Source organism: Bidens hawaiensis, unplaced genomic scaffold (genome assembly GCF_021521415.1).
Source record: "Bidens hawaiensis isolate Kalapana, Puna unplaced genomic scaffold, B.hawaiensis_p1.1 tig00026143_1, whole genome shotgun sequence".
NCBI classification, from domain to species: Eukaryota; Viridiplantae; Streptophyta; class Magnoliopsida; order Asterales; family Asteraceae; genus Bidens; species Bidens hawaiensis.
In genome coordinates this window covers 274,470-341,625 of record NW_027494201.1, presented here as the reverse complement: position 1 = coordinate 341,625, position 67,156 = coordinate 274,470, and the positions used below count along the sequence as shown (strand labels likewise).

Here is a 67,156-nt window from a genome sequence, read left to right as displayed (position 1 = left end):
AGATACTGGTAACCTGGGGGTTAGATAGATGTTTCCCACGAGGGGTTAGACCCTGAGAAGATGGTTCTCTGATAACCTGCAAAACAGACACCGTGAGCTTGTCACTGAGAAGGGGGGGGTTCCTCCTTGTGACCACCCTCCGGCGTGAGAATCAGACTAGATTGCTCTTTTAATATAAGTGTATATTAAGAGATTGCTAGAGCAGATATCAGGTATAATATGATGATACAAGATAAGATGAGATGGTCATACCATTTGTGGTATTTATAGCCGAAGGTAGGTTTCCAAGGAGGTGTGGCGGCTGCTACAGTGTTCCTGTTCCACCAACAGTGGCCTACGCACGTGCCCTGCTGGTAGTTGGTGGGTAGGCAGCGGCTGATAGTGACAGGCCTGCTGTGTACTATTCCTTTTCCACCAACTGCCGGCTACGCACGTGGTATGGCAGTAGTTGGTGAGTAGGCAGCGGCTAATAGTGACAGTACAGGAGCATGCTGCTCGCCATACTGTGGTCAATAAGCTGTCGTATCTTAGTCAGATCTTTTTCCCATACATCGTCAGGGTACAGTACAGAAGATCTTCCCGTATCGTACGGACTGGCTTATTTGGGCGGGAGTATTCCCCCTCCCGCCCTTGTGGGCGATTGTTCCCGGCTTTGCTCATTCCTTCAGGTGACACTGAGTGATTGAGAGCTAAGTGCTTGTGCGTGTAGCCTTGCTGCGCGGGTGGCCTTCCCTGATGGCTTGTATCCGAGGCTGCGGGGACAGGCGGAGTCCTCACCATTGGGAGGCATTTCCTGCGGGAACAGCTTGCGTACTGCGCGTAAGGACGTCACGTCTCTGAGCATGGTTGGTCCTGCGGATCCAGTTGGTTTCTGCGCAGACGTTCCTCTTCAAGGTGAGTCTTGCGGGTCCAACTGGGCTCTGCTGGGACCTACCTCTCAGTATCAGAGCAGTGTTTTTTATCATTGGATTAAATCTGCTCAATACTACTTATTATCTACCCAATTCTTTTAACCCTTCAAAAATGACCGACAAAAATCTTGCGATGCAAATCATCAATCTCATAAAAACCAGTCAAAATACACATCAAAACCACAACCAAAAACGGATCCCCGATAGCTTGACGATCGCTGTCGGCAACCTTCAAACCGCGAGTGTCGTAACCGACAAAACAGACAATGACGGGCTTGCTTTGCAAATCACGAATTTCATAAAAGCCGTTGTCGGGAACTCAGAAACCAATGCTCCGACGAGAGACAGAACACCATAACCCACGAATCGTTGCAACAACGGTTCGCGTTTGACGATTCGGAACAATACAACGACGAAGCGTTGCCGCCTGACGGGTTTAGGTCCAATGGATTTAATAATAATCCGGAGTTAGGGCTAGCTAATACTCCGGTTACTAACGGTTCTGGCGCCGCAACAGGTGGCGAAGAAGTCACCGGCGAAAGCGGAGGCGGGTACTCTGAACATGATTGATCCGGCTGCTGAAGACAAAAAAGGAGACCACCGGGTTCAGTGAGAAACAAGTGAATACTTTAGGTTGTGATGGTGTAGTATCCGCCGGAGATGGAGGTGGCCATGGCTTCTACAGGATGAAGGTAAAGGGTTTGAGACGATTCTCAAACCCTTCGTTTTTTAATGTTTCATGTTTTAATAATAAATTTTTAAACCTATATTTTTAGAAATGTTTAATAAACCCCTGATGAATCTATTGGTTATGACACTGGTCAAACATAATTGAAAACTCTCAAAATAATTTAATTTCCAAGAAACTAATCAGATAAAATTGTGAGGTGTCTGGAACCGAAAAGGGTATTTTAGAATCTGTTGGGCAAGTTAACATGGTCAAAACTTACGAAAATATAGAAAAAATCGTGGATATTTGATTGTGGTGTTACCGACACCATGACTTTTGAATTATCGGACTGATTTCAAAATCTAAACCCAAATTAACCACATTAAAACCGCAAATGGGGGTATAGTTCCCGTAAAGGGAGGGGGAACTATAGAATTTCCCCGACTTTAAGACTTTCAAATTGTCTTTATGTCCGTCGTTGTTACATAAATTATTATCAATTAGTCATGTAGCGAAGGAATTAAATTGTTCATTATTAATGCACCCTACTTTTTCATTTTACAAGACTTAGGACGGGAGTGATTATTAGGCGTGGCACCGAACACCATGGATTGTATTATGTGGACGAAGTGACTCAACATGGTAATGTGATGCTAGCTCATGGAACTGCAAATGCAGAAGCTTGGTTATGGCATAGACGATTGGGACACCCATCTATTGGTTATTTAAATCTTTTATTTCCAAACTATACCCCTTAAATGAACCAATAAACTGTGAACGGTGTGTTTTGGCTAAAAGTCATAGACATACTTTTAAACCGAATAACACGAAAGTTAATTTACCTTTTTCCCTTATCCATTCGGATGTTTGGGGGACCGACAGAAGTTATCGGGGGCAAAACTATCGTTTTTTGTTCTTTTCGTTGACGATTGTACTCGTATGACGTGGATATATTTCTAACACGTAATCTGAAGTTTTATGAAGAGATTACTCATTTTATGCTTGATACAACACAGTCTAAACTAACATTCAAATTCTTCGATCCGATAATGGGGGGAATTCGTTAACACCGCAATGACACAATTTGTCAATCAAAAGGAATAATCCACCAAACTTCTGTTCTACACTCCTGAACAAAATGGGACGGTTGAACGAAAAAACCGTATTCTCTTAGAAATCACTCGAGCCCTCCTAATTGAATCTAAACCCCTAAATTCTTCTGGTCGGATGCTCTTGCCATCGCCACTTATCTTCTCAATCTTCTTCCAACCAAAGCCCTTGATCTAAAAACCCCTCTCCAAACTCTCTCTGAATTTACGAAACTTCCGCCATCACTTACTCTACAACCTCGTATCTTTGGGTGCTCCGTGTTCGTTCACATCCTAAAATAAATCGAAGCAGCTCGGTTCTTACGCTAAAAAATGTGTTTTTGTTGGCTATGGTGTTAACCAAAAAGGATATCGGTGCTATAGTCCAAAAAGATGTCATATGTACACTACCATGAACTGTGACTTTCTTGAAACCGAATTTTTTATATATCCCAACACAATGGTCAGGGGAGAAAGGGGATGATGACACATGAGTTGGCTAAAATGGGTTCCAAAATGGGTTCCAAAATGGGCTCCATAAGTAGAAGTCAATCACAGTACCCAAACATCATCATCACAAGAAGATCACAGTACCCAATATGAGTCACACACTTCACAACAGTCGCTGGACCATGGGCTCCATCAGTAGAAGAAGTCAATCACAGTACCCAAACACCATCATCACAGAAGATCACAGTACCCAATATGAGTCACACACTTCACAACAATCTGGTGGACCGAAAGTGCCCCGGACCAAATTCTCCCGACATACCTTTCGAGATAGAAATAGAACAAACAGTGCATGAGGAGCATATTCAAGAAGAAACAACACCAGAAGAACCAGTTGAGAAGTATGTTCTACCACCAAGAGCTAGCAGAGGAGTCCCATCTAAACGATACTCTCCAGAAAAACAATCAAAGTCGTCTAAATACCCAATGGCAAATATAGCCGAATGTAACTTATCTACAGAAGCTAAGCCTTTAACTCTTCCTTGTACGTTGATCAAATTCCTACCTTTCTGGAACAAGCCTTAAATCAGAGAAGTAGAAGGATGCAATGGAACAGAGATGAAGGCACTAATGAAAAATGACACATTGGAAAAATGCAGTCGTCTGCCTGGAAAGAGACCCGTGGGATGCCGATGGGTCTTCACTATTAAACATAACCTGATGGAACTATTGAAAGATATAAAGCGCGGTTAGTGGCTAAAGGCTATACCCAAACATATGGATTGATTACTCAGAGACATTCTCCCCAATAGCCAAGATCAACACATCAGGGTTCTTTTTTCAATCGCTGCAAATAAAGGATGGCCTCTTCATCAATTGATGTTAAGAATGCCTTCCTACATAGAGAGTTGAAGGAAGAAGTATACATGGAAGCTCCACCTGGATTCATAACAAATTTCAAGGCAATGAAGTATGTCGGCTAAAAAAATCTCTCTACGGCCTTAAGCAATCTCCTCGAGCTTGGTTCGGCAGATTTACTCAAGCAATGAAAGGATATGGATTTCGACAAAGCAACTGCGATCACACGCTCTTCCTTAAACAAAGAGGTAAATTGTGACTTGTTTAATCATATATGTTGATGACATGATCATTACAGGAATGATGAAGAAGAATGAAGAAGTTGAAGGCAAAGTTGTTCTCAGAATTTGAAATGAAGGACTTAGGAAGACTTAAGTACTTTATTGGAATCGAAGTGCTAAGGTCTAAACAAGGTATCTTTATATGTCAGAAGAAATATATTCTTGACCTTTAGCTGAGATATGAATGCTTGATTGCAAACCTGCGACACCCCAATGATGGTGAACCATAAACTCCATATGGAAGAAGGAGGGGAATTGGCAAACAAGAAATATATCAACGCTTTGTAGGTAAACTAATATACCTATCGCATACTCGTCCAGATATTGCGTATGCAGTAGGGGTAGTTAGCAAGTTTATGCATCAACCTCAAGTCACTCACTGGAAGCAGTATGGTTTATCAAATACTTCAAAGGAACAATAGGCCATGGGGTATATTTAAACCAAACAACCATCTCAACGTCCAATTATATACAGATGCGGATTGGGCTGGAGATAAAGATGATGGAAGATCAACATCGGGATACTTACTTTGGTTGGTGGAAATCTAGTTACTTGGAGAAGAAAAAAACAAAAGGTGGTAGCATTGTCCAGTGCTGAAGCTGAATTCCGAGGGATTGCACGAGGCGTGACAGAGGTCCTATGGATATGTAGACTTTTGACAGAATTGGGTTTCCCCAAACCGAAGCCAGCAAGATCATGTGTGGCAACAAATCTGCAATTCAATTTCAGAAAAACCAGTTCAACACGATCGTACAAAGCATGTGGAGGTTGATAGGCATATCATCAAAGAAAAACTCGAAGCAGGGATTATAGAACTACTATTTGTTCGATCAGAAGACAGTTAGCAGATATTTTAACAAAGGCCGTCACTGGAGGATATTCAGTGATTTCCTTAGCAAGTTGAGCATCGGAGACCCGACTACTCAACTTGAGGGGGAGTGTTAGAAAATAAATCATAATTATGCAAAGATCTCATTCCTTCTAAACAATAACCTTGCTATGCAAGTAGCCGTTGCATAGCAACAATCAAGGGATTATTTTTTTACTATTATTCTTTTCCTTATATAGAACATTAAAGCTCTTATTAAGTATGTTCCTTTCTCTGTATTTTGACAAGCAAAACAATATCAAAGCATTGTAATTCTGATTCCTCTTATTACAATTCCATATAAATGGGCAAATTTGACAACTGATGCACAATGACCCATATTGCCGTCTAGTTTATAAACTTGGTCAAGAAAGATAGCGGCTAAAGACTAAGTTGTATAATGGTCGAAGAGCTATAAATTGGCAATTGGTCCACAATGACCCATATTGTTGTTTTGTTATTCGATGGTCGCAAGACTGTCGAGCCGTCTATGGCGGATGGCAGCCTTAGGTGGTGGTAACAAACGTCCTGACGACCTTTTTAGGCCGTTTTGGTGGCAGTGGTGGTCGTTGCCGGATTCCATCTAGGAAACCTAGGCGCGGCGATGGTGGAGGTACGGCGGTGATGTTTTCCTGTTGTCGTGTTCCATTATGGAGCCTTAAGCGATGCCGGTAGTGGCCTATGGTGGTGGATCGGCTTACCTTCGGCATTCTCTATGGTTATGGATGCGGGTTTTGGGCATAGATAATATGAACTAGCGTGTTTAAGGCCGTCTTGGTGGCTGGTGGCGGAGATGGTTGACCTACTATGTCGGGTTATGATTGGAAACCTTAGGTGGTGGTGGTCTGGTGGCTCTTGTCGTCTCTCACAGCGTAAGATGTTGAGCTGCACTTTTTATGCTGCCATGTTTGACTTTTTACTACTTAACTTCAATTTATGCTGCCATGTAGTGACTTGAATGGATTTCTAATATATATAGCTTCTTGAATAATTTGAAGGAATTGACTTTGACTCGGCAATGAAGTGTGTCTGAGCCTGTACTGTCTTGGATTGGCAACTGAGATGGCTTGGTTGTCGACATGATAGGAAGATCGCCTCATTACAACTCTAATGGCATTTGTTAATACGGTGATGATGTTTCGGTGATAGGCATGGAAACTTATGTTGCAGCCATGGTCTGGAGTTGAACCTATTATGATTCGCCTCTTCAGATTGGTTTATGGCAATGATGTTCACTTTTTTGCGTAACAATGTTGCAGTCTTGATACCGAGAATGGCTAATAAATGCACTTTGTTCTTGATTGAAGTCATTTTGTTATTAAAGTTATTGTCTTACCAAGCCCTCAATGGCATATATATACATTCGGATGAGTTGTTTTTATCTGGTAAGCAATTCAACTACACCCTATATAGCCAGTTAGCCACATACAAAATTGATTAGATTGATTATGTAATACTTCAAGGTAGTGTTGGTTTGTATTCTAACTTCTAATTAGTTTGCAATTTCAATTTGTCTTCATTCTTGTTTGACTTATCCAACTTTTATTGGTTTCTAAACCTTCAAGAGTGTTTATTTATATTTGTTTCGCACATACGAAGCTTTTAGTTGTTGACTGCTATGGGTAGATAGTTATACACTTAGAGATGGGCTTTGGAAGCGTTTAAAACAACTATCTTTTTCTTGTCACATACACGAAAACATTTACGATTGTAATTTCTTTTCACATATCCATCGCAACGCGCATGTTTCAAACCCTAGTTATATTAATAAAACACATATATTTTATTATGTATCTTTTGTTTCAATCAAACATAAATGCAATCAAATTAGTTTTTCCTTTTTCTTAAAGACAAAAATTACACATGTCTTATTCTACACCAATATTACTAAAATACACATTTGCCCGTGTTCAAACCTAAGACATCCATCTAAGAGGCATGTGTCTATCAAGTGGGCTAACTCCGCATGATACAAGCCAAATTAGTAATTATATAATTACAAAATCCAACTATAACTATTATTGATACTTATATTATATATTTGTAAACTTTCAAAATCGCTAATATATTTAATACATCTATCATTTATAAGTTAAGATTAAATAAGTTTTTTAACAACCAATCTGAATAACTTACAGACTACTGATTTATTCGATTATCTCATTTCATGATCGTAAGGAATCTCATCTTACATCTGGGTGATTTTTATTTTTTTTTTCTAGTGAGACTTGAACCAAATTAACATAAAGTTTTAAAAGTTGAATTATTGATGTATTTTTTTCTTAAATAAAAAACTACAAATGAGAACCTAAACGGCTAAACCCAACATTCAACAGTCCATCATCACGGGCGACCATTGAAACCCATGGCCGGTTAGTATTAGTACCTGACCACCGACCCACATTAATTTCTTTTCTTCCTTGCGTTTTAATCTCATACTGTATTCTCTTCTCTTATCTTCTCCCAATTCCATCAATTTATTTCTTCAATTTCAATCCCTAATTCTTGTTTTTTGTTATTATTAGTTGCAGAAAGAAACAAAACATGTCTGACGATGAAAGAGTGGATGAAAAGGAGCTCGATCTTTCCTCTCCTGAAGTCATTACTAAATACAAATCTGCTGCTGAAATTGTTAACAGTAAATCCCACTTATTATTATTGCTTAATAATCTCATTTCTACTTGATTGTTACTCGTTTGGTTATAATAATAATAATAATAATAACTAATAAGTGTATGCTTTGATCGATTGTATAGAGGCCTTGCAGTTAGTATTATCAGAATGTGAGCCCAATGCCAAGATTGTTGATCTTTGTGAGATAGGAGATTTATATATTAGAGAGTAAGTTTTTGTTATTATTTTCAAATTAAACATCAATGTGATGTTATAATAAAGTTTTTGTTTTGGTAATAATAATATAGGCAAACTGGTAATATGTACAAGAATGTAAAGAAGAAGATTGAAAGGGGAGTTGCATTTCCAACATGTGTATCTGTTAACAACACGGTGTGCCATTTTTCGCCACTTGCTAGTGACAAGACGGTGTTGAAAGATGGTGACATTTTGAAAATGTAAGTGTTAATGAGTTGAGTTGAGTTATGTTTGTTATTGACTTGTTGTTGATATGAATGTGAGTAAAGGGTTGTTTTGGATTTGTTACAGTGATATGGGGTGTCATATAGATGGTTTTATAGCTGTGGTGGGGCACACGCATGTTCTTCATCAAGGCCCGGTGACGGGACGGGCTGCTGATGTTATTGCTGCTGCGAATACTGCTGCTGAGGTTGCACTAAGGCTTGTAAGACCTGGAAAAAAGGTACATTTTCTGTTTTGTTTTACCTTATATTTTATGTTTTCTTCTTAATGGTTTACTTATATGTTAGTTGCGTTCTTTATTTGTTCCTGTAGTTTGGGCATTTTAACTAGTTTAGTCCAAAACTGAAACATAAGCTTTTTGACCATTTTTTTTTCTTACTATTGATTCTGTTAGAATTTTTTGGTAAGTGTATATTAAATGACTAAGTTATTTCTTTTTTCATGTGCGTTCATTTAATGGTTGGCACTTGGCCATCTCTCATGTGAGCTTAAATATTATGTCAAGTACTTACTTGTATTAAACTTATCCGGGTACTTATTTATGCATTTAAGATGTTTTGATATTTTTATTTAGTGCTTTTCTTCCTTCCATGAGATTTGTCATTCACACGCTTATTCTTTAATATTTTTGATTAAGCAACTGGCCTTTTGTTTTTATCTCTAGTCATTTATACGTACTTTCATTTTATGCCATTTATATGCCTGCTTATTTTTCTTATTTTCTAGTCAAATAATTCTCTTTGGTTTTTATGTTGTATAACATAGATATGCATTTTTAAATGATTTCTACATTCTTGGTAGGGGTACGATCTCTCTAAATGATGTTATCTATTTATAGGCTATGGAGTTTCTCCTGTGATGCTATTAATAGTCATAGTTACACTGATAGAGACTCATGTTTAATCACATTTTAAGAGTTTTCTACCTTTTAATTTTATATCTAAAATTGTGAAGGCCAATTTTACTTATGCACTCTGTATTCTTAATGTTCAACTTAGTAACCGTTACAGGCATTCAGGTCATTTATACTTTACCTTTAATCAGCTGCTTATATTCTGCTATATATATATTGCAGAACCAAGATGTGACAGAAGCCATTCAAAAGGTTGCTGCTGCATATGACTGCAAAATTGTTGAAGGTGTTCTCAGTCATCAACTGAAGCAATTCGTGATTGACGGAAATAAAGTTGTTTTAAGTGTTGCAAATCCTGAAACCAGAGTTGATGATGCTGAATTTGAAGAAAATGAAGTTTATGCAATTGATATAGTCACAAGCACAGGGGATGGCAAGGTGATTACTTAACATTTGAAGAAACTTGTATTCCATATTAAGGCTTAATCTTCTGTTAATAATGGTCTTGGTTTTGCAGCCAAAGTTGTTGGATGAGAAACAAACTACGATTTATAAACGAGCTGTTGACAAGAGTTATCACTTGAAAATGAAAGCATCGCGTTTCATTTTTAGCGAAATCAGTCAGAAGTTTCCAATCATGCCATTCTCTGCTAGGTATGTTTATGCTTTGTAAATCTTGATTTAAATCGTTTTCATTTATTTGTTTTGTTATTGGTGGCAGGGCCTTGGAAGAGAAGCGTGCACGTCTAGGATTGGTTGAATGTGTGAATCACGAGCTTTTGCAACCATACCCTGTTCTTCATGAAAAACCTGGTATCATTAATACTAACTAAACTACTCTAAATGTTTATGTAATAATGAGCTGTTCGTGAAAAGCTTAACATGTTATTTTTGTTGCAGGTGATTTTGTTGCACATATAAAATTCACAGTTTTTCTAATGCCAAACGGATCGGACCGCATCACATCTCACTCTCTTCAGGAGTTGCAGCCCACTAAAAGCGTTGATGATCCCGACATTAAAGCTTGGTTAGCTCTACCTGTTAAGAGCAAGAAAAAAGGCGGTGGCAAGAAGAAAAAAGGTAATTTTAAGCAAAGATTTATCATTTTTAGGCTGTTAAATTTTGTATTAATTAATAGCCAATGTTTTGATAGGTAAGAAAGGCGAAGTTGATGAAGCAGTAACAATGGATGAAACAAAAGCCAAAGGGTGAAAACTGAATCTAGTTTCGGTTCTGCCGTAAAAGAGGTTTGATGAGAGAGAGAGAGCGCACGCTTCATTTTGTGAACAAAATCTTTCTTGAAAACAAAACCAAGTTGTATACTCTGTTTTGCCAATCCAATCGACTTAAGGTTTAATTTCTCAGATTTAATGTGCAAGGCCTCATCAAGCATAATTTTGTATTTGATGTGATCTGGTTGAAATAGAATAAGGTAATATACAGTTAGTTACTATGAAATTAATATTTGTTTTCTGTTCATCCCAGTAAGGGTGTGCATATGTCGTTTTGGGTTCAAACCGAACCAAATTAAATTGGTTTTACTTTTATTTCTGAAAAAAAAAAGTTCAAACAAAGAATGTGTTATAAACTTTTGACCTAATTTTTTTAACCATTTATAAATGAGTTTTGAGTATGAAATCCAAAGTAATGAATTCGGATTATAAATGCATTGGCATAAAATAATACTCATTTGTGTCTAATACTTTTTGACCTTAAATGTTCTTGTTAACACCTGTTATTGAATCTGTGTAATAATAAATTCACCAACGTTTCAAGAAGCTGGTTATGTTTTATACCGGTAAAGTTTAGTTCCGTGGTTTTATACAAGACCATGAGCTGTTTTCGGTTTTGCTTTCCAGTGGAATCCAACCGATTTGTGTTTTCTTAAACATGGCTTTTCGTAATACATAATATTTTATACTAGTGGGTACAGAGAGACAAAACAAAGAAGACATGAGACATCTTTTTTATATCTTTATATCTAATTCTTTTGAGTCATCGCGTTGAATATTTAATCACTAGTTTGAGGCCCGTGTATTACACGGGTAATTGATGAAAATTTTATACTTTAATCATTAAATGAAATATACTTAACAAAATGATCATATATATTATACAATTACAATTTACATTAAAGTTACAGAAATTACATAACTAAGATTACACAAATATGTTACAAATAAGTAGAACAGTCCTTATACGCTACATTTGTGATTTTATTGGTTGTTATACATTGTTTATCACAAATCAAATCTTTAATCCATGTCTGCTTATAACTCTTGATAAGGTAACATATAAGAGCATTCTCAGCCTATTCCCTATATTTGTGTGAGTGGGTTTTGTAAATTATATGGTATGGTTATGAGTGGTTGTGAGTAGAGGAGAGAGAAAATGTTATATGAGAAAGTTAAATTTGGGGTTTCACCGTTCATACCGTATAATATTTTAATATTTTCTAAAAGTGGTTGTGAGTGTAAGAGAGAGAAAAGATAATGATAAAGGTATAAAAAGTATTATTTAATTAAACAGGCGAGAGAAAGTACAGTGATTTTTAATGTAATTATATGATATATATGGTTATATGGTAAGGAATGGGTTGTGAATGCTCTAAGTATGTTTATAACTCTTGATATAGCCACACATAATTGTCCGTGTGATAAATAAGATTCTTCAAATACATACCAACCCTCGATAAATGATAATATATCCATGAAACTAACAAAAAAAATATTCTTACACATAAAATATCATGCCTGTTAATTAATTAATATATATAATGTCATTTGAGATCATGTGCTCAGTATATATAATGTCATTTGAGATCATGTGCTTATGTTTATCCCAAAACATGATTATCTAAAAACTAGATTACCTGAACTTTGATGATCTAGTCATCCTTATAATTTTTAGAATTTGAAATTGATTGATCATGATAAATTTGGTGTCATTAATATTCTGTGTATGACAAATATTTACTTGATTTTATATTTACAATTAACAATTGTATAATCAAGCAACATATAAAACTAGAACTTAAAATATAACAAAATGTTTTTTTTTTCATTTCATATTAATGGAAAATGACAAAGACATACTAACCTTAAAGTCATGTTCGAAGAAAAGTGATTATTCTTAGTTAGTATAATAATAGAAATTTAGAATTGCATAAAGTGAAGGTGGTGATTTTTATTTATGAGAGATGAAAGTATTTGAGAAGATATGTTTAAATTTTGAATATTAATCCTCTGTTATTTGTTAATATTATGGGAGTTGTTGGAATATTTAATTAATCGATATATATATATATATATATATATATATATATATATATATATATATATATATATTTTAAAAACTTAAAGAAAAAAACAAATATTTCGGATTTGTTGGAAGCATGGTAAATGACTTTTAAGCGGATTAAATATTTTTTTTGTAAATTAATGTGAATATATATGTTCTAAAGCATTTTGGTCTGAATTATAAAGAAAATATTGAAAATTAAATATTGATTTTTTACTGCTAAAACTCTTTATACTAAACAAAAAAAATCATATAAATAAATGACATATACTTCATATAATAAATCGGTATACATATAGATTATAAATATATAATTCAACTTCAATAATTTAATGCTAAACACGAAGATATATAATAGGTATTCTCTATATTTGCAATATTTATATAAAACATTTGGAGAAAATTAATAAAATACACATTTTCCCGAGTTTAAAAGCATATGAGAAGATTTTAAATCCAAATTTGAAACCAATCTTATATAAAAAAAAAATATGCACTGTTGCTCGAATCCCAGTGTAAAAAAATTTGTAGTTTACCATATAAAAATGAACCTTTATTTGCTTTAATTTGCAATTACCTGTGACTTTAAAATTATATTCTAACAAACCCGTAACGTCAAATTTAATTTTTTCTTTATTTCACCATTAATGTTAATGAATGAATTGATTAGGATTTACATATAATAAAAAAAAACTTGAATTCATATATTGACATGACTTAAAAGACAAGGACCATATATTAAAATAAGTTAAAAAAAAATGTGAGGATGGCTTTGAGGATGACAAGTGACAAAAATATGTAGTCTTTTATTAGAATAGATAGATTATAAGAAACTTCAATGAAACCGGTATGAATTTAGTCTCATAATTGTTTAATGTTTATGGGTAATTACTCTTTTGTTGAACATATTACTATGTTATTTATTTGGCTTTCAGGTAACGAGCACACTAACGTTTAACTTTTAACCATATAAAGTCATAAACGTGTATATCTAATGCTCGTAAGTATACCGATGAAGCCAACTGACATCGAGTCAACAAGTATGTGGCATGGCTTTATAATCAGGTTTGAGATTGAAATTATAAAAACTCGACCCTTATCCTACCAAATGCTATGCCTACTTATAAGTTTTTCAAACTTTTACGGTTTAGGGGTAAAGCGAGGGGTTAAAGAGTTATCATCAATACTTTATTTTTCAAAGATTTTTAACTACTATAAAACCCAACTGAAATTGTGAAGATGTTATCTAGCTAGGGGCTATAAACAAACATGAGCGGGGCTTGTTCTTTTTGTTTGTTTAGGTTTAACCGAGCAAATGAACACTTAAAGTGAATGTATTTTGTGGTCACGTTTATTCGTGAACATAATATATTCGTTCGTGCTATTCATTTTAAGATAAACAATATTTTGTTTTTTCTTACATAATTCAATCATTTAGGTATAATTATATTAATAATTTGTTTAATATTGATGGAAGTGGTTTTATCTATCTTTTTAACGTAATCCATACACTTGAGACGATATTGTGTTACATTCGTTAATAGCAACAAGTATATTCATAATTTCTGATACTTCGTGATTAAAATTGTAGGCTTTGTGCTTCAATTTATCTTACAAAGTGTTTTAAATAATAGACATATTATATTTATAATATATTTTGATCTTGCCAAATGAATCTTTTATGTTTGGCTTAAAGTGTCACAACAAAACATTGCAATTCTTCCCGAAACGACATGACATGTAACAGTTATAACCGTTGTAATTGTACAATTATAAAAGTCTAAAAATACCATATGATCGCCTAATTAAAACTGATTGGAGTTGTCATTGCTTGGTCAATTGTCACTGCTAATACTTGCTACTCAATTTTGAGTCGCACTTGATGCATTGTTACGCTGCAAAACGCCATTGCAGTCGATCAATTGTTATTGTCGCTAAGCAGTTGCTATATCCACTTATCAGCTATGCAGCCGCCATCACCGATATATCATTTTTTGGTCCCTTGGTAAATTATCGGTACCGATCATGTCGGCGATATTGACTGATATCAGATCAATATTTGACCAATATATCATTGATATTCACGATATTCCCGTTTTAAGTCTTAATTATCAATTTTTTAATGCTCAATGTTAGTGTTTTAAGTCTTAATTAGTTCCTACTTGCTAGGATTGTTAGTGTTTTGCAAGTAGAAAAATGTTAATTTGTTAATCGCATGAGAGTATAATGAATTATTAGTGTTAAATTGCTATATATATGAATTTTACATGATATTAAAATTACTGATATCCCACCAATATCTCATCGCGATAACCGATATCTCAATATTGACCCTTGACCAATATCCGATATCTTTCTGCATTAACTACTTAGCTTATCAGTTGCTACTTCTACCGATCAATCCCAACTGCCTTGCCACTGATGATTAGTTCTAGCTAATCATTAATTTCCAAGCCATTTAGCATATTATAACATGTCAAATAAAACCATCGCACGCTGACACAGTAGCATGACCATAACAAGACGTTGTCGCTTGAAACCCACAAAAGACCAATTTTTGACCTTGCCAAGGCAAAGCCTTGGACCAGCTAAGGGGTTGTAATCCTTAGAACCCCCTCATAGTAGCAAAACTACGAAGATTTATCAGCACAAAAGCTATAATATCATTGAATGAACCTACACCTCAATTCATCCCAAAATCCAACACACCATATTCAATCAATCTCTCTCATTCATTCAAAATATGGATACCAAAATCGGTGTTACCACCACTCCTAACGGCAACATCACCTGCCCTCCCGAAACCAACACATCATCCTGCCTCCACTCCTCCGCCGTACCATTCAACTCCACCGACGCAACACTCGGCCGCCACCTCGCTCGCCGCCTCGTCCAGATCGGCGTCTCCGACGTCTTCTCAGTACCCGGAGACTTCAACCTAACATTACTAGACCACCTCATTGCTGAGCCAGGCCTTAACCTCGTTGGCTGCTGCAACGAGCTCAATGCCGGATACGCTGCTGACGGTTACGCTAGGTCTCGTGGAGCTGGTGCTTGTGTTGTGACGTTCACTGTTGGTGGACTTAGTGTGCTCAATGCGATTGCTGGTGCCTATAGTGAGAACCTTCCGGTTGTATGTATTGTTGGTGGACCGAATTCGAATGATTACGGGACTAATAGGATTCTGCATCATACGATTGGATTGCCGAATTTTAGTCAGGAGCTTCGTTGCTTTCAGACAGTCACTTGCTATCAGGTATTTCATAATTAATCAGTTTAACTATTCATTTGCCGGATCCGATTCTATTGAAAAGCTTAATTACTTACTTGAATATATTGTGCTGTTAGTTATGCCTTCAAATACTGTATTATGTTAGTTGTATACCTTGAATGTGTGTTTCCTAGTCAAAGCCACAACATATACGATATTTATACAATTAGAGAAGACGCTAAGTCGGGCGGTAGGGACTAACGATTAATCGGATTGGAATATGTATGCAATTTTCCAAATATACACATATATATTTCGACCGATTAACGATAAATTGGGGATTAATTGGCACAACCATGGTCCTAGATGCTATTTGGCTATTGCTTTTGACTATGACTTGACTTTTGACTATTTTGACTACACTTTGACTATGAAGTACACATTCAAGGATATACAACTGCTAATAACTAGCTTTACTTGGTAAGTTTTTTTAATAATATATAGCTTAACTTGTTAAAGTTTTAACGTAGGCTGTGGTGAATAATTTGGAAGATGCACATGAGCTCATCGATACAGCGATTTCGACTGCGCTGAAAGAGAGCAAGCCTGTTTACATCAGCATTGGCTGTAATTTGCCTGCAATTCCTCATCCTACATTTAGCCGAGAACCAGTTCCGTTTTCTTTGGCTCCAAAGTATGTAACTTGCAATTTATTTATACATTTATACATGCTTTGAGCTTATAGGGTTTATCATTTTGATTGTGTAGGTTGAGTAATAAAATGGGTTTGGAAGCAGCTGTTGAGGCAGCAGCAGATTTCTTAAACCGGGCTGTAAAGCCGGTAATGGTGGGTGGGCCAAAACTACGGGTTGCACACGCGTGCAACGCGTTTGTCGAATTGGCCGATGCTTCTGGCTACGCTCTCGCAGTCACGCCAGCAGGAAAAGGGCTAGTCCCCGAGCACCATCCGCGTTTCATCGGGACGTATTGGGGTGCTGTAAGCACGGCTTTCTGTGCAGAAATTGTTGAATCCGCAGACGCTTACATCTTTGCGGGCCCCATATTCAACAATTACAGCTCTGTTGGTTACTCTCTCCACTCTCCTTCTTAAAAAGGAGAAAGCCCTAATTGTCTACCCAGATCGGGTGGTAATTGGAAACGGGCCGACTTTTGGTTGTGTACTAATGAAGGACTTCTTCGAAGCATTAGTGAAACGGCTTAATAAAAACACGACTGCGTATGAAAACTACCATCGGATCTATGTACCTGCAGGGCATCCATTAAAATGTGCCCCGAGGGAGCCGAAATGTGCCCCGAGGGAGCCGTTAAGGGTTAACGTTCTGTTTGAACACATACAAAAGATGTTGTCAAGTGACACAGCCGTGATTGCAGAAACCGGGGATTCATGGTTCAACTGCCAGAAACTAAAACTACCACAAGGGTGCGGGTACGAGTTCCAGATGCAATACGGTTCGATTGGGTGGTCTGTTGGTGCGACTCTCGGGTATGCACAGGCGGCAACTGATAAACGAGTGATTGCTTGCATTGGTAATGGAAGCTTCCAGGTTACAGCCCAAGATGTGTCGACAATGCTAAGGTGTGGGCAGAATAATATCATCTTCCTGATTAATAGATATCGTTTTATATTTGAATTATATTAGATGTATATTGAGGTTTATCTCTATATTTAAAGTTGTAATCTATCCCTAAAATACTTGGATACTCTTTGTATTTATAGATTGTAAATCAATGGAATGGAGATCATTAAGCCAAATATTATCTTTCATGGTATCGAGCTTTTTTTCTCCTCTCTTCTAACCCTAGCAGATCCTTCGACCTCCTCCCTCTCCCACTCAATCCTAATCTTCCCTTCCCTCTTCTGCCAATCTCATGGACGGTAAAATCCATCCCGCCGTTACCGTCTCGAACATCAAACTCTTCATTCCAATAATCCTAGACAATGAAAGTGCCCAATACAATACGTGGTCGGAGTTATTCCGTATCCACTGCACTGCCTACATGGTCGATGAACACTTGCAACCACGAGTTATCAGACCTACTCCTTCAACCGGTGACAAAGACAAAGCAGCCGCCAGTACCGATCCGACACCCGACCAGTGGAAGCGACTGGATGCCATCGTCCTACAATGGATATATGGTACAATTTCGATCGACCTCTTGCAAACCGTCATGAAGAAACAGACCACCGCCTATGACGCGTGGATTGCTTTGGAAAACCTTTTTCAAGACAACAAGAGCTCGCGTGCCCTCCATCTTCAGACGAAACTCACCAACACTCGACTTGACTCGTTTAAGGATATGGCTGCTTATTGTCAGGAGGTTAAAGTCCTCGCTGATCAATTGTCCAACGTTGACGTGCAACTTTCTCAAACCCAAATCGTTCTCAAACTGCTCGGGGGTTTGACGGAACAATATAGCACCATTGCAGCCATCATCAGAAACACTAACCCATTACCGGAATTTAATTCAGTCCGGTCCACCCTATGCTGCGAGGAAGCCGAGAAAGCTGCTCAGGCTCTACAGTCAGCTACGGCTGCTAGCCATGCCTTGGCGGCCACTAGCAAACCAGACTCTCAACAAGCAGAGGGTCCTTCCGGAAATCGTCAAGATCAATATGCGGACAGAAACAACAGTCGAGGCCGAGGCCGCGGCAGGACCAGAGGACGCGGCAGAGGTTTTACGGGAAGGGGACGCTGCTCGTTTCAACAAACGAACTATATCCCGTGGGCCCCGTTCCTTGGATATTGGCCAGGAGCTAACCCGAATCAAACCCCTTGGCAACAGTGGGCATCGTCCCCACCGTGCCCCTACCCAACAAACAACAAACCACCAGCCTCGAACTCGGGTCAGGGTGGGTCCTCGGCCACCGCAAGCATATGCGATGGGTTACACGCCAACCGACATAGATCAGGCACTCCATACTATGTCGCTTTACCCATCTGAACAACCCTGGTTTATGGACACGGGAGCGTCCAACCATATGACAAACAATCCAGGTAATTTCTCGTCATTTTTTAATAATGGTATTTTACGACACATAATTGTAGGCGACGGTAATACCATTCCCGTGACCGGTCAAGATAACCAAACTTTAAAACCACCCTTCCCACCCCTAAAACTGAATAACGTTTTACTTGCACCTCAAATAATTAAAAACCTATTGTCGGTTCGTCGCTTAACAACCGACAATCAAGTTTCAATTAAATTTGACCCTTATGGTTTTCTTGTGAAGGATCTCAAGACCAAGGCGCGTATCCTCCGCAGCAATAGCTCCGGGGATCTCTACCTGTTGACGCCGCAGATCCTCTCCAAAATCCGTTCTCCGTCTTCATTTGCAGCTATCTCTCAAGACGTTTGGCACCAACGCTTGGGTCATCCGGGTCCAGATTTAATAAAGTCACTTAGGTATTTTAACTCTATTCATTGTAATAAGACTAGTTCTAAACTTTGTCAATCTTGCGTGTTTGGTAAAAGTATTAAACTTCCGTTTGCTAATTCTGTTACATCTACTTTTTTACCATTTGACATATTACATAGTGACTTATGGACATCACCCATTATTAGCACCAGTGGACATCGGTATTACATTTTATTTCTAGATGATTTCACCAACTTCCTTTGGACCTACCCACTTAGCCACAAATCTCAAGTCTTTACCATTTTTAAACAATTTTATAATCTTATCGAAACACAATTTGAACGTAAAATTAAGCAGTTTCAATGCGACAATGGAAAAGAATACGCCAATAGTTCTTTCCAAAATTTTTGTCAACAAAACGGGATGATATTTCGATTCTCTTGCCCATACACCTCTTCTCAAAATGGAAAAGCGGAACGCAAAATCCGCTCCATTAACAATATCATTCGCACCCTTCTAGCTTAATCTAACCTACCTAATAATTTTTGGCATCATGCGCTAGAAGTTGCTACATACCTCACCAACATCTTACCTTCCAAAGCACATCAATACAAATCCCCAACACAACTTCTATATCACCGTTCCCCGGCTTATGAACACCTTCGCGTGTTCGGATGCCTTTGCTATCCATTACTACCCCACACAATCATTCATAAATTACAACATCGCTCCAAACCTTGTGTCTTTCTCGGATACCCCAACCAACATCGCGGGTACAAATGTCTCGACCTATCCACCCATAAAATAATCATATGTCGTCATGTTCAATTTGACGAAACCATTTTCCCTTTTAAATATATAAATCAACCATCCCGTCAACATTATCAATTTTTAACCGACAACCTCCACCCCTCCCTATGGTCCCACGTTGATCAAAACCCCACCCCTACTACTCAACAAACATCACCCACCGCCCCTATATCACCTGCTGCCAACATTCCCCAACCTCAATCCCCTTATGGGGCAGCCCACTCCAACCCACTCGGCCCAACCACCCACTATAACCTATTCTCGTCGGCCCAAACCAAGCACCACTCAATCAGCCAAACTAAACCAATTCAGACAACAAACATCACCTACCCAGCCAACATCGACCATCCAGACCCAACCTCAACCTAATCCGCTTCCCATCGACACAACACAATCCAGTCGTAGCATCCGAACGCGATCAATGGATGGTATTATGAAACCACGTCAAATATTCAACCTCACTACCTCTTCGCCCGTTCCTATTCCCCGCAACCCTAACGTTGCCTTGAACACACCGGAATGGCGCCACGCAGTGAATGTTGAATTTAATGCTCTTATTAAGAACATGACGTGGGAATTAGTTCCGCGTCGACCGGATATGAATATTATTCGTAGCATGTGGTTGTTTCGCCACAAATTCAGGTCGGATGGTTCTCTAGAAAGGTACAAGGCAAGACTGGTATGTGATGGTAGAAACCAACGGTTGGGGGTCGATTGTGGAGAGACTTTTAGTCCGGTTGTCAAACCGGCTAATATACGCACAGTTTTATCTTTAGCGTTATCTCAGTCTTGGTTCATTCATCAGCTTGACGTGACCAATGCCTTTTTACATGGGACTTTGAATGAGACAGTTTACATGTATCAGCCTATTGGGTTCCGCAATCACGATTATCCGGACCACGTTTGCCGTCTCAAGAAATCATTATATGGTCTAAAACAAGCGCCTCGAGCGTGGTACCAACGCTTCACGGACTTCGTTTCTACCATGGGATTTGTTCAAAGTCGATGTGATAATTCATTGTTCGTATATCACCATGGTAACGACACAGCATACCTTCTCATCTACGTTGATGACATCATACTCACCACATCGTCGGTTGCACTTCGCCTCGACATCATGGCCAAGCTAGCAGCTGAGTTTGCCATGAAAGACCTGGGGCAACTAAGCTACTTCTTGGGTATTTCGGTCAACCGCACCGGAAATCAGTTGTTTTTGTCTCAACAAAATTATATGGGGGATATATTGAACAGGGTGGGCATGACTGAGTGTAAATATGTGCCGACACCGGTCGACACGAAGCCGAAGCTCAGCGCCAACGACGGAGAGGATTTTACGGATCCGACACTTTACCGAAGTTTAGCTGGAGCTCTTCAGTATCTTACGTTCACAAGACCGGACATATCGTACGCGGTCCAACAATTGTGCATTCATATGCATGCTCCTAAACTCTCTCATTGGAACGCTTTGCTCCGGGTCATCCGCTATCTTCGAGGCACTCTGGATTACGGTATTACCCTTGGCCCGTCGCATGCTCCTTCTTTACGAGCTTATACTGATGCAGACTGGGCGGGTTGTCCGGACACTCGTCGGTCAACCTCAGGCTATTGTGTTTACTTTGGGGATAATCTGCTATCCTGGTCGTCCAAACGACAATCGACGTTCTCTCGATCTAGTGCGGAAGCTGAATATAGAGGCGTTGCCAATGTGGTGGCAGAAATTTGTTGGTTACGTAACCTACTACTAGAATTGAAACAACCGATATCCACGGCCACCTTGGTTTACTGTGACAACATCAGTGCAATCTATTTATCAGTTAATCTTGTGCAACACCAAAGAACCAATCATATTGAGTTGACATCCACTTTGTTCGTGAACACGTTCGTCGGGGTCACGTTCGCATTGTTCACGTTCCTACCCGTTTTCAGATAGCAGATATTTTTACGAAAGGTCTCCCAAAGATATTGTTTGAAGTCTTCAGGTCCAGTCTCAGCATTCGGCCTCCTCCCGCTTCGACTGCGGGGGTGTAATAGATATCGTTTTATATTTGAATTATATTAGATGTATATTGAGGTTTATCTCTATATTTAAAGTTGTAATCTATCCCTAAAATACTGGGATACTCTTTGTATTTATAGATTGTAAATCAATGGAATGGAGATCATTAAGCCAAATATTATCTTTCACTGATTAACAATGGCGGGTACACGATTGAAGTAGAGATTCATGACGGGCCGTACAATGTGATTAAGAACTGGAACTACACTGCATTTGTTGATGCGATCCATAACGGGCAAGGTATGTGTTGGACAACAAAGGTGTTTTGTGAAGAAGATCTGGTGGAAGCTATAGAGACTGCAAGTGGAGCTAAAAAGGATTGTTTGTGTTTCATTGAAGTGATGGCTCACAAGGATGATACCAGCAAAGAGTTGCTCGAGTGGGGTTCGAGAGTCTCAGCTGCTAATAGCCGTCCACCGAACCCTCAGTAAATCGTTTCTGGTTTATGCAATTACAAGTATCAACATCTTGTTGTGTCTATGAATAAAACCATAACTACTGCTTTCTTTTATTTTGATGTTTGTATGATATGAGAATAGTAAAGACTGGAAGTGCAAACAAATTACAGGAAAAGCATCATATTATGTTATATAGTTCCGCTTGCTTTCTCATAACTTACAAACTTTACAAGATATATATAAAAACATGGGTCTAAGAAAAGAAGCCGAAGGTATCGAGGATGGTGGTGTGAAGTGGATCGCTCAAATGTGTAACCCAATTGTTGAGTGGACCCTTTCCGGTCGCAGCTGCTTGGACCGCAAACCCAAGGAACGCCACCATGGTCAAACGGGCATGTTTGATCTCCGCCAATTGGAGTGTTTCCTTCTTCTCGGGGTCACTCGCCAAGTTCAATGGGTCAAACGGGCCACCAGGGTATAATCTTCTTTCCGGTTCAAGTTCAGCATTCCTTTGAAATTCAATGTACCCAATGATCAAAACCTCGATCCAGATCAAAGCGGTGATTGAGAACGGAAGCGGTTGTCCAAGGTATGATGATCCATCAATCAGTTCCACCTAAACAAAGACACAAAAGTCAATACTAGTACAAAATTAATTTAGATATATAATAAGTGTTTAGACCTTAAGGACTTAAGGGTGTAGACAAGCCAAGCCAAGCCATGTCCAACTAGACACAATCACGGCTTGTTTAACTTGCTAGAGTTCGTTCTCGAGTTCAGCTCGTGAACTATTAAACTCGAGCTCATCTACTTCATTATTTATTAATTAATTTGTTTATTAATTTTTAAATTGCAAAAAATAATAATAATAGAAATAAAATATTTTTTTTCTTTTTTGCAATTTTTCAGATTTTATTTTTATTGCATTTTTCCAGTTTTTTTTTCCGCAATTTAACAATTATTTTTTCAATTTTTAAAAACTATTTTGCAATGTTGAACTATTTTTTTTTTTTAAAAAAAACCTAACTAACCTGATAAAATATCTCGGATTAGAAAAAAAAAGAAATTTTAATAACTTGGAACAAAAGATTTTGTTATTGGACCATTTGGAACAAAAAAAACTTGGTTACTTTTTTATGAGAACTCGATAATCCATTTTAATAAAAACTTTGGTTACTATTTTACGAGAACAACCCTTTTAACAACCCATAATAAATATATACCTTTCCGGCATCTTGCCATGTAACTCCGGTGACGGACTCCACAGTAAGAGCACCAAGTGTAGCCAACATAGCCCAGCGTCCATGAATCAACTCGCACACTCTAAACCTCTGTAACCCAAAAACCTCACTGTACGGCTGGAAAGGAGTCGACTTCACATCCGCAGACTCGAACCGGGTTCCGATCACATCTCCGGCCACATTCTTGGCCAAGTTTTGATCCAACGAGTCCAGATCAAACTGCAAATACTCAGACGGTTTACCCAACCCAAACGGGTCAAACCCGTAGTCTCCAACAAGGCTCCCGTCTAGATAATCCGGAGCTGTTGCACCCGGATACCATAACGGACGATCGGATGTAATGGTTTTGGTTGGTTTCTTGGCGGTGGGTTTTTTGTTTCCGAAACCGAACCGGGCAGTAACTCGACCCGAGTTGGAATGTAGGTCTGGTAAACGGGTTCCGATGAATGATGATGCGGCGGCGGCGGTGGTTGATGCCATTGTGGTGAGTTGTGTGTGTAGTGAGTAATGAGTAATGGGAGAGGGTGGTGGTGATGTATAGGTGTGAAGGAGTGAAGAAATGAGATAAGTGAGAGAATTGGGAGCGTAGGATGAAGAGAGTGAATCTATCTGACGGATGAGATGAGATGAGATGAGATGAGAGAGGTGGATATCTTATCCTGGTTTTATCATGTTGTGAAGAATGTCTGAGATGTTAGTGGATGCTTGTTTGTGGCTCATATTCTTCACTTTATATTATGTTTTCTCTCTATTATTATTATTATTATTATTATTATTATTATTATTTTAGTATGTTCAAAATATAGATTTCGGTTTTTTATTTCCCGCCAATAACAGGTACATCAAACAAACACGAAATTGCTTCATGCCATCACATGTGCCAATCCAAATCCACCACCCTCATCTTAACTCGGTTTGTAATTAATACATTTAATCTCCTCTAAAGTTCTCCTTACATCTAGGCGTTTAGCATTAAAATCCATTTCATTTCTAACTAAACCAAATGCATCGTAAAGTGGCCATGAATGTTGAGGTAATAGTTAACTTAATTAGTTCCTTGATATTTAAAATTGGTAGGGGATCAAGTGACCCTTGAAGTCATAAAACCTTAACGATCTCACGTGAAATTTTGACACCAGCCCATGTGAAATTAGAGAGAATGTAAGATGAAAAGAAAAAATTGAACTTAGACTTGCTGGAAAGTTTTTAGTGTCTGTTTAAGATGTCGGAGATGAAGTTCAGGTTAAAAGATGAAGAAGATAGGTGGGAACCAAATTTTGACTATTAAAAAAGTTGGTTCGTATACAATAAATGTCGGACACTATATTACATATTTATTTTTTCTATGTTAACTAATTAGATTTAAATTAACAAACAAACTTTCTTTATTGGGGCATTGCATATTTTTCTCTCTATATTTTTTCTATATTAATTTATATATTCGATTTAGATTGACAAACAAGCTTTCTATTTTTTCTTTGTTGTATTTAGTTTGTTTCTTCACATCCGTCATCTGTCAACTAGCTTACGAAGGTTAGTGTGAGTCGCCAGAGGCAAATATGGCTTACAGCACTACATTTGACATGTAGGATGAGTACTTGAATATCTCAAAAATTCCACGAGAGTGTGTTTATAAGTTCAATAAAGCTATCATTAAATGCTATGGGGAAACAATATTTGTGAATAACGACATGGAGTGATATTGCACAACTATATGAGGCGCATGAAGATCGACATGGATTTTTGAGCATGTTTGGTAGTTTTGATTGTAAACACCGGTAGTTGGCATATAGCTTTAACACATGACTCGTTCAATAGATGATAGGTAATCTTCCATACCCGATGATAATGTTGGTGGATGTGGCATCTCAAGATCTATGAATTTGACATGCATTGTTTAGCATCTCGCCATTTTTCAACGAAATAAAAAACGACGTAGCACCAAAGTCTTCATTTGAATTTAACGTGGTATAAAACGACAAATATTATACAACCGAATGATTTGTTTTGAGTTTTCACATCTGTCAAATCCTTCACACGTCCGACTAGTGATAAACAAAAACGGTGTAAACAAGCTCAAGAAGCAACAAGAAAAGATATTTGGTGTCCTCAAGCAAAAATGACACATAATTAAACATCCGGCATGGGCATGGTCACCGAAATGATAGAAATGATAACAATGACCAATTAAATTTAACATTTTTCTATGAAGAAATATATTATTTTACAAACGTGTTGACGCATATATTGATATCTATCTGACTATTCGTTCATTTTCAAATAAACCAACGTTTATTAATGTACCTATAATATAGTAATAAGTTAATAACTCGTACATCCTTTCACCTTCAATTATGGCCGGAAGAAGAAACGACGCGCCGGCAATCGGCATCGATCTCGGAACAACTTACTCCTGTGTCGCCGTTTGGAAGCATAATCGTGTAGAGATAATAACTAATGATCAAGGCAACAGAACCACACCTTCATGTGTTGCTTTTGTTGAGTCAGAGCGTATAATCGGTGATGGAGCCAAGAATCAAGTAGCCATGAACCCTGCTAACACTATATTTGGTTAATCATGTTTAGTATCATTATTCACAATTGTTCATGTCATGTTTAGGGTTTTAAGTTTTAACTATATTATAGAGGTTCGAGTACTTCTTATTATTGATGCTTATTTATATCTTCAGATTCTAAGCGGTTGATTGGAAGGAGATTCAGTGATTCCAAAGTGCAGGAAGACATCAAGTTGTGGCCTTTTAAGGTCATACAAGGATCTGATGACACCCCAAAGATTGTCGTCACTTACAAAGGTGAAAAAAAAGAGTTTATGGCTGAAGAAATTTCTTCAATGATTCTGGGAAAGATGAAAGAAACTGCTGAGGCGTATCTTGGAAAGGTTGTTAAAGATGCCGTGATAACTGTCCCTGCTTACTTCAACGATTCACAACGTCAGGCTACCAAGGACGCCGGTACTATTGCTGGGTTAAACGTCATTCGTATGATCAATGAGCCTACAGCAGCTGCAATCGCGTACGGACTAGACAATGAGTCTGATATTGTTGGCAAGGTAAACGTGCTTGTCTTTGATCTTGGCGGTGGCACTTTTGATGTTTCGATAATGACTATTGAGGAAGGAAGTGTTTTTGAGGTCAAAGCCGTTGCTGGCGACACTCACTTGGGGGGTGAGGATTTTGATAACCGTATGGTGGGTCACTGTGTGCGAGAATTCAAAAGGAGATGGAAACATGACTTGACTGGGAGCCAAAGAGCACTGGGGAGGCTGAGATTGGCTTGTGAGAAAGCAAAAAGGACTCTCTCGTATACCAGTGTTACATCTATTGATTTGGATTTCTTGCATGAGGGGATTGATTTTTCTATGGGATTTACTCGGGCTAAATTTGAAGAGCTGAACATGGATATGTTTAGTAAGTGCATCAAGACTTTGGATACATGTTTAAGTGATGCAAAGATGAAGAAATCATGTGTAGATCAAGTGATTCTTGTTGGTGGCTCAACTAGGATTCCAGAGGTCCAACATATGCTGCAAGAATTTTTTGATGGCAGAGATTTATGCAAAAGTGTGAACCCTGATGAGGCGGTTGCTTACGGTGCAGCCATTATGGCTTCAAAGGTAAGCGGTGGCAGTGACAAGAGTGTTCAAGATGTTGTGCTACATGATGTCACTCCTTTATCACTCGGTGTTGACTTAAAAGGAAGACTCTTTGATGTTGTAATTCCGCGAAATACTCCAATACCTGCAAGTAATTCCAAAAATTACATTACAGTCTGCGATAACCAATCTGCTATCACTATTGAGGTGTATCAAGGTGAAAGATCAAAATCTACAGATAACCATCTTTTGGGAAAGTTCAGAATTTCTGGAATACCTCCTGCTCCCATAGGAGTCTCTAAAGTTATGGAATGCTTTGATATAGATGCCAACGGTATCCTTACAGTCACTGCTTCCATAATATCCACCGGTAAAACAGAAAAACTCATAATTTCCAATGAAAATGGAAGACTTTCTAAAGAAGAGATAGAGAAGATGGTAAATGATGCCGAGAAGTACAAACTTAAGGACCAAGAATTCAAGAAGAAAGCAGAAGCGCACAATGCATTAGACGATTGTATATACAAGATGAAGAATAAGATTGAAGAGCCCAGTGTTAAGAAGAGTGTGTACAATGAGATCTTGCAGGCGATTAAGAAAGCCATCGATGAAACGGCCAAGTGGCTGGAGGACAACCAAGCTGCATCTTTTGCTGAGCTTCACTCTAAGAAGGCACACCTAGAGTTTGTTTGCAAGCCTCTATTTTAGGTCATAAAATTATGGTGGTTGTTAAATATTAGGATCTAAGCAGGTGTTTATCTTTTTGCTACACTTAATGTTTCATCGATATCAATGGTTGTTGAATATTAGAATTAATCTGAGTAAGTGGATGCCTGTATTGTAGGTTAATTTTGGTGAAAAATCTTGTAGATGCTTAGAGCTCTACTTTTGCTATGACTCGTACGTATGGGTATCATATGGTTTAAATTTAAAGTTAAGTCTTTGGTATTGATTCATTTGCATTAATAGATGTTTTATTATGCTAAATGTGCTGCAACAGAAACCTGTGCAAAAGAGTACAGGAGATTTGTATTGGATTTTTAAATGAATTCTTAATATTAGATTTGGGTTCTTTGATCTTTTACAACCATCTTTTTTGGGTCCAAGATCAAAACCGGAAACCACTTGAAATGTTGCTCTGGTTTCAGACTTTGCTCAGCTCGGGTTTCAGTTTTTCTTGGGTTGAGCTGAGATTCGTTCACTCTTATGATGAACACTTATAACTAACTCTTTGATTTTGCTTATGTTTTTATGTTTAATGATTTTTTACAGATTATAAACATCATTTATACTGTTTTCTGGCCCCTGTACCTCAATGAAGTTGTTTCAATCGAAATTGCTCATGTTCAGGGTTTTAGGGTTAATATGAGATTTGGACTCCAACCATGTATAAACATTGCGTGTTCGTCAGCTTCTTTAAAGGTTTTCCAGCTTTACACGTACTTTTAATTCTAATTTTAATATGAAAATTAAAATGTCCAACTACCAAAAAGGTTTTATAACAAAATTTAGTAAAAGAATGAAGATGTGATATCCTTTTAATTAAGTATTGCTTTAACAAGAAAAACAATTTATAACCAAAGTTAATTATGTATTGCTTTAAAAAGAAAAATAATTTATAACCAAAGTAAGGGGTATATATGGTTTATTGGCATGGTCATTGGGATGTGACGTCAATGACACCTTTGGAATCCTTTTTTCTTTAAACCAACTCTTTCATTTAAAAGAGGGGTATCGTTCTTTAGAAGCTTAGCTAGCCACTGTGAAAAAGAAACACGCGCTTTACACTTTTACTCGTACCTCATTTTCTTTCAACTAATTATTATGGCCGGAAAAGTGACCGACTCGCCGGCGATCGGCATCGATCTCGGGACAACATACTCCTGTGTTAGCACAATCGGATCGAGATCATACCTAACGATCAAGGCAACCGTACCACACCTTCCTTTGTTGCTTTTGCTGACAAGGACCGTCTGATCGGTGATGGCGCAAAGCCCAGTTGGACCCGCAAGACTCACCTTGAAGAGGTACGTCTGCGCAAAGACCAACTGGATCCGCAGGAACCACCATGCTCAGAGAGATGAAGACCTACACGCAGTAAGTCAGCTGTCCCCGCAGGAAAGCCTCCCTTGGTACAGTACCCTGCCTGTTCCCGCAGCTGTGGGTACAAGCCAAGAAGGAAGGCTACCCGCACTAACAGTAAGGCTACAGGCACAAGGCACTAACTCTTATACTTCAGCAATGTCACCTGAAGAAGGAATGAGCAGGGCGGGAATATTCCCGCCCAAAAGAGCCAGTCCGTACGCTTCTAGAAGATCTTTTGTACTATACCTACCAAGGTATGGACAAATGGACAAGATCTGACAAAAGCAACCCATGAACCAATCACAGGGTGACAGCTCACTGACAATAGTACGAGCAGGAGCACGCTCCAGTACAAAATGTCACTACCAGCCGCTGCCTACCCACCAACTCCCATCGTGGCACGAACGTAGCCCATAGTTGGTGGAAAAGGAATATTATATACAGCTGGCCGTACCTGCTTGGGAACCTACATTCGGCTATAAATACTCCAACACCTTGGAACGGTATCATCATTAAATCTTGCCATCCCATCTCTCCCGAAGAGAATGTCGTATGTGTGGTGTGGCTTCCTCATTACAACGAAGTCCACATCTTCTGTGCGGGAGTACTTCCCGTACGTGAGAGTGACGGGGAAAGATAGGATTCCCAAGGGGGTGTTTGTGTTGCCGTCAAACCCTTCCATCGAGGCGTAAACTGTTTCTAGGCGTTCTTTGTTTTCGTCGTCTAGCTTGTCGAAGAACTGCCTATACATGACCGTTGATGAAGCGCGGGAACAGGCAGGGTACTGTACCAAGGGAGGCTTTCCTGCGGGGACAGCTGGCTTACTGCGTGTAAGGTCTCATCTCTCTGAGCATGGTGGTTCCTGCGGATCCAGTTAGTCTTTGCGCAGACGTACCTCTTCAAGGTGATTCTTGCGGGTCCAACTGGGCTTTGCGAGAACCTACCTCTTCAGACTCATAATTACTAATGAATTGCAATGTTTCACTTGGTAAAATAAAAGGAAACCATATACCTAATTTTCCTAAAACTAAATTTATTTCAATCATTTGTTTTATTTTTAATTAACTTTTGAGAAAAACAATTTTATTAATTTGGCATGTAAAAGAACACTAAACAGAGCTCATTCTTTTTGTCCGTTTAATTTAAAACAAATGAATATGAAAGGCTAAACGAATATAATTTTTTGTTTGTGTTCGGTCCTCTAAAAATGAAACGTGTCAGTGTATGTGCTCGTTTTAAATAACCTACTTTTATAAAATTGGACTTGGAGGTGGAACAATTTAAATTTGAATACATATATAATGCAGAAACTAAATAACGAATAATAATGTCATGTCTCTTTGATTTAAAAAAAGAGTATCGTTCTTTAGAAGAAACCCAACCAACCCACAGTGAAGAAGAAAGAAACACGCGTTTTACACTTTTACCTCATTTTCAAGTTATTATGGCCGGAAAAGTGACCGACTCGCCGGCGATCGGCATTGATCTCGGAACAACTTACTCGTGTATCGCCGTCTGGAAGCACAATCGGGTGGAGATCATACCGAATGATCAAGGCAACCGAACCACACCTTCATGTGTTGCTTTTGCTGACAAGGACCGTCTGATCGGTGATGGCGCTAAGAATCAACAACCAATAAACGCTTCTAACACAGTATTTGGTTAGTCTGCTCTTCGTTTTTTTTCTTCCTACTAATATATATATATATAAAAAAGAGGTAGAACAAACTATACGTACGTCCGTCAATGAAATTCTAAGAAACTTGTGCCTCAATGAGGTTTTTTGAAGTTGTTTCAATCGCAATTGCTCATGTTTAGGGTTTATCACTTGTGCTGTTAGATAAATTTATTATAAAGGCTCTACCAATTAATTAATGTTTATCTATGCTATGCTTCATAATGTATTTTATGTTTGTTTTTACTTAATTAACCCAGATGCTAAGAGACTAACTGGAAGGAGATTCAGCGACTCCAAAGTGCAGGAAGACATCAAGCTGTGGCCCTTTAAGGTCATCGAAGGGGATTCCGACACTCCAAAGGTTGTGGTCACTGGAAGGAGATTCAGCGACTCCAAAGTGCAGGAAGACAGCAAGCTATGAACCCTGCTAACACCATATTTGGTCAGTCAGTCTACTCTTCCTTTATTGTTAACTATTCCCGCTTATTTCAACGATTCACAGCGTCAGGCTACCAAGGATGCTGGTACTATTGCTGGGTTAAACGTCATTCGTATGATCAATGAGCCTACAGCAGCTGCAATCGCGTATGGTCTAGACAACAATTCTGATATCGTTGGCAAGATAAACGTGCTTGTCTTTGATTTGGGTGGTGGCACGTTTGATGTTAGTCTAATGACTATTGAGGAAGGGGGTGTTTTCGAGGTGAAAGCGGTTGCTGGTGACACTCATTTGGGAGGTGAGGATTTTGATAACCGTATGGTGGATCATTGTGTTATGGAATTCAAGAGGAAATGGAACAAGGACTTGACCGGGAACCAACGCGCACTGGGGAGGTTGAGGTTTGCTTGTGAGAAAGCAAAAAGGATTCTGTCATGTGCTACTCAGACATCAATTGACTTGGATGGCTTGCATGAGGGGATTGTTTTTTCTATGATATTTACTCGAGCTAAATTTGAAGATCTCAATATGGGTTCTTTCAAGATGTGTATCACGACTATGGAGACCTGTTTAAGTGATGCTAAGCTGAAGAAATCATGTGTAGACCAACTAATTCTTGTTGGTGGCTCAACCAGGATTCCAAAGGTCCAAAATATGCTGCAGGAGTATTTTAATGGTAAAGAGTTATGCAAGAGTGTGAACCCTGATGAAGCGGTTGCTTATGGTGCGGCTGTTTTGGCTTCTATGTTAAGTGGTAAAACTGATAAGAGTGTTCAAGATGTGGTGTTACATGAGGTAACTCCTTTATCACTTGGTATAAAGGTAAGGGGGGACTTATTAAGTGTCGTGATCCCGCGAAACACTTCAATACCTAAAAGTAAGGCCAGAATATATCATACATCAGAAGATAATCAATCTGCCCTCTCTATCTACGTGTATCAAGGTGAAAGATCTAGATCAGAAGATAATCATTTGATGGGAAAATTCTGCATCTATGGAATACCACCTGCTCCCAAAGGAGTGTCTCAAATCAAGGTATGCTTTGAAATAGATGTCAACGGTATCCTCACAGTCACCACCACGATAATATCCACTCGTGAGACTGAGAAACTCACAATCACCAATGCGATCGGAAGGCTCTCCAAAGAAGAGATTGAGAGGATGGTACATGATGCTAAGAAGTTCAAAGTTGAGGACCAAGAATTCAAGAAGAAAGCGGGAGCACACAACGCATTAGAGGATTGGGTATACAACCTGAAGAACAAGATCGAAGAGCCAAGTGTCAAGAAGAGTATGCACTATGAGATTTTGCAGGTAATGAAGAAAGCCATTGAAGAAGCGACCAAGTGGCTTGAGGACAACAAAGCTGCATCTTTTGCTGAGCTTCACTCTAAGAAGGCACAGCTAGAGTTTGTTTGCAAGCCACTGGTTTAGGTTTATGATTATGGCTGCTGAAGAGTAGAATCTATATATGCTTGTGTTTATATATATCAATGGTTGCTAAATAATGGATTAATGTAAGTTGATACTTCTGTTGATGGTTGAATCTGGTAGATTCTTAGAGCTCTACTTTGCCATGACTCGTATGTATGGATCTTAAATAGTTTATAATTATTAGTTATATAAGATAGTCATATTTTGTTTCTTTGTTGTCAAGAATGACTTGGTAAGCATTTACGTGACAAATCAACTAGATTGATTTGCATTAATATATATATATATATATATATATATATATATATATATATATATATATATATATATATATTACTCGCCTTGTATTATTATTATTATAATCAAAATGACGGTTGGAACGGACATAAATTAAAAAAAAAACAAAAAATTAATTAAAACAACATATATTTACATATACCTCTTCTTCAACCTCATATCTATTCATACAAACCTTTAACCAAATTCTTCAAAAAACATACAAAAATGAATCCTATAAACAACCCGAACCAACTGAACCAACCATTCCCTCCTTTCGGTCAATACCATGGTTCGCAAAACCAACCGAACGTAAACATGCAATGGATCACGAACACCGGAAACCAACCGAACTTAAACTATCCGTTTTCTTTTCCCGACCCGAACTTAAACATGTATGCCAACTATCTCATGCCCCAAAACCATGTATCAGTATGTCCTGTATCAAATTTTATGGTTGGTTATTATAAATACTTAACTTATGCATGAATTATAAGTGTTTTCAAAGTCGAGACTTGATAATGTTGTAAAGTTATATAATAAGACTATGAATGCAAAACATAAGCAAAATGGTTATTTTTTATAGATAGTTGTGGTGCAAATTCAATTTTATTAATTTCCATTTGTAAGTTGTTTGGTTGTATCCCTCTTTTTTATATTTCTTCTCTTCTAACCGTCTAGGCCTCTTAGCTTAGTGCTTGAGTACTGGTATGGTTTTTCAATATTAGCTGGCAAAAAAAATAAATCAATATTAGTCGGCAAAACCCAAAAAAAAAAAAAAAAGTATTGGTTCCTTTACATATATATGGTAACTTGGTTTGTTCAATTAAGATTTTGTTTCTATCCTTTTATGGATAAATTTTGATGTCTATGGATTTCTTAAATGTATCATGATGAAGACGCATCAACCTACGCATTGGTTTCTTAAATGAATATTTTATTTAAGATTGGACTCCATGATGTCTAGTACTCTAGCTTGTATATAAGTATGTTAACTTTTCTTTTCAACTTGAATTGTCATTTTTATCAACTAATTCTTTTTCTATGTATTTTTCATTTCATGTTTTAAATGAAACTATAACTCACAATTATTATTTGGTTAAAAGGTTAAAACATATTTACAATTACACCAAGCTAAGCTAGTAGTTGTTTGAATAGTTATTTTTAAACATTATATGTGAGTCAGCCTCTCACTTTAAAGGAAGTTTCCGAGTTAGTGTAGAATTTAAATTTATAAAAACTAAAGATAAACGAAGGAACAAATAAACATTTTTTCTTAGAAGCCACACTTTACCTCACTTTGAAGATCTCAACATGGATTCGTTTAAAATGTGCATCACGACTTTGGAGACTTGTTTAAGTGATGCTAAGATGACGAAATCATGTGTAGATCAAGTGATTCTTGTTGGTGGCTCAACCAGGATTCCAAAGGTCCAGCTTATGCTGCAGGAATATTTTGATGGTAAAGAGTTATGCAAGAGCGTGAACCCTGATGAGGCGATTGCTTATGGTGCAGCTGCTTTGGCTTCTAAGTTAACTGGTAACACTGAGGAGAGTGTTCAAGATGTGGTTCTACGTGATGTCACTCCTTTATCACTTGGTATAAATGTCAATGGAGACGTATTAAGTGTTGTGATCCCAAGAAACTCTCCAATGCCTACAAGTAAGGCCAATTCATTCACTACAGGCTTTGACGACCAACCTGTAGTCGATATCATGGTTTATCAAGGTGAAAGATCCAAATGTATAGAAAACCATTTGTTGGGCCAGTTCACAGTTTCTGGAATACCACCTGCTCCCAAAGGAGTGTCTGAAATCATGGTATGCTTTGAAATAGATGCCAACGGTATACTCACCGTCACTGCTGGGATTTCATCCAGCGGTAAGATTGAGAAACTCGCAATTACCAATGCGAACGGAAGACTATCCAAAGAAGAGATAGAGAAGATGGTAAGTGATGCTGAGAAGTACAAACTTGAGGATCAAGAGTTCAAGAAGAAAGCACAAGCATGCAATGAATTAGAGGATTGCGTCTACACCATGAAGAATAAGATCAAAGAGTACAACATCAAGAAGAGGGTTCCCTCGGAGACCATGAAGGAAATGGAGAAAGCGGTCGCTGAAATGAGCAAGTGGCTCGAGGACAACGAAGATGCACCTTTTGCCGAGCTTCACCTTAAGAAGGCGCACCTCGAATTTGTTTGCAAGCAGCAGGTTTAGGTATAATAAGAATATGATTGCTGAGTATTTAAATCTAAGCTTGTGTTTATATTATATATATCAGTGATTGCTATTTGCTAAATAATGGAATGTAAGCGGATACTTCTATTGTAGGTAAAACTGGTAGATGCCTAGAGCTCTACTTTTGCCCTGACTCGTACGTATGGTTATTTATAAGTTTTATAATTTAAAGTGAAACTTACTTCATATTTTATTGCTTTGTTGTCAAGAATGACTAGATAAGGTTTTATGTTAATGGATTCATTTGCATTAACAGATGATGCTTTATGATGTGGAATGTGCTGCAACAGAGATCTTTGCATTAAAATAGGCATAGATCTGTGCATTAAAATAGGACATTTGGGAGGATCGCTAGATTCTTTCTTCTCCTTAAGTGTATACACGAGCCGAACGGCTCATGAGTTACTTGAAATGGGTTACTTGAAATGAGCTAAGCATAAACGAGCTCAAGCCTACTCTGTAGCCCAAACAAGTTTCTTTTATTTATATACTTTTTAATTAGTCTATTAATGTAATAAGAATAAGAATATGATTGCTGAGTATTTAAATCTAAGCTTGTGTTTATATTATATATATCAGTGATTGCTATTTGCTAAATAATGGAATGTAAGCGGATACTTCTATTGTAGGTAAAACTAGAGGTGGACAACAAAACCGGTTCCTGGAACCGGTTCGGTGGAACCGAACCGGAACCGAACCGGTTCCTACCCGTTTTTCGTAGGAACCGGTTCGGTTCCGTTTCAACCCGACGATCCGGAACCGGTTTGACATGTTTGGAGGTGGACCGGGTAGGAACCGGAACCGGTTCTGGAACCGGTTCGACCGGAACCGGTTCGGAACCGGTTATAGCCGTTGGAGTGGTTCTAGCCGTTGGGAAACGGTTTTATGGCCGTTTTTTGACCGTTGGGGTCAAAAATGGCCGTTTTCTGGCTCCCCAAACACCCCACTACTAGTATAAATAGGTATTTGGTGTAATGGGTTCATCACAACACTCAAAACGCAAACCCGAACGCAAAAAAATACAAAAAAACGCTATTACAACGTTCTGAGTTCTCTAATCTCTTGTTTTCTCTTCTTCTATATTCATATTTGTTGTTATGGCTGCCTCACAATCATCGGTTGGTCAAGGTTCCACCGCCGGACCAAGTTTCGTTCGTATTGTACCTCATAATCGTAATCAAGAGATTTGGTGCAATTGTGATTTGGTTGAATTGAGTGACCATTCATTGAATGCTCGGTGCAAGTTTTGTGGGATTTATTTAAACCCACTTTCGAATTCAAATTTGAAGAAACACATCGAAAGACCGTATTGCAGGGCGTTGAAACAGAACGTCGAGTCGCAACAAACGCAAATGGATAGTGAAGGTGGAATATTTACATACCAAATTGATCGAGTTCAAGATCGTATGGCGAAGTTTGTGATTCAAGAAGCTTTGCCGTTTAGCCACTTCGACAACCCTCGCTTAACCGCCATGATTCGAGATACGCTTCAACCACAATACACTCACGTAAGTCGTCATACTCTTAAACGTTATTGTTTAAAATTGTGGAAGAAGGCCAAAGAGGTACTAATTGCATATTTTGAAAATATAAATACGGGAATAAACTTAACTACTGATGTTTGGTCGGCTCCACATGGTCTACCCGAATCTTATCTTTGTGTCACCGCTCATTGGGTAGAACCGTCATCGTGAGAAATGATGAAACGCACCATTGCTTTCGAACTCTTTGAGTATCCACATACGGGAGATAATTTGTTTGAAATTTTAGATTATGTTATAAAAACTTATAAACTAGAAAATAAAATATTTTCAATTGCATTTGATAACGCGTCGAATAATACATCGGCGGTTAAAAAATTAAAATTAAAATATACGCCGATTTGCAATGGTGTATTTTTTCACTCAAGGTGTGTTGCACATATCATTAATTTAATCGTGCAAGACGGACTTGCTTCGGATGAGGTTACATCGGTTATAAACGATTTTAGAGTAATGCTACATGAAGTTTTTAAGAAAAGTAAAAAAAGACAAATGGATTATAGAAAATTTTGTAAAGATACGGGAAGAAAAGCTTTGGGAGCTAATTGGGATGTACCTCATCGATGGAATTCCACTTGCATAATGTTTCAAAGTGCTTTGAAACAAAGAGACACTTTACAAATGTTTCATTCTAGTCTTGCCGAGAATGATTTGGCAATCCCCTTTTCAAATGAGAAATGGGAAATTATCAATGACTTATCGACTTTTCTTGAAGTTTTTAAAACATCAACTACGAAACTATCGGGAACGTATTATCCGACAAGTCCCTTGGTTCTTTCGGAGTTATTTTTAATCGTTAACAATCTTAAAGAATTTGAAAATAAAAGTCCAATGTTTTCAAACATCATATTACCAATGAAGTTTAAATTAAAAAAATACTTTCTTGAATTGCCACCGATTTTTACTTGCGCCGCCGCTTTAAACCCAATGTTAAATGTTACGGGGGTTGAATGTGTGATAGATGAAATTTTTTCAGCCTTAGATATGCATGAAGTTGACCCAAACTTTTCAACAGAGGCACAAAATGATTTTAACTTGAATTTTAAATTTATGTATGACTTTTATATAAATAAATATGGGTCAAACATACACATGCCTACGCCGGGGGGGTCTTCATCAAGTTCAAGTGCTCCTAGAGTACGAGACCCCATGATTAGCCTTATGAACACCGTTCGCAACGTAACGGCTAAAAAACAAAGGGGTAACACCCCTTCAAGCGAACTAGGAAGGTATAGTGCATATGATTTCTCTACCGGTTTATCCGAAGAGGAATATGGCACTTTTGATGTTTTGGCTTGGTGGAAGGTAAAGGAAACCGAGTTTCCGATTCTTGCCACCATGGCCCGTGATTTACTAACCGCCCAAGCTTCTACGGTAGCTTCGGAATCTGCTTTTTCTCTTAGTGGCAGGGTAATATCGGTGAGAAGAACAAGACTGAATTCGGAGTCGGTGGAGATGTGCATTTGCTTGAAGGATCACTTGGACTCAATCGATCGTGTTCAACACGTAACCACTCTGGAAGACGAAACACCACTTGATGTTCGAGTGCACGACGAACAAGAAGGCGTTTCTACAAGTAATTCTGATGAATAAGTCGTCACTCAATAATTACGACGAACAAGAAGGCTTTTCTAGAAATAATATGTCACAACTTTATATTTATAAGTTTAATGTTTTGTTAGTTTGTTTTTGAATATTTTAAAACATGTAACATTTTTTTTTTGAACTCCTTAAAGTAAATAAAATGAATTTTATGTTAATTGTTTTTTTTATTTAACATGTTATACAAATACGAGCAGCGGAAACGAAAAACGAAAAAAAAAATTATTTTTTACACTGTAACCGGTTGGAACCGGTTACAGTGTAAGAACCGGTTTAGGAACCTGTCAGAACCGGTTCCACCGGTTCCGGGTCCGAGGGTTGGGGAACCGGTTCGGTTCCCTAACCGGTTCGAACCGGTTTAAACAGTGATGTTGACTAATGGAACCGGTTCTGAACCGGTTCCGGTTCCTTTGACCAACCCGATTTGATCACCTATAGGTAAAACTGGTAGATGCCTAGAGCTCTACTTTTGCCCTGACTCGTACGTATGGTTATTTATAAGTTTTATAATTTAAAGTGAAACTTACTTCATATTTTATTGCTTTGTTGTCAAGAATGACTAGATAAGGTTTTATGTTAAAGGATTCATTTGCATTAACAGATGATGCTTTATGATGTGGAATGTGCTGCAACAGAGATCTTTGCATTAAAATAGGCATAGATCTGTGCATTAAAATAGGACATTTGGGAGGATCGCTAGATTCTTTCTTCTCCTTAAGTGTATACACGAGCCGAACGGCTCATGAGTTACTTGAAATGGGTTACTTGAAATGAGCTAAGCATAAACGAGCTCAAGCCTACTCTGTAGCCCAAACAAGTTTCTTTTATTTATATACTTTTTAATTAGTCTATTAATGTAATTACTGTTAATAAATTAATTAAATTTTAATAAATAGCAAACAAGCGAGTTAGAGTTCGAAAAACCGTTCCTAAGAGCATCCACATTAGTGGCGAATCAAGGAATATTTTTCACAGGGGTCGGAAGTTCGGGCAGTCGATTATCAATACATACATATATGTGTGTGTAATTTTTTTTACTCGGGACGGGTCGGGTCGGGTCGGGTCGGATAGGGTCACGTATAACCAAATTACAATATATATCCATAACAAGATTACATCAATCGTGACGAACAGAGGCAACATGGCCCAATCCGAAGCGCAAAAGCATACCAATTTACGTATACGATTAATTATGAATAAAAGTTATATATTATATACTTAGTAAATAACCTATATGTAATATCAAAATAACATATTCTAGACATTTCTAACAATCACGCTTTGTGTGTGTTTTTAGTTTAAGTATATCTTAAAGCTTCAAGTATATATGATAAAATGTATATATTTGTAAAAGTGCATCTTTATATGATGAAATATGCTATATTGTTAACAATATTTAAAGTGAAAGAGAAAAAAATATATATAATTAATCTCTAACACACGAGAAATTCAACATTATAAAGAAATGTATAATAACATAATAAAAAAATTAAGACATATAAGAACGAAATAAAATAAATCTAGACTATTACATATACCAAATTAAAGTAAATATATTAGTTAAAAAATAGTTAAGATAACAGAGATAAATGGTGAATTAAAGTTGACACCTCAACTACCAAATTAAACGTGTCAAGTTATTAAAATATATATTTAAATCTCTTTGAATTGAAATGTGCCGGCTATCAAATCTATATGCCTAGGTATACTTATTTATTTTGAAATCAATTATAAAATAGATAAGGAAGTGGGAGAAATTGCAGCCCTTCTTCTCCAACTTTGTGTTCTACTACTGGTTATTGCCGGAAATTTTTACTCCGGCTTGTTTCCTCTCTCCTTTTCTTAGTATTCCACAGGGGTCGGCGTTGAAATTTCACAGGGGTCGGTGTTAAAATTTCACATGAGTCGTTCGAGATTTATCGTGTATAACACTAGAAATAAAAATTTCATAGGGGACGGCCGACACCTCTGGCTAAGCCATAGGTCCGCCCCTGATCCACATTAAAATCTCTATCTTCAAATCCATATTTACATTAAACCACACTACATTTTCTCTTTCATTCTCAATTTAATAATATTTTTTTTATTTTTGTCATCACATTTTATCTCCATTCACTCACAACAACTTTCAAAATATATTAAAATTTTTATAGGTTACTACAAGGATTTTCAAATATACAGAAAAATCACAAATTTTCTCTCTTATTCACTTGCAACATTCTAAACCACTTCATAAATCATAAAAACCTCTCTCACGTAATTTGATCAATTGATTGTGTATGCTCTAAGGCGGTGTCTGTGTTTGACTTTCTTTTTTTTGTATTGCCATTTTTCTTACATTATTTATTTATCTTCTTAACTAAAAAGGTTACACATAAACTGCAAATTGATTATTTCGGATTTTCGTCCAATGTTTTATTATTGCTAGGAATGTTTGAATATTATATTTACAAAAGATCAGATAGTATTTTATTATCTACACTATATTGTAATGTGTAAAAAAATGACATATTAATATTTAAGTAATACAACCATTCACTTTTATTATACAACGTTTAATACACATGATTAATAGTTTAAGGAGACAAATTTACCTTTTAAACACAATTATGACTTTTGTTTATTATGAGTTTCTAAAAGCTTTTAACTTTCTTTTTAGTTCGAGAAATATACCGACCCCATTCTATAACTATAAGTCTATAACTACAAAATCCTTATTTCAATCATAATAAAAAACCACAGTTTTCTAATTTTCTGAGAGGCATTAAAAGTTAATAAAGGAAAATAAAAACAAAACATACATGTTCCGGAGATGCTCAATGTCGATTATTGATGCTCTCACTGCTCATTCTGTCAACTGCTAATGCCCACTTTCGACAGTCTGTCAATTGCTAATGGTGCCGCACTGGAGTCGTGGAGTATGTTGTTGCCGCGAAATTGCCAATCCCGTATGTTTTTCAACTAGTCAATTCAGTTTAAATGGTTATGGGTATGTTAAATGGCTATGGACTTAAGTTTATAGAATAAATGTTATGGTCATAACAAGTTATTATTTTTTAATTGAAATGTGGGTTAAGGTTCGTCGTCAATGTTTCTAAGGATTCATTGTAAAGGTTTTTACGGGTTCGATGTCGAAATATTTATGGGTGTCATATTGAAATACACGAATATATGACACAACATTTTTTTATTTTTTATATGGGTTCAACGGAACCCATACCCAATTAGTTACCTACACCTTAAGAAACAATTTCATTAATTTCACAAATTAGACTATCTCCAATGCACTCATAAGTTACATATCCTTGGTGGTCCTTAATGCCCTTACAATTGGAGAATTATTCTCTTACAAGTTTGAAAGAACCCAGCCCTTTCATGAGGACCTTGGTTTTGGTTTTGTTGCTTTTTATAAGTGGGTTCAATTAAGTAAAAGAAAATGTTTTATTTAAATGTTGTGTGTAATGTGTATGTGATAAAGTGAAAATTAAGAATGGTAAGAATATTTGTAAGGTTTTTTTTTTTTTTTTTAAAAAAAAAAGGATTCAATTACAATAAAAATGTAGGTAAGCGGGCAACAAGTTGCGTTGCCACCCCTTTTAAGAGTTTTTAAAGATTTGTAAGGACGTGTAACACATGATGTGACCCCTAAGAGCTTTTAAGGACATACATAACGTTGTGTGGATAGTCCTAATATTCAGTATACATATATGCAAGTACATAGATCAAACCAATAATATAAAACACCTTACTTTTAGATAATATATTTGTAGATCGTAGATCCTTGTGTTGTTTTCATCTATTTTTCCCATCAAAACTATGATTTGCTGCTGTCCAAACAGCCCTCATGCCTCATGCTACTCGATTTTAGATAAGCGAATAAAAGAAGAAAAATCAATAACAAGAACATTATCCATCCAAAATATGTAACTCTTTGAAAAAGCTTTTGTGTAGTGTTCGTTAATGTTTCCTTGCAATTTAATTTGGACTAAATTCTGCTCTTTTTGTGTCATCACTCATCAGAACAAGTTGTCAAACAAACAACCTACTATATAACTGATAAGGAGCAGCAAGAAAATGTTTTTTTATTCACTCAAGATACGCATGAATTAAAGGACATGGCCAGCCATACTCCCAAGTACATAAAGTCTATATTGATGTAACTTTTCCATGCCTTCTCTTCCTATTTTGACATCAGCCAAAAGTATGGCTGCCAAAAGCAAAGAAAGACAAGAAACGGAGTTTTGAATTTTGAGTTTAACTTGTACTTGAGGCATAAAGCAATACAACATAAGACCATGCGTAGTCGCCGCGTTACGGCGGCGTTTTGGACTATAACGCCGGGGCACACCGCCCCCTCGGCATTTTGGTTTTTTTTTTATTTATTTGTGAACGTTATGTATAAAACGTGCTGAATGGCTCGAGTTTCAAAAGGTTACCGTTGACATATCCGTTGGATTGAGCCGTTACTGGCATTGGCGTAGCTTTAGTTGGGCTAGGGGTGGCCCCGGCCCCTCCGTTTTCTCGCTCGTTAGTGTAAACTTATCCTTTTTCGGCCGAAATTTTTTATACATATTGTAAATTTACCCATTTTCGACCGAAATTTTGAGTCCGGCCCCCTCGGTTTTTTGCTCGGTAGTGTAAATTTATCCACTTTTTGCCCAAAAATTTTTATACATAAGGTAAATTTATCCGTTTCCGATCAAAATTTTGAGCTCGTCCTCCTTTTTTTCGCTCGGAAGTGTAAATTTATAATTTTTCAGCCGAAAACTTTTATACATGGTATAAATTCACCAGTTTCCGATCGAAATTTTGAGCCCGCCCCCTCCGGTCTAGGAATTTTATTTATACATATTAAGTCCGGCCCCCTCGACGTGTATGTCCAAGCTTAGCCACTGGTTACTGGTGGTGGGAGGTTTAGGAGAACGGAGAAGAAGGAGAACGGGATCGGAGAAGAAGGAGAAGCAATAAAATGGTGGTGGTGGTGGTGGGTGGTTTAGGAGTACGGGATCGCCAGTTAAAATGGCAGTCGTTGGAATTAGGTGGCCGGCGAATTGAAGAAGACGAGATGAGGGTGGTGTAGGGCCATTTATAGATTTTATTTTTATTATTGTATTTTAAACCCATTTTGTTAAATAAGTTTCAAAATCTTCATATTGGTAAATAATTTTTACCCAAACCCCATTTTAGTAAAAACTCGGTTTAGTAAAAACCCGAGAGTCCGATCTATAAAAGCCGCTCGACAAGCGAAAATTTTAGAAAAATATCACATGTAGTTTTATTAGTATTATTTATGTATTTTTTTTAATTTGATGTATTTTTTTTATTTTAATTTAGTTTTTATTTGGAAGTTTAATGAATTTTTTAAATTTTAATGTTGTTTTTTAATTTTATGTTTAATTATTTAAATGAATTATTATTTAAAAAAACAAATAAAATTAATAGTGACTGGACGCCAGGTGGTACATAACGCCTGGAGGTGGAGAGTTATGACTACACCATGTTTTTGTAAAAAATCATAACTCTGACTGGGCGTCACGTGGCGCATAATGCCTGGGAGTGGAGAGTTATGACTACGCATGGTCTAATCCTATAAACATTTTATAAACACTTTTTGCTTTTTTTTATTTTTTGTATATAAATAATCCTATAAACATTTTATAAACACTTTTTTGTTTTTTTATATAAATAATCCTATACACATTTTTTCTGTATTTATATAATCCTTTTAAACAGATTTTTGTATTAAAATAATCCTATAAACATTTTATAAACACTTTTTTTAATTTATAAAATTAAGTATTTTATGTAATGAACAAGGTCATTACAAAATACTTTTGTAGTTGCAAAGATAAATACAAATACTCCATCAAGTATATATTAAATCAGTTAGATCTAAATTATCCTCATAATCTATCTATTTATATAAATGTCAACAAAAAAAAAGTATACGGGTCACTCTCACTCTCACTCTCTTGTTGTTGTCAACCCATCTCAAGTCACCAGCTTTCTTGAGTTGTGATTTGTTGTTTCTCATACGTTTGACCCGAATTTACGGGTATGAATCTCACCAAACCCATATAGTCCTTAAATGAGTTATAACACCTCATTTATTTGTGAAACATTTTCATAATCAAACAATAATTTACACGGGCCATGGGTCTTACCAGCCCTTAAACGGGTTATATCTCAATTATTTGTGAAATAACTCATTAATAATCAAACAATAATTTTCGCGGGTCATGAGTTTCATCAAACCCGGATAACCCTTAAATGAGCTATAACATATTATTTATTTATGAACTCTTTCATCATAAAACCTTAATATAATTTATCTCCTCTAAATATTATTCATTGCCGGTCTATCCTCCATATTCACCGGCTAACTTCTGATTACCACCCACCATCGTTAACCTCCAATCTTATGCATTAACCATCACCGTCACCTATATCAACCGCCTCTTTTTCATAAGACAAATATTTGTGTTCATATTTGTTCGTTTAAAAAATCAACATGGTCGTGCCCGTTTATCTTCGTTCGTTAAAAATCTAAAAAATAATATAAACATCCGTCCATTTTTCATAAAACAAATTTTTGTGTTCAATATGCGTTGTTGTAATGACCGTAAATAAAATGAAAAACACTTTTTGACAGGTGAAATGGGATGATTGGTGAAAAGAAAAACTCGAGCACGTACATGATTGAGAAACCAAAGGTCCATTTTGTCGTTGGAAACTTCGTGTGCATCTTAAAAACACGCATAATATAATATTTAACAAATGGTTAATTTTGTAGAATAGTAAAAGTTGTTTTGATTAAGTCATTCTAGTTTAAAAGGTGTAAGTTATTTAACTTTTATATTTTGTTCAAATTATAGGTTTTATTGTTTTAACATGGCTTTTTTTAATTTTTCAATGAGGAAATCTTTTTATCTTTTTTTTATATTGATGTGGAGTGGTGAAGTGGATTTTTTTTACTTTATTTTTAATATACTTAACGTTTTTTTTATATTTTAAAAATATCACTGTATATATATGTATGTATGTATGTATGTATGTATATGTATTGCAAATTCTGACCTCCGACCTTCTCTTCCATTAATTTCTTGACGCAAATAGGGCTCGATTTGAAAATTTAGTGACACAAACAAAAATTGCATTAATAACCTAATTGAAACATTTTTAAAACTTTATTGCTATCATGTGACATTTTTCCAAAAAAAAAACCAAATATACTCATTAAGAGTTCAAATATTTATAATTTAAATTGGATCGTTTATTTAGACACAATCTATATATAATTATACAATCTATATATATAATAGATAATGTTTCAATGCTTGATGATTTTACAAAAAATTTATAAGAAAAAGCTATTTTGTGCCCTATTTGTGGTGACTTAGAGGAATATCCCTGTTAGTTCGATTTTGTGTCCTATTTGTGGTGACTTAGAGGAGTCAGTGGAACACATTTTTATTTCGTGTGGTTTTGCTCAATCATTGTGGAGCGTAATCTCACTTTGGTGTAAAGTGCCCCCTTTTTTGTTGTTTAGTATTCGAGACTTGTTGGAGCTTCACAAGTTCTCGGAGCTTTCTAAGGACAAAGCTACCGTTTTTCAAGCGGTTTGTCTAATAGCGGTCTGGTGCTTGTGGAAGAAAAGGAATGCCCTTGTCCATGATGGGGTTCCCATTAATCTGTCAGGTTTGATGGAGGAAATAAAAGTATTGGGGTTTCTTTGGGTCAAGAATAGGGGTAAGATGAGGACTACTTGGGAGAATTGGTGTCGGTTTAAAGTGTAAAGTTGGTTGGTTTTGTATTTGGGTGTTTTTTCTTATTTGGTATCTTGGTGTTGTATTTTTTCTAGCTTCTTGCTAGTTTTAGTATATTAATCTTTGTTGGTCGTTCAAAAAAAAACAAAAAAAAGCTATATAAGCACAAAGAACGAGGTTGTTCAAAAGAAAATTAATGATAATTTACTATCAACTACAAGGGTTCTAATGAACAGAAGGAATAGTTTTCTAATAGTAATTATTAGTTAGATTAGCTAAACGACAACTTTGTTGAGATGACATGATACTTTAAAGATCGATTAAACCACTCTTCACTTATATTAAATTTGTTAAAAACAGGCATTGAATTATGCTTTTATAACAGGTTAAAAGGAAAAAAGAATATATTAAATTAACAATTAATAAGGGTGAGATGAAGTTAAAATGATTAAATCATTTCCTTTTAGAGGTGCACAAATCGGTTTTTTTTAAAAAAACCGGTTCGGTTATTAACCGGACCGGTTAATAACCGGTTTTTGTGTATGAAAACCATAACCGGTCAAACCGGTTAGGACCGGTTTAGGAACCGGTTAGAACCGGTTAATAAACCGGTTTTTTATTAACCGGTTTTTTAATAACCGGTCTAACCGGTTAACCGGTTTTTTTTTTTTTTTTTTTTTTTTAAATAACCATTATTTTTTCACAGTATAAACAAACCGGTAACTACAAGGCAAACCGGTAACTACAAGCATTAAATCGTTATCGCATATTCGTAACTCAAAAATACATAACTTTCATTTATAGCTTTTACATTAAAAATACAAACATTAAATCTTTATCGCATATTCGTAACTCAAAAATACAAACATTAAAGAATGCTTAGACACGATTACATTAACAACTTACTGTTTCTTACTCATTATTTTCCTCGCTACCCGATCCCGAGCTATTCCTTAGGTAATCGTCGTACGCGGCTTTTTCATCGGTCATTGGTTGAGTGTGTCCTTGATTGACCTCGTCTTCATACAAGCCCGCCTCATAGTCCATTTCCCCCTCGAGTGAGCGTTGATGTTGTGCCCTATCTAAAGAGTCCAAGTAATCCTTGTAGCAAATAGACATCTCTACAGCTGGTGGAGTGAGTCGAGTCCTCCTAATCGATATAACCCTGCCAGAAACAGAAAAAGCAGACTCCGAAGCTACCGTGGAAGCTTGGACCGTTAGTAAATCTTTGGCCATGGCGGCGAGGATCGGAAACTCATCCTCCTTACCTCTCCACAAACATCTATATATAGTTGAGATGTCTATTTGACCGTTAGTAAATCTCTTAGCAAATATAGCCGTTTTTTTCATTTTTTGACCGTTTTTTTTTTATTTACCATTCTACCCCCACAAACATCTATATATAGTTTAGGTTGGGTATTGGTTAGAACAACATCACTTATTTTTCTCTCTTTAAGTTGCAAATACAAAACTTTTCTTTGTACACATAGTCAGTTAGAGATACAATACATTTAATCATGACCTTACATGTTTATTGCTTAATTTATTTGTACTTTTATTATTTAGACATCTCGTATATTATACGGAGTTCTAAACCAGTTAAAATATAAACTAGCATATAACGAAACGATTATAAACATAAATGATGAATTGCTAGTGAACAAATTACAAACCCATGACTAAGGTTCATATTTGGTATCCAACTAACTAAATAAAATATTTTAATCATGGTATCATAGATAGCTTAGAACTCCGAGTTTATCTTATTTATCTTTTGTACTGTAGTCAATTAGAAAAAAGATAAAAACACGTTTAATTCACAGTTTTACTTTTACCCAACTTTGAGCTTATTATGGCCGGAAAAGTGACCGACTCGCCGGCGATTGGAATCGATCTCGGAACAACTTACTCATGTGTTGCCGTTTGGAAGCACAATCGGATCGAGATCATACCTAACGATCAAGGCAACCGTACCACACCTTCCTCTGTTGCTTTCGTTGATGAAGAGCGTCTGATCGGTGATGGCGCCAAGAATCAGCAAGCTATGAACCCTGCTAACACCGTATTTGGTCAGTATTTTTTACTACTGAATGCTGATTATCTTATTGTGATCATTATAATAATAAGTTGTGCGTACGTCAATGAAATTTGGATCAATGAAGTTTGTGGAATTGTTATTAAGTGATGAATAAATATATCAAGCAATTGCTTATATTTAGGGTTTTAACTTTAAGGTTAGGGTTTAAGTTCTAAATTATAATTAACAATGAGTAGTGGTTTTGTCTTAACTAATCATGGATTTCCAGGTGCTAAGAGGTTAATCGGAAGGAGGTTCAGTGATTCCAAAGTGCAGGAAGAAATCAAGTTGTTGCCCTTTAAGGTCATCAAAGGGTCTTCCGACACACCAAAGATTGCGGTTACTTACAACGGTCAAGAGAATAAGTTTTTGGCTGAGGAAATTTCGGCAATGATTCTTGGAAAGATGAAAGAAACTGCAGAGGCGTATCTTGGAAACGTTGTTACGCATGCTGTGATAACTGTCCCTGCTTATTTTAACGATTCGCAACGGCGAGCTACCAAGCGCGCTGGTACTATTGCTGGATTAAACGTCATTCGTATGGTCAATGAGCCTACAGCTGCTGCAGTCGCGTATGGGCTAGACAATAATTCGGATATTGTTGGCAAGAAGAACGTGCTTGTATTTGATCTTGGTGGTGGGACTTTTGATGTTTCTGTAATGACAATTGATGAAGGGGGTGTTTTTGAGGTGAAAGCTGTTGCTGGCGACACTCATTTGGGTGGTGACGATTTTGATAACCGTATGGTGGATCACTGTGTTATGGAATTCAAGAGGAGATGGGATAAGGACTTGACGGGTAACCTACGAGCATTGGGGAGGTTGAGGTTGGCTTGTGACAAGGCAAAACGGATTCTCTCGTATGCTACTCGGACGTCAATTGAATTGGATGGATTACATGAGGGGATTGATTTTTCTATGAAGTTTACTCGAGCTAAATTTGAAGATCTTAATATGGGTTCGTTTAATAAGTGCATTGATATTCTGGAGGCATGTTTAAATGATGCTAATATGAAGAAATCATGTGTAGACCAAGTGATTCTTGTTGGTGGCTCAACTAGGATTCCAAAGGTCCAGCATATGGTGCAGGAATTTTTTGATGGCAAGGAGTTATGCAATAGTGTAAACCCTGATGAGGCTGTTGCATATGGTGCAGCCGTTATGGCTGAAAAGGTAAGTAATAAAGCGTGTTCAAGACGTCACTCGTTTATCTCTAAGTATATTTGGTGTTGTGATTCTGCAAAACACATCAATCCTTAAGAGTATATGATAACCAATCCATATATTATGGTAGCTAACATTGGAATGTAAGTAAGTGTATATACTTCTTTATAGGTAAAATGTGGTGACATTCTACTAGATGCTTAGAGGTTTACTTTTGGTATGGCTCTTATGTATGGATATTGAATGGTTTGAAACTTAAAAGTTAAAATCTTTTGTCTGCGGTTGTCAAGTATGATTTGATAAGCCTACTTTAACTGATATTTTTTGTTTATTTGAAAAATGGTTAAAAAAAACCAAGATACTTGTATTGGATTTCATGATTTACCGAAATCATATGATGCAAATTTGTGATACCTTAGTCCATGGGGTATACTATACATTCAAGCTCCCAAACTCACCACATTATCTACTTTACCTCATTTCACTTCATATCATCCTAAAGAAATTGTTTAACACCCATATACCTCGCTTTATTTATTGTAAAATTGATCTTAAATATTATTGTTGTGTGCGTGTAGGATTTTGACCCTAATAACATTTTAGCCCATCTTGCAATTAAAGCCCCTTAATCCATAAAGGGAGTGGTATTCCATTCGTTAACCTTGCCGACTCAGCTTTAACACTTGGACGTTAAAGTATACCCTAGGCCTTACATTTCTTGCTTTGTTCAATTTCAATTCCATTTTTTTGGATTAATTTTGAATGTAATTGTGGGTTTCTTAAATGATACACCTACCTACCCATTGTTTTCTTAATTTGTCTTGCTTTGTTCAATTTCAATTCTATCTTTTTTTGGATAAATTTTGATGTAATTGTGGGGTTATTAAATGTATCATGAAGAAGATATACACCTACCTACCATTGGTTTCTTGTTTTGTTATTTGGAATTCATGATGCTTTCTTTAACTAGAATAATTTTTTTTAATGGCTTACATGACTTTTATTGCGTGTACGTCACCCTCTCTAAAATGCTATGAAAAGGGTTTTTAAAATGTGCACGTACTTTCAATTCTAATTTTAACATAAAAGTTAAAATGTCCAACAAAATTCATAAAACTTTCAAAGTGTCCAGTAAGAGTGAATGTCTCTAATACATTCTTTGTTGTATCATTTGGGTGACTGTGATCGTGTATTGTCAATTTATTTTTAACCCAAAAATGAAAATTTAGGTAGAATTCCGCACAATTATATGCCTCCCCAAACCATATTAGCAAAAAAAAAAAATTCAGTTATAAATGTTCTATGGTTTCAGTTATTTCACCACAAAGGGCACTCGTACGTTGTACGTACATTCAAGTTTCTCATTGCTCACAAATCACATTAGTCATGTAGTGCGCTCAGTTGTCGAGCTAGCCCCATCGCACATCTACCGCTGTATGCACTTGTTCAAGTACTCCACCATTACCAAGTGCCTATCTACTAGACTATGTTGTATTAAAAACATATAACATAATGACATTGTTATGTTAAGAGAAATTTATTTGTTATATTATAAAAAATACTGATATTGTGTTATCTTTTAATTAATCATTGCTTTTAAAAAAACAGCTTATAACCAAAGTTATGAATTAGAGCTCGTTCTCGAGTCTGTTCTTTAACCAAAAACAATGAACATGAAAACTTAAACGAACACTTGTTCGGTCCTTTAAATATGAGACGTGGGCAACTGAGCATGTTCCTTTAATAAATAATAAGACTTTTTTCTTTAGTGTACAAGAGAAGTCATCGTGAAGAAAAATAAAGCAACACGCTTTTAGTCTTTTACCTCCCTTTCAACTTTTAATTGAGAAGTTTCGGTTGGAGATTGACATAGATTCAAACTTGTTTCTTGTTTTACTGTTTTTTCCCACTTTTTGAATTTTGATCATTATGGCTGGAAATGGAAACGACTCACCGGCGATCGGCATCGATCTCGGAACAACTTACTCTTGTGTGGCCGTTTGGAAGCATAATCGGACCGAAATCATACCTAACGATCAAGGCAACCGTACCACACCTTCATGTGTTGCTTTTGCTAACAAGGAGCGTCTGATCGGTGATGGCTCCAATAATCAACAAGCAACCAACCCTGCTAACACCGTATTTGGTTAGTCTACTTGTTTCTTCTTTCTATTTTCTACTGAATTTGTTATGTTTTTAGCAATCATCTAAGAAAATATACATAAAACCTGCTGAACAAATTGTATGTACGTCAATCAAATTTGTAGTCTGATCTTAAGGAAATTGTACCTCAGTGAAGTTTCTTCGGTATTGCTCATGCTTAAGGTTTTTGGGTTTTAGAGTAAGGATTTAGCAATAGTTACTGTCACTTGCACTGCTAACAATGATTCTTATTATAAAGGTTCAAGTACTTATTATTGATGCTTATTTACATCTTCAAATGCTAATAGGTTGATTGGAAGGAGATTCAGTGATTCCAAAGTGCAGGAAGACATCAAGTTGTGGCCTTTTAAGGTCATACAAGGATCTGATGACACCCCAAAGATTGTCGTCACTTACAAAGGTGAAAAAAAAGAGTTTATGGCTGAAGAAATTTCTTCAATGATTCTGGGAAAGATGAAAGAAACTGCTGAGGCGTATCTTGGAAAGGTTGTTAAAGATGCCGTGATAACTGTCCCTGCTTACTTCAACGATTCACAACGTCAGGCTACCAAGGACGCCGGTACGATTGCTGGACTAAACGTCATTCGTATGATCAATGAGCCTACAGCGGCTGCAATCGCGTATGGTCTAGACAACAAATCTGACATCGTTGGCAAAATAAATGTGCTCATATTTGATCTTGGTGGTTGGAATTTTGATGTTTCGATAATGACAATTGAGGAAGGGGGTGTATTTGAGGTGAAAGCTGTTGCTGGTGACACTCATTTGGGAGGTGAGGATTTTGATAATCGCATGGTGGATCACTGTGTTTTGGAGTTCAAGAGTGTTAGGATTAAACGCACACACGAAACCGAACACGACACGAAAGCAATAAACGAACACGAGGATTTAACGTGGTTCGGTCTAAACTGACCTACGTCCACGGGTGGCAACTAGGTATATCTTTATTGAGTGACCAATATTACAAGTACATAATGTTGTTTTATATAGAGACTGAACTAGGGTTAGTAAATTATTATGCAAGAAATCTAAACCGGGCCGGGCTTGGCCCGACCGCCCACACCCGTCTCCTCTTTTGACTTCATATAATAAACCGGGCCAACAAGGCCTACGAACCCAACAATCTCCCACTCGGAGGCCTTGAGTACTCTCGTCTGTACTCCTGATTGTACTTCTGTAATCTGAACATTAAACTTCTTCTAGTTGCCACCGCCTTCTCATCAATTAACCTGAAGGCCCGTTGAAGCTCCCAGGAGCTCCAACACGTCAGTCACGGCTGAAACTGCCCCTGACCCATTCTCTGTCCCTACCGGCTCCCACTGTAACGAACTACCGGATCCTGAGATAACCTGAGAACAAACACTCTCCATATTCAGCAAGTAATTCATTGGAGAGACTTTTACAGCTGGAATACTGGTTTTCTTAATCCACTGTCGACCTGGAACTGTAACTGAAACACGACCTGTGCTCCCACTGTCACGATGTCCCCTAACTGATTTAACCTTCCTAGCTCGTTCATCCTGAATCTTCACTTTGGCTCTGGGTTTGTTACTTGCAAAACGAACCTTCTTCTGCCCACGAGATTCTGTGAACCGGATTTTGTCTTTCACCAAAACTGGATCCACTCCTTTCGATGACATGCCGACCATATACAATGAACCAATTTTCTTTCCACGAGCAACAACGAGATTCCCTTTGACTACTTTCCACTGCCCATTCCCAAACTTAACATCGTGCCCTTGGTCATCCAACTGCCCAACTGAAATCAAACGTTTCTTCAAACTTGGAATAACCCTCACGTCTTTCAAAGTCCAAGAAGTACCGGCTGAAGTTATCAAATCAACGTCTCCCATACCCGTAACCTCTAAAATATCATCATTCGCTAGTCGAACCTTTCCAAAATCCCCAAATTTAAGATTCTTCATCGTTTCACTACAGTGAGTGGCATGAAACGATGCACCAGAATCCATCACCCAAGCATCAACGCTACTCTCAACACTACAAACCAAAGCCTCATCACTACTGACCCCGTCATCTGTGTCGTCTTCTGTAACGTTCACCTCTTTCTTACCATTCGGACACTGATTCCTGAAGTGTCCTTTCTCTTTACAACCCCAACAAAGAGGAGATGGAATAAGGACTTGACTGGGAACCAACGAGCATTGGGGAGGTTGAGGTTTGCTTGTGAGAAAGCAAAAAGGATTCTGTCATGTGCTAATCAGTCATCAATTGAATTGGATAGCTTGCACGATGGGATTGATCTTTATATGAAATTTACTCAAGCCAAATTTATAGAGCTGAACATGGATTTGTTTAAATCGAGCATCAAGACCTTGGAGACTTGTTTAAGTGATGCTAAGATGAAGAAATCTTGTATAGATCATGTGATACTTGTTGGTGGCTCAACTAGGATTCCAAAGGTCCAACGTATGTTGCTGGAATATTTCAATGGTAGAGAGTTATGCAAAAGTGTGAACCCTGATGAAGCTGTTGCTTATGGTGCAGCTGTTTTGGCTTCTAAGTTAAGTGGTAACACTGAGAAGAGTGTTCAAGATGTCGGGTTACATGATGTCACTCCTTTATCACTTGGTGTAGGTGTAAAAGGACACAGATTCGGTGTTGTGATCCCAAGAAACACTCAAATACCTACAAGTAAGTCCCGAATATATGTTACAGCTTCGGATAACCAATCTGAAGTCGGGATCGTGGTTTATCAAGGTGAAAGATCCAAATGTACAGATAACCATTTGTTGGGTCAGTTCATAGTTTCTGGAATACCACCTGCTCCCAAAGGAGTCTCTAAAATAATGGTATACTTTGAAATAGATGCCAACGGTATCCTCACCGTCACTGTTGTGATTACATCCACCGGTAAGATTGAGAAGCTCACAATTAACGATGCCAACCGAAGACTGTCCAAAGAAGTGATAGAGAAGATGGTAAGTGATGCTGAGAAGTACAAACTTGAGGATCAAGAGTTCGAGAAGAAAGCAAGAGCATACAATAAATTAGAGGATTGCGTGTACACCATGAAGAATAAGATCAAAGAGTACAACATCAAGAAGAGGGAGCCCTCGGAGACCATGAAGGAAATGGAGAAAGCGATTGCTGAAACGAGCAAGTGGCTCGGCGACAACCATGATGCGCCTTTTGCTGAGCTTGACCTTAAGAAGATGCACCTCGAATTTGTTTGCAAGCCGCTGTTTAGGTATAAGAATAAGGTTGCTGAATATAATTAGAATCTAAGCTTGTGTTCATATCTTATTCCGCTTAATCTGTCATCTTTTATCATTATTATATATCAGTGGTTGCTAAATAATGGAATGTAAGTTGATACTTCTAAAGGTTAAATCTGGTAGATGCTTTGAGCTCTACTTTTGCCATGACTCCGTATGTATGGATGCTAATTAAATAGTTAATAATTTATAGTTAAAGATATTCATATTTTGTTGCTTTGTTGTGAAGAATGCACTTGATAAGCAATTACGTGACATACCAATTGATAGATGGTGTTTTATTATGTGGAAAGTATTGCAACAGAGTTCTGTGCATAAAACTGGACACTTGTATTGGATTTTATTTGCACTATGTGTTGACGATCACTATCCCTATAAAGTGTTCTTATTCTTAGTCCAATTTATTTTTTCTTTGGTTTCCTTGTTGAATTGTTATTTATCCTTGATTATTACTCATAAAGCAACCAATGTGTAAAATACATATCACATTGTACAACTAATTATGCTCACCGTATTTGATAATTGTAAGTACACAAATTGAATAGTATTTTTGTGAGGGCAAAATTTCTATCATTAACATATAATTACGGTATATAAGCATATACGGCCGGCATACAATATACCCAATTTATTTTAAGTATATAGATTTATTTTAAGTATGTATGATATATAATATTCTTGAAACCAACAGATATGTCTGATACCCGGCAAGTTTTTAGTCAGTGAAGAATAAGTTTTATAATGAGTATGGGGTTGAGTCGTTGAGATGGCCTAAACCTATTCAAAAGCCGACCCTCTACAACCCATAGCCACACGAGACACCACTTCACGTCCATTACCACTCCCGCAAGCCTAAATGGATTCATTGGTCATGCTTGAGTTGCCAAGATGGCAAAATATAAATTGATGTGGAGTTGTGGACAGCCACGTCATTTGAAATGCTTCCACGCAACGTGGGTACGTAGTGGCAAAATATAAATTAATGGTGTTAAGGTCTTCCACGTAACGTGGGTACGTAGTGAGCTAGTTACAAAACAAACTTTTTTAACTGATCGATGGGTTGCAATATAGTTTTCCTTTGCGTCCGGATCATTGTTGTGCTACAATTTGAATCCTCTCGATCAACACGATTAAAAAGTGTGACATGGTTCTATATTTATTAAAAAAATAATATATGAATTAAGAAAGTAACAAATTTTGAATCGAATAAATTAAGTCTAAAGTAAACCAGTAAACTTATAAGTATATAAGTAAAAAATGAAACGTTCATAGGAGCTAGCTCTTTTAACTTTTGTCTAACTAGTTGGTGTGACATTGATCATTGATGACGTGTTGTGTATTATAAATAAAAGTTCCGTATATTAATACCAATACCAATACCAATACCAATACCAATACCGGCTATATGCCTTTTCATTTTCATTGTCAAATAGAAGTCTAATGGAGGGAATAGGAAACGACACTCCGGCGATCGGCGTTGATCTCGGAACAACTTACTCTTGTGTGGCCGTTTGCAAGCATGATCGTATAGAGATCGTACCTAATGATCAAGGCAAAAGAACCACGCCATCTTATGTTCCTTTCGTCGATGCGGAGCGTCTAATCGGTGACGGTGCCAAGAATCAAGCTTCAATGAACCCTGCTAACACCATATTTGGTCAGTCTACGCTGCTGCTGACTATTTTATTTTGTATCTATAGTTAATATAATATTATAAGTAATGGTTCGGAAGATTCATTTTGATTGTCAAAAATGGAGTTTGATTTTTGGAACCATGGAAGCAAACAAACTAATGGTCTTCATCTTGTGTGAAGAAAATTATTTCAAAGCTAGGACAGTGGTGCCTGAAGAAATAACAACTAAAGAACAGAAACCACACCTAGTTAGCAGCACTTTGTGTTCATATTAATTATAACACAAAGTTTTTAAGTTTTGGTTATGTTTGGTGTTACGTACTCGGCTCTACGTACTTGATGTTTATTTGCATGCATAGTATTTGGTGTTTTATTTGCGTTAAAAACTTAATGTTGTTCTTAGGAGTTAAAATCATTACTGTTATAGTTTCTTTTTATGGATTTTCAGACGCTAAGAGGTTGATTGGAAGGAGATTCAGTGATTCCAAAGTGCAGCAAGACATCAAGTTGTGGCCTTTTAAGGTCATCCAAGGGGCTTCTGACACACCAAAAGTTGTGGTCACTTACAAAGGTCAAGAGAAGGAGTTTTTGGCTGAAGAAATATCCTCATTGATTCTGGGAAAGATGAAGGAAATTGCAGAGGTGTATCTTGGAAAGGTTGTTAAAAATGCTGTGATAACTGTCCCTGCTTATTTTAATGATTCACAGCGCCAAGCTACCAAGGATGCTGGTACTATTTCTGGATTAAACGTGATTCGTATGATCAATGAGCCTACAGCAGCTGCAATTGCCTATGGACTAGACAATAAGTCCAATATTGTTGGCAAGATAAATGTGCTTATCTTTGATCTGGGTGGTGGCACTTTTGATATTTGTATTTTAACTATTGACAAAGGGCGTGTTTTTGAGGTCAAAGCAGTTGCCGGTGACACTCATTTGGGAGGTGAGGATTTTGATAATCGTATGGTGGATCACTGTGTTTTGGAGTTCAAGAGGAAATGGAACAAAGACTTGAGTGGAAACCAACGAGCATTAGGGAGGTTGAGATTTGCTTGTGAGAAAGCAAAAAGGATTCTCTCATGTACTACTCACACATCAGTTGAATTGGATTGCTTGCATGAGGGGATTGATTTTTCTATGAAATTTACTCGAGCAAAATTTGAAGATCTCAACATGGGTTCGTTTAATAAGTGCATCGAGACTCTGGAGACATGCTTAAGTGATGCAAAGATGGAAAAATCTTGTGTAGACCAAGTGATTCTTGTTGGTTGCTCAACAAGGATACCAAAAGTCCAGCATATTCTGCAGGAATATTTTGATGGCAAAAAGTTATGCGAGAGTTTGAACCCTGATGAGGCTGTTGCATATGGTGCAGGTGTTTTGGCTTCCAGTTTGAGTGGATGCGGTGATAAGAGTGTTCAAGATGTGGTGCTACTTGATGTCACTCCTTTATCTCTTGGTATAGATCTAAAAGGAAATGTCTTTGATGTTGTGATCCAACGAAACACTCCAATACCTACAAGTAATGCCAAATCATACGTTACAACCGAAGATAACCAATCTGTCATCGGTATCAATGTGTATCAAGGTGAAAGATCTAGATCTACAGATAATCATTTGTTGGGCAAGTTCAGCATATCTGGAATACCACCTGCTCCTAAAGGAGTCTCTTCAGTTATGGTATGCTTTGAAATAGATGCCAACAGTATCCTCACAGTCAGCGCTTCCATTATATCCACAGGCAAGATAGAAAAACTCATAATCTCAAATGAAAATGGAAGACTCTCCAATGAAGAGATTGAGAAGATGGTAACAGATGCTGAGAAGTACAGAGCTGAAGACCAAGAGTTCAAGAAGAAAGCGGATGCCTGCAATGCATTAGAGGATTGCTTATACAAGGTGCAGAAGAAGATCAAAGACTACAATATCAAGAAGAGTGTGGATCCCGAGAACCTGAAGGAAATAGAGAAAGCCATTGCTAAAACGACCAAGTGGCTGAAGGAAAACCAAGCTGCACCTTTTTCTGAGCTTCACCTTATGAAGGTACATCTAAAATTTGTTTGCAAGCCACTGCTTTAGGTCTCAGATTATGGTTGTTGAACATTGGAATCTAAGCTTTTGTGTTGTCTTTTTGTCCCACCTAAATCTGTCATCAAAGTCAATGGTTGCTAAGCATTGGAATTAATCCAAGTAAGTTGGTGATACTCTGCTAGATTCTTTGACTTCCACTTTTGCTATGAATGTTTAATAGTTTACAGTTTGAAGTTAAAATCTTCAGTATCCTGTTTATATTTTGTGTGGGTGCTATTTTTTTTAATGCATACCATCTTGCATGAATTACTCTGAGCACAATGAAACCATTACATTTGTATTGTGTTAGGACAAACAGTAGAGAGTTAGTGACATTAAGTTAGTTTGTTGGTTAATAGTGGTACCTAACTAAGTGTTGGTTTGTATCGAACCATTAATAGAAATATAACTACATTTTCAAGTACTTTTTATTTTGTTGGTTACGTTTAGTTTTTTCAATTGTTTTTAGAATAAACAGCGCGTTCACTTAGACATCGGCTTGTTTTTGAAAAGAGTTTGCACCTAGGTGTGAGGCGCAGCCTCTTTCTTCAGGCTCACTTCAGACTCAGTGAGGCGCATCGTGTACAAAAAGTGCACCTGAGGCACACAAAACTAACAGGAAAGCGGCATGAGCACACTTTTTGCCTGAGGAGCAGAGGAGGGTTTCGTTACGTATCGTTTTCTTAGGTTGTACCAATAGGCTATTTATTTATAGCCAATGTTTTGGTAGGTACTGCATGCATCCTATAAGGATCGGCAATTAGGAGTGTTTTTTTTCCTTATATAACTAACCGCACATAAAAAAATTAAGTTTTTATTTTTTAGTGATAATGTATTCACATTGACTTTAAGCTAATCAAAATAAGTTTAAAAGACAAGAAGACGGTTCTAGATAATTGATCAAATGCCTTTTCAATGATAATAATATAAGTTTATGTGTATTTATTCCGTTGCTTTAACATATATCTATCTTTACTAAACTACTTTTATGCCACTGACAGGTACAACTCTTAAGTTTAGTTTATAACCGCAACTTAACTTACAATATCAACTAATTTTAACAAATGTTACATGATCCCTAGTTAAACGATAATATTGTTACATCTGAAATGAATTGTTATAATATCAAAAACTCTGAACATGTTACATGACCCAACTCAATTTAATGGAACCGAAACTCTAGGTTTGGTGTTTAGGTTTGAGAATAATCGATACTTAATTCGGTTCGGTTATGCTTGGCGCGCATACTTCATGTAGGTTTCATATTTCAGTTTCCTGGAAAGGTTTTGCCTGCATACATCCGTTATGATTTGGTTAGGGCCCGAAACTACCCAATGGGCCCAGGCACACCCTTTTAAACATGGTACATTTGATCTATTTAAGATTCTAACCCCCCCTTTTAAACATGGTTCATTTGACATTGTAGTTCAGTTTACTCAATATCTAAAATGGATATAGTCAACACGACCAACAAGAATTTAAATAACTACTATGAAATATATTAATATCCAAAATTCATGATGTTACATGTCTTATGTTCGTTTTTTATTTTATAATCCATAATAGCATTCATGATCGGGGAGGCGATTCTATAGAGATGTGACTCCTAACTATGTGACCTTGCTATTCTATTCGATGAGGACTGCAAACACATGTACAAAAATCGATTGATTGGTCATACTTTAAGAAAACGCCTGGTAAAGAAATAGAGGGTACGTGATCAACTACATCTAAAACATTCCAATTGAGTATGAACTTACGATGTTAATTCAAAGATTATGGATTGATTTTACATATCTGTCTTTCTTTGCGTTTCTATCATTCACGAGGGATTGTGTTTCAAACACTCCTAAACTTTTTATTGATCACATAATCCAAGTGTTGATTAAAAGGAAACTAATTAAATCTCTTGTACTATTTGGAAATTAAGAAAATATATATAAACATACTTAACAAGTATGTTAACATCAAGATGAAATGACGAAGTTACCGTTTGTGTCGGGATATTTTAATTCTTTTATAAAAAATAGATTTATTGACTAAGTAGTAAATAACAGATTGACTCAACAATATATATGACTGCTCGAGCTCATTTCTCAAATGGACTCAAATTTAGGCTTGAGTTCGCATCTAACTCGTTTATTAAATAAGTTTCATTTTAGCCTTAACTTTAATTAAGCTCAACTCGATTCTAGCTTGGATAGCTCACGAGCGGCTTAACTCGTCACCCTAATCCTTGTCGAGCTCATCGATATTGATTTGGTGGCCAAAGTTGTATGATTTGGCCAAATTCACATATTGCATTCAATAATGTTGCATGAGTTCTTCGTAGAAGTTATACTCGTTAATACTGAATTTATCGAAAAATAGAAATGAACTCTTAACTAACAAAGAAGAAATCAAGAAGAAACGAAACTAAAGCTACACTAGAACCGGAAGGATTCCCATCACAAATTGGTATCATATATACCTTTCAACTGTATCAAAACACCAACTTCCATCAGATGGAAATTGATCATCCTTACCAAGTTACCATAGGTTGTGGTGCTTTGCTGCTCAGGAGGTGTTGACCTACTATCTAGTGATTCTCAACAGTCTCGATCGTAATAAGATTTTAACATCCACTTTTCACATCAAAGCAACAAAATATGAAAGGTCTATAATTCAAATTATAATATTCATCAACCACTTATATCTATCTATGACAGATTAAGTGAAACAAAAACGCCAAGCACAAGTTTAGATCCTAATATTCAACAACCATAATCTTAAGACCTAAAAAAGAAGCTTGCAAACAAACTCTAGGTGTACCTTCTTAGAGTGAAGCTCGGCAAAAGGTGCAGCTTGGTTATCCTTGAGCCACTTGTTCGTTTTGTCAATGGCTTTTTTCATTACCTGCAAGATCTCATGGTGCACACTCTCCTTGACACTACGCTCTTCTATCTTATTCTTCATCTTGTATATGCAATCCTCTAATGCATTGTGGGCTTCTGCTTTCTTCTTGAATTCTTGATCCTCAAATTTGTACTTCTCAGCATCATGTACCATCTTCTCTATCTTTTCTTTGGATAGTCTTCCGATCGCATTGGTGATTGTAAGTTTCTTCATCTTACCAGTGGATATTACTGAGGCGGTGACTGTGAGGATACCGTTGGCATCTATTTCAATGCCTATCATAACCGTAGAGACGCATTTGGGAGCAGGCGGTATTCCGGAGATGCTGAATTTTCCCAAAAAATGATTATCTTTGGATCTGGATCTTTCACCTTGATACACAGGAATGGCCAAAGTAGTCTGGTTATCTTTGATTGTAGAGTATACTTTGGCCTTACTTGTAGGTATTGGAGTGTTTCTTGGGATCACAACATTGAATATGTCTCCGTGTGCCTCTATACCAAGTGATAAAGGAGTGACATCACGTAGAACCACATCTTGAACACTCTTCTCAGTGTTACCACTTAACTTAGAAGCCAAAACAGCTGCACCATAAGCAACCGCTTCATCAGGGTTCACACTCTTGCATAACTCTCTGCCATTGAAATATTCCAGCAGCATATGTTGGACCTTTGGAATCCTAGTCGAGCCACCAACAAGAATCACTTGATCTATACATGATTTCTTCATCTTAGCATCACTTAAACAAGTCTCCAAAGTCTTGATGCTCATTTCAAATAAATCCATGTTCAGCCCTTCAAATTTGGCTCGAGTAAATTTCATAGAAAAATCAATCCCCTCGTGCAAGCTATCCAATTCAATTAATGTATGAGTAGCACATGACAGAATCCTTTTTGCTTTCTCACAAGCAAACCTCAACCTCCCCAATGCTCGTTGGTTCCCGGTCAAGTCCTTCTTCCATCTCCTCTTGAACTCCAAGACACAGTGATCCACCATACGGTTATCAAAATCCTCACCTCCCAAATGAGTGTCACCAGCAACAGCTTTCACCTCAAAAATACCACCTTCCTCAATAGTCATTAGACTAACATCAAACGTGCCACCACCCAGATCAAAGACAAGCACGTTTATCTTGCCAACGATATCAGACTTGTTGTCTAGACCGTACGCGATTGCAGCAGCTGTGGGCTCATTGATCATACGAATGACGTTTAACCCAGCAATAGTACCAGCCTCCTTGGTAGCCTGACGTTGTGAATCGTTAAAATAAGCGGGAACAGTTATAACAGCATCTTTAACATCATTTCCAAGATACGCCTCTGCAGATTCCTTCATCTTTCCCAGAATCATTGAAGAAATTTCTTGAGCCAGAAACTCCATCTTTTGGCCTTTGTAAGTGACCACAATCTTAGGCGTGTCGGAATTCCCTTTGATGACCTTAAAAGGCCACAACTTGATGTCTTCCTGCACTTTGGAGTCACTGAATCTCCTTCCAATTAGCCTTTTAGCATCTGCAAATCAAAAGTTAATTAACAGTACCAAACTATATAAGCATCAAATACTATGCAGCAGAGATAAACATCAAGTAGATAACATAATTAAATCATGAACCCTTGTGTTTTAAAACCATTGCTATCCAAGTCAAGGTGCACGTGATGTCAAACCCTAGAACCCTAAACATTAGAGATTGCAATTGCCTTGCTTCATATAATAACAAAATAACTTTATATATATATATATATTGATGATTGCTAAAAACAAAAGAAGCAGAAACGAAGAGTACGTAGACTGACCAAATATGGTGTTAGCAGGGTTCATTGCTTGTTGATTATTGGCGCCATCACCGATCAGACGCTCCTTGTCAGCAAAAGCAACACATGAAGGTGTGGTTCGGTTGCCTTGATCATTCGGTATGATCTCGATCCGATTATGCTTCCAAACGGCGACACAAGAGTAGGTTGTTCCGAGACCGATACCAATCGCCGGGGAGTCGTTTCCTTTCCCGGCCATAATGATCAAAATTCAAAAGTGGGAAAAAACGTACAGTAAAACAAAAAGGGTACGTAAGAATAAGAATGAATGAATAGATGAATAACAAGAAACAAGTTTGAATTTATAGATGAAATTGCAGCTGTAATCAAACTCTTCAATCCATTCTGGATTTTATGTTTATCTTTTGATTTTATTTTATCTCTTGGATTTGAATTACAAACTGTATGCAACAAAATAATCCGGGTTTAACTCGATCGTTTGTTTTGGTTCCCACTTTTATATATGAGATTTATGTCAATCTCCAACTGAAACGAAAGTCAACTTCGATTCCTTAATCTCAAACTCAAACAACTAGGATTTAACTATACATATATAAGGTTGTTTTGTTCCTTTTTATTTTATTTTATTTTACTTATTTACTTGATTTATTTATTAGAATTTTAATTAATTTGTTTTTATACGCGGCTTATATTTTTAAATTTATCTTTTTATGATTTGCAAAGTAATTATCGAACGGTAGCGCGAGTCATTGCACGCTAGCTACTCATATATGTGTGTGTTATCTTTTATTTTTGAGCTGCGAAGGATATACAATCAAAGGGTATAATCAATCAACGGGTTATAATAATTAAAGTGATTCAATAGAACTTGGTAATTCTAATGTTTACAATGATTTTGATATAAATACAAATCGAAGGGGTGTGTATGAGACCGTTGCAAGTCATTAACATGACTGGCGCCAAGTGATAAATGTTTAATGCAATAGCCGCCAACTAAAAACCTAATCCTATATACTATTAATATAACATGTTTCAAATAACGAAAAATGTTACCTGCGTGTTGCGACGATGTTATTTGCATTTGGTTACAAGCATCATTTTTATTTGGTGATACTTAAATGTTACATTTAAATCAAGTAATGTATGCAGTAATATTATGTATTACATCGGATTATGTTTGAATGAATGTGACATAAGCTTTGATAGAATATTTTTATGAGTTGTTCTGAAGTTTCATTTTCGTAGAATAAAAGAGTTGTGTTGAACTTGTGAGGGCAAAAATTTTATTTTTTTTATAATGCATGCTATCTTGCAGGAATTACTTTGAGCACGTCGAAACCATGGCATTTGTATTGTGTTAGAACAAAAGGTAGAGAGTTAGTGACATTAAGTTAGTTTGTTGGTTAGTAGTGGTACCTAACTAATTAAGTGATGATTTTTATTGAACCATTATTAGAAATACAAATACATTTTCAAGTACTTTTTAGTTTGTTAGTTACATTTAGTTTTCAGTTTTTTCAGAAAAACATGGCTTTCACTTAGACATCAGCTTGTTTTTGAAAAGAGCGTGCACCTAGGTGTGAGGCACATGCTCTTGCTTCAGACTCACTTCCGTCTCAACGAGGCTCATTGTGTACAAAAGCGTACTTCAGGCGCAAAAATGTCACAGGAAAGCGGCATGAGCACACCTTTTACTCACAGAGGGTTTTATTACGTATAGTTTTTTTAGTTTGTACCGTTGAATAGGTGATATTTATTTATTAGGTCATATATAAAATTTATTTATAGCTAATGTTGTGGTGTGTGATGCAAAGTTGCAAACATACTTTAAAGGGTTTATAATTCTGTGTACAGAGTAGGGTAAAATAACCGTTTATAAAAGACAAGAAAATGGTTTTAGATAACTGATCAAATGCCTTTTAGTGATGATAATCATGCGTCTAATTTTAGGTGTTTTTATTAATCTTATGTTACTGATAAGTACATCTCTTGATTTTAGTTTATAACCCAACTTAACTTACAATTTCAACTATTTTTAACAAACATACGCGATTCCTTGTTAAACGTCAATGTTGTCACATCTGAAACGAAATGGACTTTATCAGAAAAACTGAAAAGATTGTACATGTTACATGACCCAACTCAACATACTGAAATAAAAAAACCTAAACTCTTGGTTTGGCGTTTCGGTTTGAGAATAGCCGGTACTTCAGTTCGGTTATGCTTGGCATACTTCATGTAGGTTTCATATTTCAGTTTCTTGGAAAGGTTTTGTCTGCATACACCCGATATGATTTGGTTAGGGCCCGAAACCGACCCAATGGACCCAGGCACACCCTTTTAAACATGGTCCATTTGATCTATCCAAGATTTTAACCTAAAACATGGCCCCTTTTAAACATGGTCCATTCGACATTTTAGTTCAGTTTACTCTATATCTAAAATGGATATATGTCAACGCGACCAACAAGAATTTAATAACTACTATGAAATATAAAATTCATGATGTTACATGTCTTGTTTTAATTTTTAAATTTTATAATCCATATAAACTCTGCGTTTGCACGAATTCAGACAAGTAGCATTCATGGTCAGGAAGGCGATCTATAAACACTTCTATAGAGACGTGAATCCTAACTATGCGACCTTGCTATTCTATCTTATGAGTGCTGCAAACACATGTACAAATATTGATTGATTGGTCATGCTTTAAGAAAGCGCCCGATATAGAAATAGAGGGTATGTGATCAACTACATCTAAATCACTCCAATTGAGTATGAACTTACAATGTTGATTCAAAGAAATGCGTTCATTATTGATTTACGAATTGATTTTACATATCTGTCTTTCTTTGCGTTTCTATCATTCACGAGGGATTGTTTTAAACACTCCTAAACTTTTTATTGATCAAATAATCCAAAAGAGTTGACTAATAGGAAACTAATTAAATCTCTTGTACTATCCGAAATTAAGAAAATATATATAAACTTACCTAACAAGTATAACAACATCAAGATGAAATGACTCAGTTACCGTTTGTGTCGGGATATTTTAATTCTTTTATAAAAATAGATTTATTGACTAAGAAGTAAATAACAGATTGACTCAACAATATATATGACTGCTCGAGCTCATTTGTTAAATGGACTCAAATTTAAACTTGAGTTCGCATCTAACTCGTTTATTAAATAAGTTCCAGTTTAGCCTTAAGTTTAATTAAGCTCAACTCGATTCTAGCTTGGATAGCTCACGAGTGGCTTAACTCGTCACCCTAATCCTTGTTGAGCTCATCAATATTGATTTAATGGCCAAAGTTGTATGATTTGACCAGATTCACGTATTTCTAATTTTGAATTGGTACAGCCTATGCATTCAATAATGTTGCATGAGTTCTTCTTGGAAGTTATACTCGTTAGTGCTGAATTTATCTAAAAATAGAAACGAACTCTTAACTAACAAAGCAAGAAATCAAAAAGAAACGAAATTAAAGCTACACTAGAACTGGAAGGATTCCCATCACAGATTGGTATCATATATACTTTTCAACTGCATCAAAAATCCAACTTCCATCAGATGGAAATGGTCTGATCATCCTTACCAAGTTACCATAAGTTGCGTGCTTTGCTGCCCAGGAGGTGTTAACCTACAATCTACTGATTCTTAAAAGTCTCGTAATAAGATTTTAACATCCAATTTTCACATCAAAACAACAAAATACGAAAGGTCTAAACTTCAAATTATAATATTCATCAACCACTTATATCTATCTATGATAGATTAAGTGAAACAAAAACGTCAAGCACAAGATTATGACCTAAAAAAGAGGTTTGCAAACAAACTCTAGGTGTACCTTCTTAGAGTGAAGCTCAGCAAAAGATGCAGCCTGGTTGTCCTCAGGCCACTTGGTAGTTTCATCAATGGCTTTCTTCATTACCTGCAAAATCTCATGGTGCATACTCTTCTTGACACTTCGCTCTTCGAGCTTGTTATTCATGTTG

General features: G+C 36.9%; 9 protein-coding genes and 2 pseudogenes across 10 annotated transcripts in view; 8 read left to right on the top strand and 3 right to left on the bottom strand.

The window, feature by feature from the left end:
* Window positions 1-7,483: 7,483 nt before the first annotated feature.
* LOC143572888 (ERBB-3 BINDING PROTEIN 1-like) lies at window positions 7,484-10,560 on the top strand. Its single transcript, XM_077057924.1, has 10 exons — window positions 7,484-7,567; window positions 7,663-7,765; window positions 7,884-7,968; window positions 8,049-8,198; window positions 8,290-8,443; window positions 9,299-9,514; window positions 9,594-9,730; window positions 9,798-9,889; window positions 9,977-10,156; window positions 10,230-10,560. Exons 2-10 carry the CDS (start codon window positions 7,672-7,674, stop codon window positions 10,286-10,288), a joined length of 1,167 nt encoding a protein of 388 aa, XP_076914039.1. The 5' UTR covers window positions 7,484-7,567; window positions 7,663-7,671; the 3' UTR covers window positions 10,289-10,560.
* Window positions 10,561-15,113: 4,553 nt separating this feature from the next.
* LOC143572891 (pyruvate decarboxylase 2-like) lies at window positions 15,114-22,391 on the top strand (annotated as a pseudogene).
* A 3-nt stretch (window positions 22,392-22,394) lies between these two features.
* Window positions 22,395-23,997, bottom strand: LOC143572890 (chlorophyll a-b binding protein CP29.2, chloroplastic-like). Its single transcript, XM_077057925.1, has 2 exons — window positions 23,454-23,997; window positions 22,395-22,846 (listed from the first exon to the last, which is right to left on the bottom strand). Exons 1-2 carry the CDS (start codon window positions 23,949-23,951, stop codon window positions 22,484-22,486), a joined length of 861 nt encoding a protein of 286 aa, XP_076914040.1. The 5' UTR covers window positions 23,952-23,997; the 3' UTR covers window positions 22,395-22,483.
* Window positions 23,998-25,825: 1,828 nt separating this feature from the next.
* On the top strand, window positions 25,826-27,994 carry LOC143572881 (heat shock cognate 70 kDa protein-like). The gene is made up of 2 exons (XM_077057920.1): window positions 25,826-26,042; window positions 26,162-27,994. The coding sequence occupies exons 1-2, from the start codon at window positions 25,826-25,828 to the stop codon at window positions 27,790-27,792; spliced, it is 1,848 nt and encodes a 615-aa protein (XP_076914035.1). The 3' UTR covers window positions 27,793-27,994.
* Window positions 27,995-30,568: 2,574 nt separating this feature from the next.
* LOC143572880 (heat shock cognate 70 kDa protein-like) lies at window positions 30,569-32,915 on the top strand (annotated as a pseudogene). The gene is made up of 2 exons (XR_013142333.1): window positions 30,569-30,830; window positions 31,105-32,915. The product of XR_013142333.1 is annotated as a heat shock cognate 70 kDa protein-like (transcript).
* A 1,395-nt stretch (window positions 32,916-34,310) lies between these two features.
* On the top strand, window positions 34,311-35,216 carry LOC143572903 (heat shock cognate 70 kDa protein-like). The gene has a single exon (XM_077057934.1). The coding sequence runs from the start codon at window positions 34,311-34,313 to the stop codon at window positions 35,214-35,216; it is 906 nt and encodes a 301-aa protein (XP_076914049.1).
* A 13,143-nt stretch (window positions 35,217-48,359) lies between these two features.
* Window positions 48,360-49,483, top strand: LOC143572902 (heat shock cognate 70 kDa protein-like). The gene has a single exon (XM_077057933.1). It carries the CDS (start codon window positions 48,413-48,415, stop codon window positions 49,481-49,483), a length of 1,071 nt encoding a protein of 356 aa, XP_076914048.1. The 5' UTR covers window positions 48,360-48,412.
* A 1,833-nt stretch (window positions 49,484-51,316) lies between these two features.
* LOC143572879 (heat shock cognate 70 kDa protein-like) lies at window positions 51,317-55,177 on the top strand. Its single transcript, XM_077057919.1, has 3 exons — window positions 51,317-51,533; window positions 51,828-52,375; window positions 53,674-55,177. The coding sequence occupies exons 1-3, from the start codon at window positions 51,317-51,319 to the stop codon at window positions 54,787-54,789; spliced, it is 1,881 nt and encodes a 626-aa protein (XP_076914034.1). The 3' UTR covers window positions 54,790-55,177.
* A 1,049-nt stretch (window positions 55,178-56,226) lies between these two features.
* Window positions 56,227-58,995, top strand: LOC143572877 (heat shock cognate 70 kDa protein-like). Its single transcript, XM_077057918.1, has 2 exons — window positions 56,227-56,443; window positions 56,869-58,995. Exons 1-2 carry the CDS (start codon window positions 56,227-56,229, stop codon window positions 58,497-58,499), a joined length of 1,848 nt encoding a protein of 615 aa, XP_076914033.1. The 3' UTR covers window positions 58,500-58,995.
* Window positions 58,996-61,265: 2,270 nt separating this feature from the next.
* LOC143572901 (heat shock cognate 70 kDa protein-like) lies at window positions 61,266-63,395 on the bottom strand. Its single transcript, XM_077057932.1, has 2 exons — window positions 63,179-63,395; window positions 61,266-62,896 (listed from the first exon to the last, which is right to left on the bottom strand). Exons 1-2 carry the CDS (start codon window positions 63,393-63,395, stop codon window positions 61,266-61,268), a joined length of 1,848 nt encoding a protein of 615 aa, XP_076914047.1.
* A 3,512-nt stretch (window positions 63,396-66,907) lies between these two features.
* LOC143572900 (heat shock cognate 70 kDa protein-like) overlaps window positions 66,908-67,156 on the bottom strand; it is a 3,209-nt gene continuing 2,960 nt past the window's right edge. Inside the window, exons 3-4 of the mRNA XM_077057931.1 lie at window positions 67,009-67,156; window positions 66,908-66,925 (exon numbers count right to left, since the gene is read on the bottom strand). The exon at window positions 67,009-67,156 is cut by the window's right edge and continues 978 nt beyond it. Of these exons, the coding sequence (XP_076914046.1) occupies window positions 66,908-66,925; window positions 67,009-67,156 (166 nt within the window). The remainder of the gene's footprint in view (window positions 66,926-67,008) is intronic.

Coding starts and splice junctions, on each gene's coding strand:
- LOC143572888 (XM_077057924.1), top strand. CDS start 7,672: ATGTCTGACGATGAAAGAGTGGATGAAAAGGAGCTCGATCTTTCCTCT. Junction 9,515..9,593: donor CAAGCACAGGGGATGGCAAG/GTGATTACTTAA, acceptor TTGGTTTTGCAG/CCAAAGTTGTTGGATGAGAA. Junction 9,731..9,797: donor ATCATGCCATTCTCTGCTAG/GTATGTTTATGC, acceptor TATTGGTGGCAG/GGCCTTGGAAGAGAAGCGTG.
- LOC143572890 (XM_077057925.1), bottom strand. CDS start 23,951: ATGGCATCAACCACCGCCGCCGCCGCATCATCATTCATCGGAACCCGT. Junction 22,847..23,453: donor CATGGCAAGATGCCGGAAAG/GTATATATTTAT, acceptor GTCTTTGTTTAG/GTGGAACTGATTGATGGATC.
- LOC143572881 (XM_077057920.1), top strand. CDS start 25,826: ATGGCCGGAAGAAGAAACGACGCGCCGGCAATCGGCATCGATCTCGGA. Junction 26,043..26,161: donor CCCTGCTAACACTATATTTG/GTTAATCATGTT, acceptor TTATATCTTCAG/ATTCTAAGCGGTTGATTGGA.
- LOC143572903 (XM_077057934.1), top strand. CDS start 34,311: ATGGATTCGTTTAAAATGTGCATCACGACTTTGGAGACTTGTTTAAGT.
- LOC143572902 (XM_077057933.1), top strand. CDS start 48,413: ATGAGTAGTGGTTTTGTCTTAACTAATCATGGATTTCCAGGTGCTAAG.
- LOC143572879 (XM_077057919.1), top strand. CDS start 51,317: ATGGCTGGAAATGGAAACGACTCACCGGCGATCGGCATCGATCTCGGA. Junction 51,534..51,827: donor CCCTGCTAACACCGTATTTG/GTTAGTCTACTT, acceptor TTACATCTTCAA/ATGCTAATAGGTTGATTGGA. Junction 52,376..53,673: donor GTGTTTTGGAGTTCAAGAGT/GTTAGGATTAAA, acceptor ACCCCAACAAAG/AGGAGATGGAATAAGGACTT.
- LOC143572877 (XM_077057918.1), top strand. CDS start 56,227: ATGGAGGGAATAGGAAACGACACTCCGGCGATCGGCGTTGATCTCGGA. Junction 56,444..56,868: donor CCCTGCTAACACCATATTTG/GTCAGTCTACGC, acceptor ATGGATTTTCAG/ACGCTAAGAGGTTGATTGGA.
- LOC143572901 (XM_077057932.1), bottom strand. CDS start 63,395: ATGGCCGGGAAAGGAAACGACTCCCCGGCGATTGGTATCGGTCTCGGA. Junction 62,897..63,178: donor CCCTGCTAACACCATATTTG/GTCAGTCTACGT, acceptor TTTGATTTGCAG/ATGCTAAAAGGCTAATTGGA.